This window comes from Schistocerca piceifrons, chromosome 3 (assembly GCF_021461385.2).
Source record: "Schistocerca piceifrons isolate TAMUIC-IGC-003096 chromosome 3, iqSchPice1.1, whole genome shotgun sequence".
In the NCBI taxonomy this organism is placed as follows: domain Eukaryota; kingdom Metazoa; phylum Arthropoda; class Insecta; order Orthoptera; family Acrididae; genus Schistocerca; species Schistocerca piceifrons.
This window is the reverse complement of record NC_060140.1, coordinates 900,329,531-900,401,619: the sequence shown is the minus strand read 5'-3', so window position 1 is coordinate 900,401,619 and position 72,089 is coordinate 900,329,531. Positions and strand designations below refer to the sequence as shown.

The window sequence follows — 72,089 nt, the reverse complement described above, 5'->3', positions numbered from 1 at the left end:
GCTTTTTATGAAGTTGCGTATATTATAAAGATTATTAATTGGAAAATATTGGAAAATGTTCCTAACATTTGCATGCGTTTATTCCATAAATATTAATGAAAAGTTGGTTTCACTTCTTCTAAAAGGTATTCTGGAATTACAAAATAAGAATTGTTTATATTTTATGTTAAATATCAGTTAGTAACAGTCCAATCAGCACAGAGATATTTGCATGCTTGCTAAGGTCGAAATGAAATTAATGTCAGAATATGAATCAGTATAATAAATTGAGTTCTAAAATGACCAGATAAATGAAATAAGATTGTTACACAATTTATATAAACTTATACTTGTGGCAGCCTGACACCTGAGGTCAAAATTTGTGTCATATTTATCATAATGATCATATATTTGTATGTTTCGTGCCTTTGGTGGCTCAGTTGGACTTTGAATGCCCACCCTTGCTGATCGCTTACATACATGGGTACAACTAGTGCTCTAGGACATCAGTTGCAGCTCTTGTGGATGCAGGCATAGAGGTGGAGTCCTCATAGCAGCGTCCACCCCTCACCCCCTCAGACTTTCATGCTCAAATGCATTGCCAGACACCCTGGGTTGTTACCCCCAGATGGCGAGTTTCAGTGCCGGAACTCTTCTTGTGGCCCCAGTTCGCATTCCGAAACATTGTTGTGGGCACTTCCAGCACTACATGTCCATTTCAGTAGGAGGGATCAGGTATCACAGCCCAGTGAGTTTTAAAGCCCACCAGAATGCACAGACCTCAATGATGGCACTGCTATAATTTGCGAATGCAGCTGCACCACTGGAGTGCTGGCTATGGAGATACGTCTGTCCTTTCAGCCTAGCAGCACCTGCAGCTGCCCTCTAGAGCCAGATGTGCAGTTGCTTATTTGGTCATCATTTCACTGCGCTATTGTATTGTTTTTGCTACATATCATTGATTCAGTTCTGGATTTGCTACATCTTAGGTTTTTTTTCCTCAATCTTGGTTTACTTATTGGGCTTCTTATTCCACCATGCTGTCTTCATTGACTGTCTGTCTTTCTCTCGTTGTAGTCCACCTGTTTGATCTCTGTTGGTTCTCTGCTGGTAGCCTTCTGTTGGGCAGTCTCCACAGGTTTTCAAGGTGTTCTCGATCTTGTTTGATTCTGGTCATTGTAGTATACATAAAGACCTTATTAACTGTCACCTCGGATTTATCTAACAAATTATCAGTATGTACTTTAATGTCATCAACAAAGAAGATAATTTGTAACTTTCTGTGCAAAGATTCGGTCATTAAGGACGGTACGAATCGAGCCACTTCCCTACTGCATTACTTATACCGTGCTACTTAACTTTGTTTAAAAGTGTTTGGTGACTGTCACCATCAAATGCTTTTGTTAGGTCACAAACTATTCCAACTACATTCATTTTAGTGTTGATGGACTCCAAAATATTTTCATGTGCAAAAATTGCATCTTCTGTTGACAGCCCTTTCTTAAATTGTAACTAAATTTTGTTGATGATTTTTCGATCACTAGGTGCTTAACAATCCTGGCATGCATTAGTTTCTCTAAAATGTTGGAAAAACCTGTGCGTAGTGAGGTTGCTGATAGTTAACAGTATCTACCTTATATTCATTCTCATATATTTGTTTTACAGTTGCATAATTAGGTCTTTCAGGAACTATTCCATGTTTAAGTGATGCATCAAAATTTTTTTTTATATGGCTGCAGCAGTATTTTAGCAACTTACTGGAGGTTTTTGTCAACACCAGTAGAGTTTTTACTTTTTAGAGACTTATTGATTGTTTCAGTTTCCTGTTATTTGTTAAACAGATATATTGTGCTGTGGTAGGTACATTGGTTCGTAGAAAATTCATCGTTTGATTTATTGAGCCATGTACAATCCTATTTCTTCTGTTACTGTAATTTTTTAAAATGTATCAGCAACTGTTTTGGTGATGATCCCCATTTTTAATTTGGATATTTTCTGTACAAAACTGCACTTTTTCCTATTTCTTTCTGTACAAAATTCCAGATAGCTTTTACTTTATTGTTTGAGTCATCAATTTATGCTTCCAAGAACATGTTCTTTTTGTGTGTGTGTCTCATGAAGCAGTCAACAAAATACCAGTTGGCTTCAAGATATCTGTGCTGACATTCTCGAAGTAAGACTGGATACAATTATAATAAAATGCTTTTGTAGACTGTAGCAAACTGACTTCTCGCAAAAAGTGATATCGTAACTAATTAGTGAGAGCAATTATTCTAAAAAAATCTAGTTTCTTTAACCTTTAGTTGTCCATAACTCTAATCTTCTGTACTAAGAACATATATGAGGTAGTGCCCTTTGTTAAATTTACCTTTCAGACTGTGGTCTGTTTGTAGTCACAAAACATGAATGCTGTCTACTTTTTCAGATTTTATTGTTTGAATAGGCTGTAGTTCCAGTTTCTGAGGTTCTATGAAATTACTGATTGTATATACTGAGTTTCATCAAAATTGTGTGCTTTGAACAATTATTGTATTGGTATGATTTACAAATATAATGTAATTTCTGTATTGTGAAATAGTAGGCACTGGTAAAATTTGCTGTTGATATGTTGTTGTTGTGGTCTTCAGTCCTGAGACTGGTTTGATGCAGCTCTCCATGCTACTCTATCCTGCTTTTTCATCTCCCAGTACCTACTGCAACCTACATCCTTCTGAATCTGCTTAGTGTATTCATCTCTTGGTCTCCCTCTGCGATTTTTACCCTCCACGCTGCCCTCCAATACTAAATTGGTGATCCCTTGATGCCTCAGAACATGTCCTGCCAACCGATCCCTTCTTCTGGTCAAGTTGTGCCACAAACTTCTCTTCTCTCCAATCCTATTCAATACTTCCTCATTAGTTATGTGATCTACCCATCTAATCTTCAGCATTCTTCTGTAGCACCACATTTCGAAAGCTTCTATTCTCTTCTTGTTCAAACTATTTATCGTCCATGTTTCACTTCCATACATGGCTACACTCCATACGAATACTTTCAGAAATGACTTCCTGACACTTAAATCAATACTGGATGTTAACAAATTTCTCTTCTTCAGAAACGCTTTCCTTGCCATTGCCAGCCTACATTTTATATCCTCTCTACTTCGACCATCATCAGTTATTTTGCTCTCCAAATAGCAAAACTCCTTTACTACTTTAAGTGCCTCATTTCCTAATCTAATTCCCTCAGCGTCACCCGACTTAATTAGACTACATTCCATTATCCTTGTTTTGCTTTTGTTGATGTTCATCTTATATCCTCCTTTGAAGACACTGTCCATTCCATTCAACTGCTCTTCCAAGTCCTTTGCTGTCTCTGACAGAATTACAATGTCATCGGCGAACCTCAAAGTTTTTATTTCTTCTCCATGAATTTTAATACCTACTCCAAATCTTTCTTTTGTTTCCTTTACTGCTTGCTCAATATACAGATTGAACAACATCGGGGAGAGGCTACAACCCTGTCTTACTCCCTTCCCAACCACTGCTTCCCTTTCATGTCCCTCGACTCTTATAACTGCCATCTGGTTGATATACTCATGCATATTCTGTGGAAGAAAAACTGTTGGTCCTGGTCTGTACTTGGTGCAATTATTCAAATTTTATATTCATTCTTTCTTTGCAAACAGTAGCCAAGACTAAACGGTGTACACCTTTTGACAGAAAAGTTCCAGGACAGGTTTTTTATTTCTGATTTTGCAATACTTAAAAGGAACAAATGTTATTTTTGTGTAACCTGGTATGTGTGCAGCCTTGAAATGACATCCACCATGTTCCTGCACAGCAGGGCTGTGCTTAGCAACACACTGTTTGATTGGTTGGTGCATTAGTTCTGGTGGTGCAATAGATGCTGGTTGTGAGCAAAGAGTGAACATTAAGTTCTGAGTTAAGCTTGGAAAAGCCCCTAGTGAAATGTGGACATTGATTAAGCAACCATATGCAGACAAGGCGCTTTCAAGAAGTCGTGTTTTCAACTGACACAGAAGGTTTTGTAAAGGCAGATATTCAGTGCAAGGCGACCCCAGAACTAGTCGCCTATCTACAGCACATACCAATGCAATCTTGCAGCACGTAAGGCAGTTATTGCAGTAAGAACTATATGTATTGTGCACACAATATCGAAAGAACTTATTTGAATTGTGACGTGTGTCATAAGATTTTATGTGAAGGTTTAGGTAAACGGAAACTTAATGCAAAAGTTGTCCCTCTAAAAGACAAACGGAAAGAGGAAAGATGAAGAATTTCTGCTGAACTACTGGATAGAGCCACCCTTGATCCCACATTTCTATCAAAGATTATTGTTGGGGATGAACGTTAGTGCTACCAGTACAAACCTCACACAAAGCATCAAAGTGCTGAATGGTGGAGTCATGGCCCACCAGCCTGGAAAAAAGCCAAATGACAATCTTTGGGAACAAAGGAAATGTTGATCACATTCTTTGATAGTGCTAAAGACTGTAACCTAAAGAATGTCTTGGAACAGTAGTGTGTTAAAGTAGGATGAAGCAAACAGCTTGGTGGAATGACACAGTCAAGGCAGCCTGTAAAAGGAAAAAGAAGGCGTATCAAAAATGGCTACATACTAGAACTCAGGTAGACAGAGAAAGTTATGTTGAAGAAAGAAACAGAGCCAAACAGATAATTGCAGCATCCAAGGAGAAATCTTGGGAAGACTTTGGAAACAGGTTGGAGACTATGGGACAAGCTGCTGGAAAACCATTCTGGAGTGTAATTAGCAGTCTTCGAAAGGGAGGTAAGAAGAAAATGACAAGTATTTTGGACAGGCCAGGAAAACTGCTGGTGAATCCTGTGGATGCCTTGGGCAGATGGAGGGAATATTGTGAAGAGTTGCTCAATGTAGGTGAAAATGCGATCAGTAATGTTTCAGATTTCGAGGTAGAATGGGATAGGAATGGTGATGGAAATAGGATCACATTTGAGGAAGTGGAGAAAATGGTCAATAGATTGAAGTGCAATAAAGCAGCTGGGGTGGATGAAATTAAGTCAGAACTCATCAAATACAGTGGAATGTCAGCTCTTAAATGGCTACACAGGATAATTGAAATGGCCTGGGAGTCGGGACAGGTTCCATCAGACTGGACAAAAGCAGTAATCACAGCAATCTTTAAACATGGAAACAGAAAAGATAGTAACAACTACAGAGGTATCTCTTTAATCAGCATTGTATGTAAAATCTTCTCAGGTATTGTTGAAAGGAAAGTACGAGTATTAGTTGAGGACCAATTGGATGAAAATCAGTGTGGGTTTAGGCCTCTTAGAGGTTGTCAGGACCAGATCTTTAGCTTACGGCAAATAATGGAGAAGTGTTATGAGTGGAACAGGGAATTGTATCTATGCTTTATAGATCTAGAAAAGGCATATGACCGGGTTCCTAGGAGGAAGTTATTGTCTGTTCTACGAGGTTATGGAATAGGAGGCAAACTTTTGCAAGCAATTAAAGGTCTTTACATGGATAGTCAGGCAGCAGTTAGAGTTGACGGTAAATTGAGTTCATGGTTCAGAGTAGTTTCAGGGATAAGACAAGGCTGCAACCTGTCTCCACTGTTGTCCATATTATTTATGGATCATATGTTGAAAACAATAGACTGGCTGGGTGAAATTAAGATATGTGAACACAAAATAAGCAGTCTTGCATATGCGGATGACTTAGTTGTGATGGCAGATTCGATTGAAAGTTTGCAAAGTAATATTTCAGAGCTAGATCAGAAATGTAAGGACTATGGTATGAAGATTAGCATCTCCAAAACAAAAAATATAAACTGGTTGAGTGCCAAATAGGAGGAACAAAGTTAGAACAGGTGGACGGTTTCAAGTACTTAGGATGCATATTCTCACAGGATGGCAACATAGTGAAAGAACTGGAAGCGAGGTGTAGCAAAGCTAATGCAGTGAGCGCTCAGCTACGATCTGCTCTCTTCCGCAAGAAGGAAGTCAGTACCAAGACTAAGTTATCTGTGCACCGTTCAATCTTTCGACCAACTTTGTTGTATGGGAGTGAAAGCTGGGTGGATTCAGGTTACCTTATCAACAAGGTTGAGGTTACGGATATGAAAGTAGCTAGGATGATTGCAGGGACTAGTAGATGGGAACAATGGCAGGAGGGTGTCCACAATGAGGAAATCAAAGAAAAACTGGGAATGAACTCTATAGATGTAGCAGTCAGGGCGAACAGGCTTAGATGGTGGGGTCATGTTACACGCATGGGAGAAGCAGGGTTACCCAAGAGACTCAAGGGTTCAGCAGTAGAGGGTAGGAGGAGTCGGGGCAGACCAAGGAGAAGGTACCTGGATTCGGTTAAGAATGATTTTGAAGTAATAGGCTTAACATCAGAAGAGGCACCAATGTTAGCAGTGAATAGGGGATCATGGAGGAATATTATAAGGGGGGCTATGCTCCAGACTGAACGCTGAAAGGCATAATCAGTCTTAAATGATGATGATGATGGTGATGATTCTTTGATAGTTAAAGATTAGTTCACCATGAGTATGTTCACCCAGTTCAAACAGTGAAGCAAACTCTTTACACCGAAGTCTTGAAATGTTTACAACAAGGAATATGAAGCTGCTATTCTGATTTGTGACATTCTCAGGACTGCTTCTTACTACATGACAGTGCAAGATCCCATACTACTTTATCTGTCACCGAGTATGTGGTCAGACATTCTGTGATTGCCATCCCACATCTGCCATATTCACCCAACCTCTCATCTTGCAATTTTTTCTTGTTTCCGCAAGTGAAAAGCCAATTGAAAGGAAAGCTTCATGAAGACTTTACAGACATTCCATGACCTGTGACAAATGAGCTTACAAGCATCACAGTTGAAAATTTCCCAGCCTGCTTCCAAGACCTCCAGAAACGTTGGCAACTATGTTTAGTTAGGCAGGGGGACTACTTCAATAAGAGGTAGGATCATTACTTGGTAAGTGCAATTTTCTATTTTTTTTTTTTGCAAACAAGATTTTGTTGTATAACTCATGTTTTTATTTATGCATCTGACATTTGTAATTTTCTGATGTTTTAATAACACTCTAATGAGATAGAGAGAGAGAGAGAGAGAGAGAGAGAGAGAGAGAGAAGGAGGAGGAAAAGGACTTGGTGTCCATTTTTACAGCTCTGTTTTCTGCACCAATGAAAGTGGCATAGTGGTTAAAGCATTGGGCTCATGCTCAGAAGACATGGGTTTCAAATTTCTGACCAGTCATCCATCATCTAAATCAACAAAGAAAAATGCCAACACATTACTTTCGATAACTTCTTTGCTGTCTCTTTTCCTCAACGTCCTGTAGTTGAGAAAATTTTATGTCTCTAATAACCTTTCTCTTCTTTTTTCACTATATCTGTATTTTTGTATGTTGTCATACTTTGCTTTATTTCTGTATAGGCAATTTGTTACATTTCTGTCTTTTTGTTCTCTTCTCAGGGCTTATCCATCCACCTGTATTTTGCTGCCAATGATACTCTTTCAATAGTGCACCCAGTGTTATCTATACATATCCTTATTATTAACATCTTTTGTTTTGAATTCAAACACAATCTGTAACATATCTTTTCTTTTTGTCAGTGGTAAATATGGTATTTTCTGGTTGTACACTTATGCATAATTGATCAGCTTTTGTTTCCTGTGTTTCAATGTGTTCCACATTCTTCAGTGTCTAACAGTGTAACAGAGATGTTCTTGTCACATATAATGTTTCCTCTAGTGTTTATTATTAGCAGCCTTAAAGAAAATAAAGATATATTTATATATTATGCAATTGTGGTGCTCTGTTTCCCTGAAAAGAGAGAAGAGAATGTTTCCACTTAATTTTTGTGTTATATGTTTTCAGATAGTGGAACTGATTTCGGTGATGCTGCATTAACATTCAACAGGCTCATGCTGGGGCTGCAGAACAAATCAACCACCGCAGGGTATTCTTGTTACAAGTGTGGTAGATGCTACCGGTGGAAGCATACACTAACTGCACATTTAAAATTTGAGTGTGGTAAAGAACCAACACTGCAGTGTCCATTCTGTATATATAAAGCTAAACACATGTCTCACCTACGAAGGCATGTGAGACTGGTACACCAGCAAACAGTGACTTTGATATAAATATGGAAAAAATTGCTGAACATGCAAGAATTTGAAATTGACATTTATATATTCATATTAGTTTCCTGGTCTTAAATGTGAAGTTACCATAATGCCTGTTACTTTCAGTCTTCCAAAAGAGCTTAAAAATGTGATGTCTGTTAAATATCAACTCCGCACAAAAGTAATTTGTTGTTCTTTATTTTTGTATTCTTTTATGGTTGCTATAACCCCTTTGATTTGAAATCATTGATTTGTTTACACTCGATGCATGTGGTCTATTGCTTACATGACTTGCAACCTGTCTCTGATTTTAAATTTCTGTTACTGATCTTTCTGCAGTTTACCTCACAAGAAGTATGTGTATTAAGTAACTGAAATTTTTTGTGCTGTTGTAAGGATTACTTAACAAAGTTTTGTATGTTAGATGATATTCTTGTGCCACACCCCACTGGTTCAAATGTCTTGCAAACCTGCAAGGTTTCAGTTCCATGAAACCTGAATGGAACTATGTGTTGACCATGACTGTTACTCAGGTTAGTGAAATATGCAAATATTTGTGGCATCATGAATATGCTATCATCTTTTCATTATCATCTGATGAGACTGAGTATTGTGACCTTGCAACTCTGGTCTACATAAGATAATGGAAGTCTGAAGTTAATGTATTAAAACATCGGGTAATGAAAGTATATGTGACTTTAGGCGCTCTCACTTGCAGAATTTTCTGAAGATTTAGGTAATCACTTTTATGTGTATCAATTTATAGGAAAATAATGTACAACATTCATTTTGATGGTCCCTATAAGGTGGCTGTGTTTTGTGATTTTAGAATGCAGACAATTGACTTCTCTCTTACTAATCTGATATAAACTTTTTTCTCCTCCTTGACTTGTCTATCCTTTTCTTATCGTACCTCACTGTAAGAAATTTATATCCATGACCTGTAAAGTCTGGAAAGAAATTTTGTGTATCTGAATATTTATGGTGTATTTTCAGTTAATTATAACAACCAGAACGTAAATGTGGCAAACAAAATAACATGTAATATGAAATACTGTGCATCTTAGCTGAGACATTTGGTTGCGTTAAGGCCCCAGTCTGCTTTGTATCCAGTGGGAAAAAACATTGAATGTGTTGTAACCCGAGTAATGTTTAAATCATTATAAGATATGTATACATTTGTTTTTATGTGTTGGTGGAACTTACGCAAGTAAAGTTCTTGTTTCTCAAAACTGTTTATTTATAACTTCCTTTTTTTTTTTTTCAAAAGATGTCTAATGCCTTCATTTCCCTCCTACTATTTTTCAGCACAGCCACAGTTCCGAGGCAATCCACAGTCTGCAGAATTTCTTAAATTTCCATGTCCACAATGTGGTAAGAACTATGCATGGAAGACAAATATGCAGCGTCATTTACGACTTGAATGTGGTAAAGAACCACAGTTTCAGTGTCCTGTTTGCCCGTACCAAAGTAAGCAGAAAACCAGTCTTCAGAGACATATTGCTGGCCGTCACAGACATTGTTCCATGTGAATTAGTGGATTATTCACTGACACATTTTGGTTATTATGCTTTTCAGCTTCATGTGTACATAATTAATGCTTTGAGATTGTGTGAAATATACATACGTTGTCAATGCCTTTATAAGCAAGTCTAAAAAATCAGTACTTTAATATGTAATTCCTCAGTACAGGGGATAATGACTGTGAGATGCATTTAAAGATGGCATGAGAGTGATTATCAAGTTGATTTGCTTTCACCCTTATTAACTATACATGCAAAAAACATGAATGCCATTAGAGAGTCAGATTATTAGTAAACTAAAAAGATGAGCATATGAACCAATGTAAGAGAGAACGTACATTGTTCTATCAAAAAGTCACATATAAATGTTAAAACTACAGGTAATGGAATGACTTTGATGATGTTTCATTTGGACTAATTTCCTGAGTGTCATTCCTTGCCAATCCTTCACAAAATTTCATTTCCCATGTATGTTTCTTTTCTTTTTTTTCTAGATGAAAGAATTTCAACCTCTGGAAGACTATGAGTGTTCCTCTTTCTGTCTGCATAAATTATTTTGTTGTAATGTTTACAGCAGGTATTCGACATGCCTTTATATGGTTGTATCTTCATTTTGTGCTGCTGTTTCCTGTGGAAATGATAAAGTTGAATAGCAATAAAAATTTTACTGTTGTTTGTTCTCCATTATTTTTGTTAGAGTATGTAAGAAGAGTTAGCAGTTTAACCTTGGGAGAAACATATATCACAAAAGATATTGACAAGTGAATGAGCGGATTAAAGTGTGAATGTAATGGTGGTGATATATACGGAACATGAAGCCACACAGTATATGAACACAGTAAAAGGAGTAGTCCAAAGGAAGTTTTGATACGTTAATACAGGAAACGCAAGTAACAGAATAAAAAGCCATTGAAGATAGCTCAACAAGTAAAAGGATGTATATGAAGGCAAAATAAATAAAAGCATAAACCATGAGGATGAATCAATTAGTGAACACCATGTAATATGAATAATGATGAAAATATACACCTAGCAATAAGTGTAATATTATAAGCAAAAGAGATATAGCGTGTAACAGACCCATGGATCATGGGAATGTCAGAGTGTATTAGGGACGAAGTGTCGTTGTACAACGTGCTGGGAAGGGGAAAGAGAAATGCAGGTCAATTAAGAAGAGAGAAAAATTTCAGTGTACAGTAATTTTGAAAAATGTGATGATCATCTCACAAAGAGAGAGAATGGCTGGCCAGTTCGTACCTTCATGAGGTGGAATACCATCGTACTGATGGACACATTTGGAGGGGGGGGGGGGGGGGGACAACTGTCCCTTGGTTATGAAAGTATTAGTTCTGCCTTGAGGTGTAAAGTAGGATACGGAAATTTAAAAAAGAGGAATGGTAGAGAATTAGTATGAAAATGGTTCGATGAACCCTCTGCCAGGCACTTAAGTGTGAATTGCAGAGTAACCATGTAGATGTAGACCCAAACATGCTGTGAGGACAACAAGATACTAAGTTAAAAGAGGTGCTGTCAGAGAGTGTAGAAGTCAAAGAATTATGAGAAAGCAGAAAGAGAGAGAGAGAGAGAGAGGAAATGTAGATATAAAAAGGATAAAGAAAATAACAGAATAAATAAATATAATAAAACAAAAAAAGAATGAGGGATTACATGTTAACTTAGTTTAAGTGGAGGAGGTGTGGGGAGGCTTAAGAAAATCATTGTTTTGGGGACATCCAGTATGCAGTTACTGAGTATGCTCTGCAATGTGGCTCAAGGGATGTAAGTGCCTGCTGATCACACACAGAAGTTGTTTATCCATATGGTACACACTACAGGTCCCACAATGGCAGGAGTCCTGCAGGTTTACTATCTACTTTTTTAAAAAAAATAGATCATTGGCATAACATCTGTGTAGTTTCAAAAGTTTGAAGATTGAATTCAACATAATTCTATTTTAGTAAACCACATTTTATATATTACAAATTGGGACAAGCGATTTATTTACATATTCTGTTTCATTATGGGGCTGCTGTGTATTATTATGAATTTATGTGACAATATTGTCAGCAGGGAGTATTGCACTGAACACAGCTTGCCTAAAAATCAATGTTGATATACTCTTGCATCAAACAATGTAGGCCATTCATTGAAATATGTTTCAATGCATGTTTTACTGTTAAAGCCATTCATATGTAACTGTGTGTTAATTTTTATGCCATTGTTGCAGTATTAGGTTTTCAGCTTCCACATTGAGCACAACATAGATTTTCCAGTCCATGAACCATGTGTGTCATGAAAATTTGTTCTATCTAGTTGTCCAAACTTTAAAAATGTATAAGACAACACATTTTATGTTACAACTTGAACCATAAAAGTTTGTAATGAATTTCAAGGTAGTCTCTACAATTCAGTACTTGCAACAGTGGGGAGCTGGCAGTTCTTTTACCATTAAATTGAGTGGTGATAAAAATCTGTAACAGTGGGTACCATATCTTGTTATTCCCACTTAGTGAGCACACAACTAAGAGCAGCCTGGTCATTTGGTTAATTTATGTGTGTACAGATCCTAAGCGGATAGTGATCCATAAATTGTATTTCAGTGTTATGGTGGATAGTGATTTTTCCTTGCTCTGTGAATAGAGCTATGGTGGGTAGCTTTTCTGTCGTGAGTGATATTGATTATGTTGCTCAGATGATAATGGTTCAAAAATGAAGATGCATAGAATTTGTTAGTACCAATACTTAAATTTGATTAGACATTACCTTCAAATATTTTGTGAAGTAAAATAATACATTCAAAGAAATATGAGAACAGAGTGCATCTTGTGTATATGTGTTTGTGTTTTCCCCCATCTCATTTTTACTTTTCGATCTCCTTATTTTTCTTCATCCTTTTCTTCTTCTTCTTATTCCCGAAATGTTTCTGAGTGTGGAAGTCATTCACAAAGTGTCTTCGAATCTTCTCTTTTCTCCCCTGGTTTATCATTCAGCATTTCCTTCCCCTGTAGTGCTCTTCAATTCGCATCATCCTTCACCTTGTCCCCAGTGTGTGTGGTCTTCCAGCTGGTCTTCTTCCAGACTTTGTCCATTCCAGAGCTCTTCCTTTTTCCATTCTTTTAACACAGCCAAACCATTTCAGTCTATTTCTCTCCAGAGCTTCTGTCAGGTGATAAATCTGACACATGTGCACCCATACCCTTTTCTGCCAAATTCAACTCTTACATAAATTACAAACATGACTCAACTGAGCACACAACAATGTGTGACTTAATTTTATGTTCCTCCAGTCTGAATTTAGTTTCACTTCTTTGGTAGCTACATAACCCTCTGATTTCTGTAATGAAGGTAATATTATTTGTGCAGGAGGGATGCCATGACATTTTAGTTTTCCATCTAGTATTTTACAGTCCATAAGCCAGCCTTCTCATATATTGCCAACACTATAATTTTTCTTCTTTAGCTTTGCAGGTTTGCCATTTGTTAGGTCACATATAACTTTTCTGTAGTGGACGCTTTGCTGAATCCTAATTGAGATGTTGGTAGTAATATATGCTCACAAAAATAGGTTGTTAATACTTTTACAGGCTACTATTTCAAATTATTTTAAATATGTAGAAGAATGAAATAGGTCTACAGTTTGAGGTGATTTGCTTATATCTAGTAATTTTTATAATCTGTACTGTTTTTGTGTTGGAAAAAAAATTATGTTTGTGGTGCATGTATTATTTGTTGTTTGTATCATCTGTACCAAAGTGTGTTGAAATGCTGTTGTATAGTCTGTTGATGTTTTGCTGCATTTTGACTAATCACATTATGACAGTTAGTGTCTTCGGAAGATGGCTATAACCAACTGGCACCAGGAATGTGCATATTATCTTGTGCAATTGTGACTGAATAAAACATTTGGTAATGGTAATAATCAGATCACTGTTTCTCATTTAAACAATATGAAATGTTCACTCAATTCTCTCTCCATTTATTCATTCTGGCAGACACACTTCTCTGACAATTATGTATTGCATTTGGACTTTTATTCCCAGACAGGCCTATCATGAGAGCATATGTGAAGAGTTTTGGCCACATTGTGTGACTAATCTGTTACAATTCCCTGTAGAAATGGGCTTGAATCAACTTAAAATGAAAGAACCAGTATTTACAGAATTTAATGTAAATGTTTTGTACTCGGGGTGATCTCCAGTAACCATTAGCTGCTAATACTGTATATATAATGTAAGAGTACAGCATTATCTATTAGAATAACCAATCTTATTCTTATGAAGAAAGGGTGTGAGAACCAAGTTTCTCATGGTGACAATGTTGTGTAAAATACATGTATTGTCAGTTTTCTTGCTGTGTTAAGTTGGAATAATTATTCAAGCATTTGAGGATATTAGTCTTTGTATGGAACAAAACTGACTCTTTTTACTGCCAGAGGTTGTCTGCTATGCTAGAAGCTACCAGTTGGAACATAAACCACTTTGTGAGTCTGTCTGTATTCTCTCAATGTCGAGAGCCCTCTTCCATGTACCACTAGCATTGCAGCCATTATCCTGGTTAATGTTGTGCATGTTCCACTCTTGGCAGCTTCTTTGATGCCAGAGTCATAGTATGTTGATGCTTGGGACAAGATTTTTGTTTCATCAAAGAGAATTCTCTGTTTATTCATGGGGCAATGCTTAGCAAATTCTGAATTTTGTTTGCCGAGAGACAACATCCAGCAAAACAGGTAGAGTCATGATGGACAAGACCTAAGATCTATTTTTTGACCACCCAAGAAAATAAGGTAGATGCAGTGCCTGGTTAAGGATAGTCTTGACATAAGGCTCCATGGAATTAGCAACATTTGATGTAATTGTGGAAGAAACTAAATCAGTTTCTGTAACAAGCATTTTTCAAACCAATGAATGATGATTGCCACTTTAAAAAGTTTAGTTTTGTAATTATTTAGATAACCTACTGTTTGGACACATGTTTTATTTATGCACATGTGACATGAGAGAAATGGACGCAGTGTATCTGCAACCTGGGTGACGGTAAACGTCGTACCGCGTTTGTGATACCTACTGGTCGAGAAGTGTGTTCCATGTTATTAGCTCCTGCCTTGGAGATATGGTGTGCACCATAGAGGAAGAGCGACTGTGACTATGCCTGTGACATCTCGGGGGCAAGATGAAACTTGTTATATGGATAAACTCAATTGGAATCTGTTAATTAAGACAGAATTTTTTGGGACTTTGTCCTTATCAATGTTTTTGCAATGTTTCAAATAATGTAACAGCTTTATAAGGCACAGTTATTATAAACAAGAGTACAATATATGAGACTTTGTTATTATGAAGTCTTGCATTTATTTTGAGTGTTAGATGTTGGATTTGTGCTCTTAACTTCCAGCAGTAACTGCAGCACTTTGAGAAAAGAAGATCAATCAGATTAGGTTTGTGAGTGTGCTGAAATAATAAGGTGAGCGAGATTAAATAACAAGAAATCTTAGCTCCTGATCAGACATCACTTCGCCATTCGATATCTTGGTAAAGAACCAGTGGGACATTGTGTTGAGCAGAATATCAATGGACAATTAAAAATTGTAATTTAAAAAAAAATCAGCGGCTGCTGTGTTCAACTTCAAAACTGCACATAAAATTATGTCTGATGAAACAAAAACCTTGTTCCATGTACCAACCTATTGGACTACCAGTAGAGAGGCCGTAGACTCTAGAATATGCAACAATAATTTACATTACAATGAGCAGCACTAACATTGCAGACATTGACAGCAGCATCTGGCAGCATAATGACAGTCAGTTCTTCCTGAAGAAGATGAATGATGGTTACTGACAAAAGCTCAAGTTTTTATTGTAATAGGATGTGGCACAAATGCAGAGGGTTTTGTTGGATACTGGTGTCCTCTGCTTGTACTGAAATGTAAAAACACTGAAATGAAGTATAGAAGACATAGCTTATTCTGTTTTATTTTATATATCTTCATGACATCACTTGTAGGATTCAATTAATTTATGTAAAATATAGAACAAGAGAAGAGACAAGGTATCATTTTCATTACTGTATCAGCATAAGAGTGCTGTTTACTGAAAATATTATTGGAAAAACTGGGAGTTCCTATGAGTAGTGATTACAGGGTCAACTCCTGACATTACAAACTGCACTTGAAAAAATGCTTATGTGACTATCAAACTTTCAATATAACAGAGGGATATGTTCTCAAAAGGAGTACTGTAAATGACTTTGGCATGGTAACTTCTCATCGTTTTTGAGGGCTGATTTTGTTTAATGTCTCATTAGTTGGGGCTGGAGATTCTCAACTGTGTCAAATGACCATAATATTTTGATGATCTGCTGCACCATGACCATCAGGAGCTTTCTTGCTTATACCAATCATTGCTAATACTACACTGCTCAAATGTGAACACATCAGATAACTTTTACAACATGCTTTAGCTGAGTCAGTTATTGTGCTGAAATAAAAATCCATTTACCAGGAAGATACAGAATTACGTTTTGATTTCGAAGCCTTGAGTTCCAGAATAAATGATTTCAGAAGCTGACAGGGAAAGGAGAAATTTGTACTAGAAAATCTGTTGAGAAGTTAGGATTAGGTAGAACAGTAACTGAAGTTTTCTCTGATATCAAAAATTTGTCTGTGTAAATTGAGCAGTCGGAGAAAGGAAAGTAGCCTGAACTCACTACAGTTCTGTGTAACAAAATGATGTTCAGATGGCAAGGACAACTGAGAGGACCTGGAAACCGAACAAAGCTTGTAATTTTTTAAGTTAAGTTGTGTAACTGATGGAAGATATGTTTTAGGTTTCTTGCCAGATTTATAAATCTATTTTGTGCACATTTTGAGGAATCATATCATTCATCCCCATCAGATGAAGGATGACTGGAATGCAGACACTAAGCACGTCTGAGACTATCGCACACAGGCTACTATCCTTCCTCCAACATCTCAACTTACAAGACAAATTTTTCATATCAGAGAAAATTTCAGTTACTGTACTACCTAAGACTTACATCTCATCAGATTTTTTGGTAAAAATTTCTCCTTTCTCTGTCAACTTCTGAAATCATTTACTCTGAAACTTGAGGCTTGGGAATTAAAATCTAATTCTCTGCCTGACTTCATATAGTAAAGTAATCAGAAGATCAAAACCAATTGCAAAACGATGTATACAAGATATCAGCATGATGCAAAAAGTGGCAGTTGACTCTAAATAATGGAAAGTGTGAGGTCATCCACATGAGAACTAAAAGGAACCCATTAAATTTTGGTTACATGATGAATCACCCAAATGTAAAGGCTGTCAACTCAACTAAATACCCTGGGACTACAGTTGCAAACAATGTAATTTGGATAACAATATTATGAATAGGATAGAATGCTACTCACCATAAAGGTGACACTTTGAATTGCAGACAGGCACAACAAAAAGACTGTTAAATATTGAGCTTTTTTCAGAAAAGAAAACACACACACACTTTCATACAAGCAGGTACACCTCATGCACAAAAGACTGCCACCTCTGTCCACCACCATCATGTGTGAATGAGATGTGCTTGCTTGTGTGAATGTCTGTGTGTGATTTCTTAAGTGAAGAGGGCTTTGGCTGACTGTTCAATATTCAAGGCTATAAAACATAATGGGACATACGCTGTTACAGAATAGGTATGGCTGTGACAAAAATGAATGACCAATAGCTGTAAAGTGTCAAGGCTTTTCAGTTGAATGTGGCATCTCTGGTGTTTGTAGACAAAGCAGTGTGTCTGTGGCTTTAGTTTGAATAAGAGCTGTTATTTTGTTTTTCTGGCAAAATGACAGAGGTAATAATTGAGAAACAAACTGTTGTGAAGTTTCGCATGTAGTTGGAAAAACTGCTCCTTTCATTAAAAGAAGTGTGTGGTGAAGACTATGAGCTTTTGAGTATTTCAAGTTGGCAGGGAAGGTGTTAAAATGATTCACACTTAGACCACCCTTCAACATAAAAAATGGGTGAAAATATCAAAAAAGTAAGTAATCTGATTCAATCTGACCATCAGTTGAGTATTTGATTGATTTCTGAAACTGTAAGATTCGACAAAGTATACATTAGGCAAATTTTACATAAACAATTAAATATGAGAAAAGTGTGTGCAAAACTGGTGCTGAAAATTCTCATCATCAAAAAAATAGAAGCTTGTACAAAAATTTGTACTGACACTTTCCACTGAAAGTGATCCTAATTTCTTAGAAAGAGTGACAGCATATAAATGAATCTTGGTTTTTCACATATGATTCAGAAACTAAGCACCACTCCATGCATTGGGAGGGGCAAACTTCACCGAGAGTGAAAAAACTTGGATGAACAAATCAAGATTGAGGGTGGTGGTGATAGTTTTGTTTAGTGTATGAGGTCTGTTCAAAAAGTAAGGTGACTTTGTATTTTTATGAAAGAATACTTTGTCCCCTTCAAAGTAATCCCCATCAGATACAATACACTTGTGCCAATGCTTCCTCCAATCCTCGAAGCACTTCTCATAAGTACTTTTTGGTACAGCCTTGATACTTCCAGCGATGCAGTTTTTATTTCCTCAATCATTGAAAATCTTCATCCTTTCATAGGTCTCTTCAGTTTTGGGAACAAGAAAAAGTCACTGGGGACCAAATTTGGTGAATATGGTGGCTGAGGCAAGATTGTCCTGTTGTTTTTGGCCAAAAAATCTCTCACAAGCAATGACAAATGAGCAGGTACATTGGTGTTGTGAAATCCATGAATTGTTTTTCCACAATTCCGGATGTTTTTTGCATATTGACTCTCGCAAATGGTGCAGAACTTCAAGGTAATACTCCTTGTTGACTGCATGACCTCGAGGCAAAAATTCGTGATGCACTTTGCCATGGTAATTGAAAAAAACAGTGAGCAAAACTTTGACATTTGATCGAACTTGGTGTGCTTTTTTCGGTCTTGGCTCTCCGGGATGCTTCCATTGGAACAATTGGGCTTTGGTTTTAATGTCATAACCATAAACCCATGTTTTGTCAGCAGTTGTGACCCTTCTGAGCAAATCAGGATCATCACTGACGTCTTTCAAGAGCGCTTGAGTGATACTCATGTGACGGTTCTTCTGATCAAAATTGAGAATATTTGGAACAAGCTTCAGTGACACATGCCTTATGCCCAAAACATCTGAAAAAATTGCGTGACACAAGCCAACTGATATGCCAAGATCCTGAGCAACTTCTCTTACAGTAATTCAATAATTCTCTTCACAGCTTCAATGTTACTGTCTATTGTTGGAGTGCTGGGGAGTCCAGAGCAAGGTTCGTCATTTTAACTTCTTGGCCATCTTGGAAGAGCTTGTACCACTTGTAAACATCTTTTTTACTTTACTCACCATGTCCCACTGGCAAAATTTCAAGTGTTTTAGAGCACTTGATTCCATTTTTCACACAAAATTTTATGCCAGTTCTTTGTCCCATTTTTTATAATAATCAAAAATTACCGAGCACACTAGAACACATCCAACCTATCCGTCAAAAACAAACGAAGCATGCTGTTCACTTGAAACTACGAACATATGTTCAGGACATGTGTACCAACATAAGAAAAAAGATTGATAATCAAATGTGCATTGCCTGCACAATTTGAAAAGTCACCTTACTTTTTGAACAGCCCTTGTATAGTCATGGAATAGTGTACCTTCACTGGGTTTCTGGAAGTCGATCTGTTAATCAATGTTACTATCTTGAGGTTTTTATTCAACTCTAAGACCCAAATTGTGGAAGAACAAGTCATGGGTTCTGCATCAAGACAATGCACCAGCTTGTACCGCATTATCTGTTAAGGGGTTTCTAGTGAAGTACAGCATCCCAGTGTTAGACCACACATCTTATTTGTCTGAGCTAGTGCCATGTGACTTTTATCTATTCTGGAGGTGAAATAAGATTTCAGTCCACTGAATCAGTGAAAGAAAAAGCGGCACATGTCATTGAGTAGCTCGCATAAGAAAACTTCCAGCACTGTTTCCATCAATGGAAAAATTGCACGTGGTGGTGTATATATGGAGAGAGTATATTAGTGTGACAATAACTAAATATATATATATTTGAAACAAATACTAACAAAGAGATAGAGGGGCTGGCCAGTACTTACCTCAGCTCAGTACAGCCGATAGATACACATTATGTGTATCTATCGGCTGTACTGAGCTGAGGTAAGTACTGGCCAGCCCCTCTATCTCTTTGTTAGTATTTGTTTCACATCTTATATGAGATTTTCCATTAATCATTTATATATATATTTGAAATAAAATGTTTTACAGTAATAGTCCCATTATTTTATAGCCTTACCTCTTATAACAGTCTTCTCATTGCGCCTGTCTGCAACTCAACATGTTCTCTTTATGGTGAGTAGCAATCTATCCTTTTCATAATATTGTTGATAATCAAACTTAAATTGGAATTATCACATAAATAATGTTGTGGAAAAGGTGAACCAAATACTGCATTTTATTGGCAGAACACTTAGAAAATGCAACAGGTCTACTAAAGATCATCCACTAACTAGTCAGTCCTCTTCTTGATTATTACTGTGCACTATGGAATTGGTACCAGATTGAGGGAAGAAATTGGAAAAGTTAAAAAAAAGGGCAGCTCATTGTGCATTAATGTCATGGACATGATACATAAGTTTGTGTGGCAATCATTAAAACAATGGTTTTTTTGCTGTGGCAAGATCTTTTCATGAAATTTCGATCACCAACATCCTCTTCTAACTGAAAATATTTTGTTGATGCCATCGTATATAGGGAGAAACGATCATCGTAATAAAATTAGGAAAATCAGAGCTTGCATGGGAAGATTTGAGTGTTCATTGAGAAATAGTCTGAAGTTCGATGGATCCTGGATCCTCTCAGCCAGGCACTTAAATGGGAATTCCAGAGTGGTCATCTAGATGTGCAATGCTCAAGGAGGTCTTACTGCTAGGTAGGCCTAGTTGACATGGGAGCACAGAATTATTTGGGTGATGATTACCAGGTAATTAGTATGTCATGCGAAGTGCAAGGCCTGGTGTTGTCACCTGTGATTTACACTCTTTGAGGAAAGATCTGATAAAATCACATTGCAGGTGCATGTAACAGTTTGGACTGCAGCTTACAGTACACACTTGTCACATTTTGGCTCTTTATCTCATCTGCTGTTGATGATCTGCACCCCATTGCATTAGTGCAAAAATGATTAGTTGTTGTTGTTGTGGTCTTCAGTCCTGAGACTGGTTTGATGCAGCTCTCCATGCTACTCCATCCTGTGCAAGCTTTTTCATCTCCCAGTACCTACTGCAACCTACATTCTTCTGAATCTGCTTAGTGTATTCATCTCTTGGTCTCCCTCTACGATTTTTACCCTCCACGCTGCCCTCCAATACTAAATTGGTGATCCCTTGATGCCTCAGAACATGTCCTACCAACCGATCCCTTCTTCTGGTCAAGTTGGGCCACAAACTTCTCTTCTCCCCAATCCTATTCAATACTTCCTCATTAGTTATGTGATCTACCCATCTAATCTTCAGCATTCTTCTGTAGCACCACATTTCGAAAGCTTCTATTCTCTTCTTGTATAAACTGTTTATCGTCCACGTTTCACTTCCATACATGGCTACACTCCATACGAATACTTTCAGAAATGACTTCCTGACACTTAAATCAATACTGGATGTTAACAAATTTCTCTTCTTCAGGAACGCTTTCCTTGCCATTGCCAGCCTACATTTTATATCCTCTCTACTTCGACCATCATCAGTTATTTTGCTCCCCAAATAGCAAAACTCCTTTACTACTTTAAGTGCCTCATTTCCTAATCTAATTCCTTCAGCATCACCCGACTTAATTAGACTACATTCCATTATCCTTGTTTTGCTTTTGTTGATGTTCATCTTATATCCTCCTTTGAAGACACTGTCCATTCCATTCAACTGCTCTTCCAAGTCCTTTGCTGTCTCTGACAGAATTACAATGTCATCGGCGAACCTCAAAGTTTTTATTTCTTCTCCATGAATTTTAATACCTACTCCGAATTTTTCTTTTGTTTCCTTTACTGCTTGCTCAATATACAGATTGAACAACATCGGGGAGAGGCTACAACCCTGTCTTACTCCCTTCCCAACCACTGCTTCCCTTTCATGTCCCTCGACTCTTATAACTGCCATCTGGTTTCTGTACAAATTGTAAATAGCCTTTCGCTCCCTGTATTTTACCCCTGCCACCTTTAGAATTTGAAAGAGAGTATTCCAGTCAACATTGTCAAAAGCTTTCTCTAAGTCTACAAATGCTAGAAGCGTAGGTTTGCCTTTCCTTAATCTTTCTTCTAAGATAAGTCGTAAGGTCAGTATTGCCTCACGTGTTCCAGTGTTTCTACGGAATCCAAACTGATCTTCCCCGAGGTTGGCTTCTACTAGTTTTTACCATTCGTCTGTAAAGAATTCGTGTTGGTATTTTGCAGCTGTGACTTATTAAACTGATAGTTTGGTAATTCTCACATCTGTCAACACCTGCTTTCTTTGGGATTGGAATTATTATATTCTTCTTGAAGTCTGAGGGTATTTCGCCTGTTTCATACAACTTGCTCACCAGATGGCAGAGTTTTGTCAGGACTGGCTCTCCCACGGCCGTCAGTAGTTCCAATGGAATATTGTCTACTCCGGGGGCCTTGTTTCGACTCAGGTCTTTCAGTGCTCTGTCAAACTCTTCACGCAGTATCATATCTCCCATTTCATCTTCATCTACATCCTCTTCCATTTCCATAATATTGTCCTCAAGTACATCGCCCTTGTATAGACCCTCTATATACTCCTTCCACCTTTCTGCTTTCCCTTCTTTGCTTAGAACTGGGTTTCCATCTGAGCTCTTGATATTCATACAAGTGGTTCTCTTTTCTCCAAAGGTCTCTTTAATTTTCCTGTAGGCGGTATCTATCTTACCCCTAGTGAGATAGGCCTCTACATCCTTACATTTGTCCTCTAGCCATCCCTGCTTAGCCATTTTGCACTTCCTGTCTATCTCATTTTTGAGACGTTTGTATTCCTTTTTGCCTGCTTCATTTACTGCATTTTTATATTTTCTCCTTTCATCAATTAAATTCAATATTTCTTCTGTTACCCAAGGATTTCTACTAGCCCTCGTCTTTTTACCTACTTGATCCTCTGCTGCCTTCACTACTTCATCCCTCAAAGCTACCCATTCTTCTTGTACTGTATTTATTTCCCCCATTCCTGTCAATTGCTCCCTTATGCTCTCCCTGAATCTCTGTACAACCTCTGGTTCTTTTAGTTTATCCAGGTCCCATCTCCTTAAATTCCCACCTTTTTGCAGGTTCTTCAGTTTTAATCTACAGGTCATAACCAATAGATTGTGGTCAGAGTCCACATGTGCCCCTGGAAATGTCTTACAATTTAAAACCTGGTTCCTAAATCTCTGTCTTACCATTATATAATCTATCTGATACCTTTTAGTATCTCCAGGGTTCTTCCATGTATACAACCTTCTTTCATGATTCTTAAACCAAGTGTTAGTTATGATTATGTTGTGCTCTGTGCAAAATTCTACCAGGCGGCTTCCTCTTTCATTTCTTAGCCCCAATCCATATTCACCTACTATGTTTCCTTCTCTCCCTTTTCCTACACTCGAATTCCAGTCACCCATGACTATTAAATTTTCGTCTCCCTTCACAATCTGAATAATTTCTTTTATTTCATCATACATTTCTTCAATTTCTTTGTCATCTGTAGAGCTAGTTGGCATATAAGCTTGTACTACTGTACTAGGCGTGGGCTTCGTGTCTATCTTGACCACAATAATGCGTTCAATATGCTGTTTGTAGTAGCTTACCCGCACTCTTATTTTTTTATTCATTATTAAACCGACTCCTGCATTACCCCTATTTGATTTTGTATTTATAACCCTGTATTCATCTGACCAGAAGTCTTGTTCCTCCTGCCACCGAACTTCACTAATTCCCACTATATCTAACTTTAACCTATCCATTTCTCTTTTTAAATTTTCTAACCTACCTGCCCGATTAAGGGATCTGACATTCCACGCTCCGATCCGTAGAACGCCAGTTTTCTTTCTCCTGATAACGACATCCTCTTGAATAGTCCCCGCCTGGAGATCCGAATGGGGGACTATTTTACCTCCGGAATATTTTACCCAAGAGGACGCCATCATCATGTAATCATACAGTAAAACTGCATGCCCTCGGGAAAAATTACGGCTGTAGTTTCCCCTTGCTTTCAGCCGTTCGCAGTACCAGCACAGCAAGGCCGTTTTGGTTATTGTTACAAGGCCAGATCAGTCAATCATCCAGTCTGTTGCCCTTGCAACTACTGAAAAGGCTGCTGCCCCTCTTCAGGAACCACACGTTTGTCTGGCCTCTCAACAGATACCCCTCCGTTGTGGTTGCACCTACGGTACGGCTATCTGTATCGCTGAGGCACGCAAGCCTCCCCACCAACGGCAAGGTCCATGGTTCATGGGGGGGGGGAAAAAATGATTAGTGTAGGTCATTATTACCACAATAAATACTGTGTTATCATTGTGTCACAATGGATTACTATCACTCTTACGCCCAACAAATTCCTTACATGTTTTTTCTTGTTGTGTGGGAATAGTATGTTCTCAAAATTGAATTCCTATTGGAAAAGGTTTTTTTTCACTTGGTTCATGTTACAGGCACTCCAAGGATGCAGTAGGATTCTAAAAGCACTTTGTACACCTAACAAAATTTGGAGACAGTTTCCATTAATTTGCATATCATGTAGCTTCTAGGCTCTAACAACTATTAAAGATGTGAATAAATTATAAAATAATTGTGGAGGAAAGGCATACAGTATCTGCTTAATGAATACCTATGCATGACTATTGTTATTTCTTGCTCCAGTTAATGCTGTTTGGATGTAAGTTGTAATGTTAAAATGGATGTGTTTAACCCTGTCTAGCTAGTTCTGTTCTGAATTGGTGTAATATCTCATGCTTTCCTCTTTCATTGTCATTGTGGCATTTAAAATAGTCATTTTGTTTCTCCTTTACAGTTTCATTGTTCATGTATATGAACAAGAGACTGATGTCGTTAAAGTATGTTGACAGAGATTAGGTTTTCTAACTAAGTTTATCATAACATGACTGTCACAATTGTTGACATTTACATCCATCACTGTCACTATGTTTAAAATTATTGAAACAGTTCTTAAATATTTCTATTCAGTGTCACATTGTATGTAAAGAGAACCTGATGGAGAATGCCTTATTAGACACAGGAGGGGGAACATGAACTGATGTTTTCTATGTAAAATAAAACATAAATAAATAAGAAGTAGAATGATGTTAGCAAATTAAATATTAGAATATGGATGAAGCTTGTCTGAAAATTTTGTGATATAACACTGCTGCCAGCATCCAAGGGATATTCGTTTGGTATTGCCTCAAGTATTAATAATAATAAATGAATAGATAAGTAAGTAAATTTAAATAATGAATGAAATGAAATGAAATGATCGAATGGCATTGTTGACCGGGAGGCCCCATCCACAGTAGTTTGGCCGCCGAATGCAAGTCTTATTTCAGTCGACGCCACATTGGGTGACTCACATGCCGGTAAGGAGGATGAAATGATAATGAGAACAACACAACACCCAGTCCACAAGGGGAGGAAATCTCCAACCCGGCGGGAATCGAACCCACGCCCACTGCACGGGAAGCAAGCATGTTAACACTCAGCTAAGCGGGCAGACATGTAAATAAATGAACAACAGCAAGTGAAACCTTTCATTTCTTTTTACCATTTATGTGATGATTTAAGGAGCTATTGATGATTTTACACATCACAGTAAGTGCATGATTTTTTCGTGCAGTTTCTTGTTTTTTATGATGTGTAACTGTTGTCATTATTTAGTAACAAGGAAACAGTTGAGTAACTGAAAGATGTTATTTGCTAAATTCATTATATTAAAATAAAGTTTCAAAAAGTGTTTTGCTTTGAAGCTGTGGCACCTGATTTTCATTCTAGTTTTTTACAGTTTTCACATAGAAGTTAAGAAAAATTCAATCAGTTCATTAGTTAATTAATTAATTTGTTGATGTTCTTATCATTTGACAATTTCAATGAAGCACTGTAGAATGACAGTTAACTTACCACACATGTTTGTGTGTATGGCTAAAATAACATAATCTTTATGTATTGCTACAATAACCATATTAAGGAAGATAGTGACAGGTTCAAGGGACAGTGGAAATTTCAGTAGCCTGATTTCCCTAAACTTCTGATATTTTCTTTGTTGTCTGGCTTTGAGCATTATTAAAGATGCAAGTCAAATAATGTGTTATGTACTTTTTCTCTTTGATTTGTGAACAGCTTTAATCAAAGTCATTAATGCACAGTACAAATAACTATTTTTGCTGCACTGATGGTGACTTCTTTTGTGAATGCTGAAATAATGAATGAATAAATATACAAATGTGTTGATGTGAAACTTATATAAAATAAAGTGTCACATTGAAACATCTTCAGCCATTTAAATTTCCAATTTTATTTTATTTGTGCAACCAGTTTCAGTGTCACATTACATCATCTTCAGGCCCCCTGACCAATGTTTAGGAAGAATTCCACCATCTTACAGAGTCAAAACAGGGGCTAGCATTGTTGGAAAGTGATAATCAGAGGGATTTCTGTATTAAGAAGAAATCTACGGATACCAGTAACCAAATGCTGGCCTCTACTTCAACTGTGTAAGAGGTAGATTCTTCCTACACATCAGTCAGGGGCCTGAAGATGGTGTAATGTAATATTGAAACTAGTTGCACAAATAAGATAAAACTGGAAATTTAGACAGCTGAAGGTATTTTGATTTAACATTTATGTTGAAAGGCCGAGGTCTGGAAATTTAAACAGCTGGAGGTATTTTGATTTTAACATTTACACTGAAAGGCCAAGGTCCTGCAACCATCTTGTATGAAGACATTTAAACTAAGTAACTGATATTGAATGTTTATAACAGATGAAATGCTTTTGCTTTCTATCCACTATTAATTCAGTGCACAGTGGAACTTCATTGTATGGTAACAGGTACCTGAGTGCCCGTATCATCCCTTGAACTGTGTATGTGGAGTATGATATGAACAGTAGGGTATAACATAGTACCATCATCCAATTAAGCATGTATGATGTTAGCAATTGTATATTAATCAGTTGCTTCTTAGCATTATGAGGAATCCTAATTTTAAACAAAATATTTGAATTAATCAAATGTTCAAAAAGGCTGAATGCTTAGCAGATGCTTGTTGGACTGTCCTGATAGTGGATGAATGATAATGTAGGTCTTTATATGATCTCGTCATTGAAGTTCTGTTTTGTTCCCCTTGACATTAACACATTACACAATAAGTAATTTTTGTATTGTGTTCTAGTGACACCAGTTGTTTGTATCACATTTTTCCCTTCCTTAATTTCACTTATTTCTTTCCATCTCCGTGTAACTAAAGAAAGCGCAGTCCAATTTTTCTCAGTGCTTTATTATTTTTTGAGATAGCAAAACCCTTTTTTCTACTTGTTCTCATATGTTTTCAGGTCTTTTCCTAGGTGATCATTTTATTCACTGTTTTGAGTGTTTATATTTTCATTGCTTTGAAAAAATATGCAGTCATTGAAATAATATGGGCATATGAGAAGAATTTTGAAGAGCTATTAATTATGTATTGACTTTACCTTTTGAAGCATTCTTTTTATAAACATTTAAATTTGTTGCTTTAGCATTTTAATTGTGCATGTATTGTAACAATTTACTATAGGTTTGAGCTATTAAACTGAAGAGCAGTGATTAGACATGACTACTATTTACATTGTCATGGGGAAAAAGTTTTTTTTCCTGTCATGCAGGTTTTGGGCCAGCGACATCAGACAATGGCTTTGAGTGTAACAAGTGTGGAAGATTATACAAGGCACGATGCACACTTAACAGACATATACGTTATGAGTGTGGATTTTCCAGAAACCAGTTCAGCTGTCCATTTTGTGGCAAGCGGTTCAGTCGCCCTGATAACTATCGCACTCATCTTCTTCTCCTACATCCTTCTGAGCCACTCAATGTGGAATTCACTATTTTTGATGCCTGAAGCACTGTTTTTAATGGAAGGTGATCCAGTATAAATATATTTTTCAACTGTCATCTAAGCACTGTGATGTGCAGAAAACTTGTTAGATTTGCTACTTTTTTTTGTTTGTTTAAACTCAAATATAATGTTTGTTGTCAGTGCATGAAACATTTGTTGATCTGTACAAGAAACAAACTACTGAATAAGGACACAAAAAGTTGTATGTTATGTGGCACACTGGAATTCCACATGTTCTCCTTAAAGAGACAAGCACAAGTGAATGCTTTACAGTGCCATTCATGTAGGTAGTTCATTTTATTTATAATTATTGTATTAATTTCAGCATTGCATTTTATTTCTGCATTATGTGCTAGTACTTAGTTAAAACCAGTGTGGGGAGTAAATGTTTCTTTCAGAGGGAAATGGTTCTGCGCTGATACACAAGATAATAATTTCCTTTATCGTTCCTGATCAGGAAATATATGAGTTAGTATGAGACAAAGAGTAAAGAAATTCTATAGTAAGTTCAGTTCATATTATGGGAGATAGAAAAAGGTGCAGTTAGATAGATAAATACAATTAGGGATTGAATTGTATGCTGATGATGTGAATATGAAAGCAACATTTTTATGTGACTTTTTGAGCCTTTAAAAACTTCTATATGTACACAGGTCATAACGCATTTGTATTGAGCTCTGAATAATGATGTGCACCACACTATTAGTTTACACAAAATATTTATTCAGATTACAGTGATGACAGGGTGTCAATAGATACAGGCATTGAAAGTAGTGTCAATCTTTTGCATTTCCATTCTGGTGTACCTATTATTTCACACCTGACATGAGCTTTCTTTCTCTCTAGTTTCTTGTAAATGATTTGCAACTTTCTGTCTGCCAGCATCACTTTTATGAGAGGCAATCCAAAATTTTGGTAGTGAGATTTTACGGAATTTTCTCTTGCTTTCTCACCACTATTTTCACCCATTACTTTATTAAATACTGTGTATAAAAAAAAGAATTTAATTATCATGCTGTAGCAGGTGTAATTAATTACAACAGTAACAAATATTGATACCAATTCAGTGTTTTCAATCAGAAGTTCCTTCATCCAACAATGTAGATGGGAGAGATGGAATAAATTATACACTGGTTGTATTTCAGAGGTTTTTAAAAGGTTATGGAAAGTCTGCTGACCAAGTGAATTGTTTATTATATGTGTCAATAGTTTTATTGATTCATTTCTGCATTATTTAAGTGATCAAGATGTTATGCTATTTCAGGCATTGGAATATATTTAATTATTTGAGCTTGCAAATAATTTACAGGACATCACATTCAGTAACATTCCTCAAAAACAACCTTGCCAACATATGAATGGGCCCCCATATAGCTAAGGTTTTATCAAATACGCTACTGGTGTTTTGCTGGGAAGCTCTTACAGATTCTCCACACTGTTCTGGTCTCTCCCCATTCAATTTCCATATTTTTGGAGCCTGGACAAAAGATGTTCACAGCCATCAATTTGCGTAGGATGAAGAGATATGAGCTTGGGTCCATTCATGGTTCGATAGACTACTGTAAACATTTACCATGAATGCACTAAATGTGTTGTCTCTTAGTGGAATAAATGTGTTAACAGTTATGGTGATTACTTTTGAAATAACAAACAGTTTACTCACTTTTTCTGTCTATTTCATTTTAATTTGACTACCCCTTATACTTATAATGGTATAAAAAATAAAAGCACCCAACTTATTCAAGGAGCACTGAGTGGTAGATAGGTACATAAGAACAGTTTTGATGAACATTGTTCAGCTTTCAAACTTGTGTTTTTCTGCAAAGCATTTAGCACATGTTATACAGGCTCTTTAATGTGACTGTTTTAGATGGGAGGTGGTGTTTTAACTATGGATGTGTAAAGATACCAAATAAGGTTGGATCTGTATTGCTTTGTTTATTACACTGTCAACTTCAGCAAGTGATTGCACCATAGCCATTACCGAATGATTTGTGTACTCTACTCTGCTTTGAGTTATGCTTTGCGTGTAGCTTTCTTTTCTTATTTTGAAATGAGTGCAGAGACTAATCCTGGTTTGTCATGCGGTTCAAGCATGACTCTCACAGCACCAGAAGGGATTGGTGATCCCTTTGATCATACGTCAGTTCTGCTGTTATAGAAGCACAGAACAGGGGTGTAGGCTGCCAGCACTGTGAGATGGAGGTGGGGCATGTTCCCCTGCACAACTCTTCTCCCTTCAGGTGATCTAGGTTGTTATTTGTTTACAGTCAAGGCCAACTGTCACATTATAGTGTTCACACTATAGCTACATTCAGCTGTGGGCTGGCTGGTATGTGTTTGTGTTGCTCTTGGAGTGCATTATTTATTTATTTGTTCTTAGACAGTTTACATTGTATGAGTGTTGTTTAATATGTATGTACAACTGTACAATTTAATGAAATGTGAAGGTGGAAACCAGATGTTTTCTTTTGATATGCTGAACAGATGTACGGAGTTAACAATGTCACTGTACACATAACATCATTTGTTCTATTATATAACATTAAGAATCTAAAATACTGTATAATAAAAGTATCTCTGCAGCATTGTTAGCTTTTATGTACTTATAACACAGCATACTATTTGGTACAGACAAAAAGCTGTATAGTTCTTTACAGTTTACAAAAACAAAGACATAATTCTATTTGCCTAGTGCTCTAAGCATATTGACAAGGAATTGTTTAATATATTCCTCAGTTTCAATTTATGTCTCTTCCATGATTTTTACTGTAAATGTTCCTTCACTTTATACCAACATAAGGAGATAAGGCAATCCATCAATTTATTTTGATGATGATCTGGTCTTTTATGATAGTTATGCTTAGCAGCAGACTGTTATAAAATAAGCTTTGTGCATTTATAGGCTCTCTGTCCGTTATTTTAAGGCTTTTGGTGCAAATATAGTAATTATCTTTAGTTCTTGTGCCATGTCCATCGAAGTCCCTAGGCATCTGGTGGCTTGATTTTGAAGTTTTAATATACAATTAATATGAACATCTGCTTCTCCTCCCCTTATAATTGGAATACAGTACATTACATGTGGAAAGAAACGTCCATAATGTAAGTATGGTTTGCATGACCACTGTATAGGATGTTTTCTCCATAAAACAGTGATCTTATCTTTGTGCAGATATTATCAGTATAGTTTTCCCAAGTCAGAACTTTGTTCTCATCTATTCCTAAGAAATTATTACAGTACACTTCTTCTACGTCTCCATCCCCATTGCTAAGATTAAAATCCTCTGTATTGTTAGTTCTGTTTGTTTTAAATTTTTCTTTTATATATAAATAAGTTATTTTATCTGAAATTACTTTTTGCCATTTTTGTTTCTTCGGTGGCTTTCCTTTCCAGGTCATTTGCCAAGTCGCTACAGACTAATAGAATTGTGTTGTCATCAAACATGATCACCTTTTCATTTACAGCAGAAAGTATGTCATTTATGTACAAGATAAATACTAGGGGTCATAGTATCAGACTCTGAGATATTCTGTACTTTACCTCCAGAAATTCAGAGTAGATACTTTTTCCAACATTACTAAAATTGTGTTTTATTCTTAAGGACTTCTATCTGTTTTCAACAAATGTTTTTTATAATATCAGCAGTTTTCCCTCTGATGCCATTGTGGTGCACCTTCTCTAGAATAAGTCTCTGACAGGCACAATCAGAAGCCTGGAAAGATTTAAGTACACACTGGGTACTTTGTTCCAAGCATTCAGGGCCTCAGTTGTGTCTGCTATGGAACACTTCTGTCATTTAGGTTCTCTCCTTACTGAACCCATGCTGTAATTCATTTAAGATGTTTTATTTCTGTATAGAATTTGTCATTCTATTCTTAAAGACTGTTTCTATTATTGTAGACAGAAAAATTGAAGAGAAGAAATGTCAAATGTTCTAAGTGTCATTTTCCAAGTGCCATACATCAAAGTCTCCTTTATTTAGTTGATGCACAGTTTGTGTGGAAGCAGAGTGCATGTAAAGTTGTGTTTGTATCAATCAAATATCTTTTTAATGGAAGGAGATAACTTGGGTTTCAAAAACAAAGAAAAACGTTGGAGAAGTGAACAAACAAGATAGTGTGCATCTGGAAAAGTTATGAAAAGCCACTTCTTCCTCAACAGCACAGGGAGTTCTGTAGTAAACATTGCAACACTTGATCACAATAATGGAGTTGTGTAAGAAACAGAAGTGAATACTAAGAGGTTTTTTCCTTGAACTTAATTTTGTAATTTTCTTGTAAAATAGCTTTTGTTGACTACATTTCTACTAATTAAAACATTACTGCTGTATTTCTGTACTTGTATTGTCACAAATGTAACTCAGTGCCTCAGTATTAATGGAACCTGAAACAAAAACTTTCTTACTTACACTTAGAACAGTCATTTTCCTTGTATAGCACCTACAACATTCTTAATAAATTATTTATTTTATAATTGGTCTACTTACTTTTGCAGTGATGAGTTGAACAGCATAATTCAATAGACTCACAATATTTGCTCAATATCTTGGATGCAAATAAATTGTGTACAAAAATAAACACTTTTCTTTTGGTTTTTCCTGACAAATGTTCGATTTGTCATATTGAACATTTTGTAACGTATTCGATCTTCCCTCTCGTATTTTACATGAATTTGATTGGTTACCTTTTCTATGTCAAACAAAATAAAATATGTTGATATGCTATAAGAGGAAATAATGATGATCCAGACTCTAACTAACAATGCACCACATTAAAAATGTGTGCCTCAGGATGCTATAACTAACAGAGGTACACATATCTAGTGCACTGCAGACCTACCTTGTTGGTCCTGCATCTCTGAAATTCAACAGTACCTGCAGGACAGCTAACAGCACAGTGCACACAGCTTATGAATTCTGAGAACAAATGTGCTATGAAAATGATACTGTGGGGAAATTGTTACACCTGTAATAAACCACAAACAGATACATAAAAGCTTAGTATATTGTCAATGTCCAGTGTCCTCCTATTTCGTAGCTGCCCGCTTCAATGAAAACTCACAGTGTGCTCATGAGCATAACTTTTGCTGCTCGTCCCGACACTAACTGTATTGAGAGAAAATCACTTGCACCAGAATGCACTCTAATATCCTTCACAGTTGAATGCACTCTAATATCCCTTCACAGATTTACTCTGCCACTTAGCTCTTGCTAATACACTGTCAGGATAGTTTAGTTTCTCAACCACAAAATAACAATTCTCTCCCCTCACAACCAATACTCCAGCAGTGATTGTGCGCCACTCTGCCACACTGTGTCTCTACTGCTATGCAGCAGGGCTGCTCGGTTGTTGCTGGAGTACTGGTTATTCTTTCTGTTTTACTATCACTCTTAATATGAGTTGAGAAGATGAGAGTCGCACAAGACTAATTTTAGAGTGCTCTGTTGAATGAACATGTAAAATTCTGCTTTAAAAATCATTTTATTTGTGGTGAGAAACAAACCAGTGATTTCCATTGACACTGGGTGTTGCATGAAAGATATTGTGGACTGACTCCAGAAAACATCTGCTGAAACACCAGAGAAAATACGCCAGATGACTCTTAGGAGAGACACCTGGTATAAATGTAATGCAGCCGATGCTGGGGGTTATGGGATGGCTATGGTATGTGACGATGGTGAGGTGGGATTGAAGGCCGGTGGTGGTCCAGTGAAACTTGGCTAATCAAAAAGAACACTTTATTAACTCAAACATCTGTCCTACGCTAACATTCAGTTGCAATCACACTACCCACAGCATGTGGCAGGGCCGTGTGGCCAACAAGTTGCTGGCTGCAATACTTGCTCCCCAGTTTGCTAACAGTAGTGCCCAGCATGTGGCTTGTGACCTTGTTATGTGAGTCATGCTACAAGCACCTTGCATCAGAAGTGCCCAAAGACAGTCGCTATTCTTGCACCAATGGATGACTGAGCCTCAGGATCTGATGGTGCGTGTTGTGTTGCCCACACTGCCGTGGTGGAACCAGAATGCAACCCACTGCCCTCTGGGCATGAATCATGCTTGTTGATGGAATGGGCATGGAATGGCCCTACTGCACTGTGGTACAAAGTCCAGGAAGTGGACCTAGTGGGACTGAGATCCAACTTGTGACTGCTGCTGGCAGCTCCATGTTGTCCCCTTGGTTGGCATAGCCCAAATGTCCTGTTAGGACTGCTTGGCTGTGAATGAATCTGCCACCAAAATGACAACTATTTACACAGGATAGAACTGCACCTGTTATGCTGGTGTGCTGCTTCTAGTCATGTTTTCAACAGCGCTGGTGGAAACCATCAGTGGAAAAATCCCCTTGCCTTTACTACAAGAACCATGCTTTATCACTGTGCTGGGAATTTTCACTGAGCCATGTCAGGTCCGTCACACAATAAATCAACAGCTCTGTTACTATGATCAGAATGCCAACATCTTGCACTCAATAGCGGCCAGCAGCTGCTACAATACTTTGCCATCATATCCCAACAAATTTGCCCATAAAATAGTTGGCACAACATTACCCCTTCCATGGGAAGACCTGGCCCATTGGGACCCACTTAAGACTGGTCTACAATAGAGATTCCCGAGTACAATGAATATTATGTCATATTTGCAGAATAAATTTTCATTGCAAGAATGCCTGTTGGCTTAACACACAGGTGTCAGAGAGACTGTATTTAAGCTACAAAGCTTACTTCTTCTTACTCCACTAGGCTACTTATTACTACTCCAGTAGTAGTCCAGTAGTTTCTGTGGAATGCACATCATATCACATCACATCATGTCTTTACACTTGTCCATTCAGTTAGTCGTGTGTCCACACAGTGTGGCTTCAGCTGCCGGAGGCTGCAGTCATGTGTGTATGAGTTGCATTTGTGTGTCTGTGCGTGAGTGTGTCTGTTGTCTGTTTTTGAGAAAGGCCTTTTTTTCCAAAAACTTATATTGTTGTGCCTATCTGCGACTCAGCATCTCTGCTATATGGTGAGTAGCAACTTTCCTTTTCATAATGTTGTTACATTCCTTCATGGATTTTCCATTGTTTGAAAAATCATTGTTGCGTGCACCTCCCTGAGCATCTGGCTCTGGCTACACTGCCTCAGAACAACACCCGTTATCATCCAATGGGTTTGATATTACTGCACTTAAATCACCCATGTTGCTATCTGCACACTCATTGCTGCTACCCTAGACACCACAGTTACACATGCTATTGGAGCCAGTACATCTACATCACTCCCCTCAACTTTAACAACATTATCATTCAGTGCATTACTTAAACTCTCAGGAATTTGTATAATGTCACCACTCTCTCTAATTATCTGAATCTTCCCATTCAGAAAACCACCCTACCAGTTGGCAAGTACTGTCCTACCCTTCATATGATTGACAGGTTTAATGACACCAATAGTAGTCCGACATCTTGCAGGACAGGTAAACTAGACACAAACCTGCTCGTCTCCCTTGCAGCTTCCTCCTCCTCTTTCCTCTCTACTTTCTCACTTTCTCTTCTTCCCATCCTTCCAAAATCTTCCTATTCCTTTCCTCCCAAGGCCCGTTTTCACTCCACCAATTGTTGAGTTTTCTCTACACCTTCTCTGTACACTCTGGAGTCATGCAATAAGATATTTCAATCTCCCTAGAATGAAGTGCTTCCAGTCTCTTAAACAGCCCCACACTGTCCACCTGTAACCTATCTACTTAAACATCTTAAATTTCTAATACATCATTTGTGATAGAGCCCTGTGGTATTGAAAACCCTGCTACCAGTGCTACTGACTAGACTCTGATGTCATGAGAACTACATTCCACAAGTACAACAAAATAGCAAAACAAAATCATATTACGAGAACACTTAACTGTGAGACTATCCTAACACTTCTTATTGTAACTTAACTACTCTTGCCTGAATAGCTACCCATAATTATTGTTACACAGCAGAAAAATAACTGATTTAGCTTCACCTTATGAACCACAGCACATGTTTCCTAAACTGTATCCCTAGACAAAGAGCCTCACCCCATGTTTGTGATAAGACATACTGACCACACCAACCAAGTGAAAACTAACATTTATGTTTACAGATCCTCACAGCCTGTCACATACTAAACTTCATTAGTACACCTTAATCTTTCGGAAAAATGGACTGATTTCTCGTGACACTTACAATCAAACAAGAACAGAAACAAAAATACTGCACTCACCCCACCATAATTTGTTGAAACTACAACCCTATAGTAGTAAAGTCATCCTCTTCATCCACAGATGGTGGCTGTAGGCATTGTCAGTCCTGATGTCACCAAATGAGGTGGTGATGGGATCAAAGATCCCACTTCTGACACCCAGCTGTAGCCAACCACATGGGTAGTGGGCTGGCTGTAGTGCAGGTGGCTGCTTGTTGAGAGTTGAGGTGTGTTTGTAGGCCATTGGTGGGCCAGTGAAACTCGGCTATTAAAAATAAAGCTTTGTTGACTCAAAACTCTATTCTATGCCAGTGTGGAGTAATGACCACATCCCCCAAAGCACATGGTGGGGCCATGTGGCCAGTGATGTCTTATAGCTGCGCAGGCAGTTTTACGAAACCAAGACAGACCCATCTCACAATAAATCAACAGCTCTGTTACTGCTATTGGATTGCTAACACTTTACATTTGCCAGTGACTGCTGCAATACTTCACAACTATATTCTGACAAATTTGCCATAGTAATGGCACATCAGTAGTGTACACTCTCCTTGAAATTTATTGACTGATTTAATTTTATTAGTAATTTACTGGACATTCTGGAATGTTGTTTTGTATTATTTTACTTCTCTGGTACTCTCATGTGGGTGTTTAGCCATCAAATGTGTACACTGAGTGTTGCTTTACACTAAAAATGGGACTTCATGTTCACTTACAAATAAACTGTTTTCATTGATGAGGCTGTTCAGTTTGAACCAGGAAAAATGATTCAAATGTAGTCTATGTTTAGCGTACTGTAATTCAAATAGAGTGAATTAATTCATTCACACATTGTGTTTAATAAATCCAATCATGAAGGAGAGCCTTTTGGGATAAGGAACGAATCTATACATTAATTGGTGGGGACAGCCATTATAAACCAAATCTGTAAAATATGTTGATAACTAATTGGGACTAGTTCTAATGTGCACTTGTTGATAATAATGTGAAATACTTCTAGCTTACTTTATAACCCCTTCTCCCCTCCCCCCCCCTCCACACCCACCCACCCACCCACCCACCCACCCACCCACACACACACACACACACACACACACACACACAAAAATATATATATATATATATAGACACACACACACACACACACACACACACACACACACACACACACACACACACACCTCTTCCACTTTCAAAAGACATCCCCTATCTCCCCCATTGGGAGCACAGTTAAGATACAGAGCTCAATGTTTCATTTATGTACCTACATACTACTCTGTGCCTTCTGTAGACAGTTGCTACTTATATAAAAACTTGAGACAAAATCAAAAATATTGAAGCAAATAGTTTTTGTGTAGATCAGATCCTTGAAGCATGTGCTTGAGTTGCTACTGCAATATACTTCTATAGTAATTGTAACAATCTACAGATCCCCTCAAGGTAACTTTCAACTATTCCTGAAAAATCTTGAGGCATCATTGAGCTACCTGCCAGACAAAAAGAAGCAGTTAGTGGTTAAGGTAGATTTCTTAAAAGATATGGATAGGAAAAATGAGCTAGAATATTTGTTTGGTTGTTTCAATCTAGCATCTGTTGTAAATTTTCCAACTCATGTGCAGCAGGGTAGTAGGTCACTTATTGATAATATTTTCATAGACACTGCTCAGACAGAAACAATTAATGTGTGCCCAATTGTTAATGGGCTATCTAATTGTGATGCACAGTTAATGGAAACAACACATATAGCACCTTACAGGATTCAGGCAGGTTCATACAAGGCAGGGAGGCTTATTGAAGCAAACAGGATACAGAGCTTTTAAGTGCAGCATAGAAGAGGTAGAATGGGATGAAGTGTACACAGAATATGATGCTGATGCCAAATTCAATTTATTCTACCGTAAATTTGTTTCAATATTTGAGAGTTGCTTTCCTGAAACATTATCCAAAAAAGCCATTACAAAGTGAAGTAAGCCATGGGTTACTAAAGGAATTAAGATCTCGTTTAAGAGGGAAGAATATGGACAGGCCAGAATAAATCAGGATCCACCGTTACTTGCTTACTACAAAAGATACTGTAATATTTTAAGGAAAGTCATTAAGAAGTCGAGAAGCTTATGTGTTCTGACAAAAATTAATAATGTGGATAATAAGATTAAAACTATACAGAATATTGTCAAACGGGAGACGGCGCAACCTGACAGTGCACAGCATACCATAGCAATAAAGCTAAATGATGATGTTGTAAGTGACAATCCACAAGTTGCAAGTACTTTTAACAATCACTTTCTGAATGTAGCAGCAAGAATAGGGTTAAAGGGTTCAGTTGAAGAAGCAAAAAAATATGTTAAAAATGTCATTCCCCAGGACTGTAGGCCTTTAGAAATAGCACCAACATTCCCCACTTAAATTAATGGAATTGTAAATATACTGAAAAACAAGAGCTCATGTGATGGTGATGGAGTCTCTAACAGAATTTTGAAGTGTTGTTCTAATTTAATAAGCAGAGTCCTTAGTGATATATGTAGTGCATCGCTGGCACAGGGAATTTTTCCAGACAGATTGACGTACGCAATTGTCAAATCTCTTCATAAGAAAGGGGACAAGAGTGACTTGAATAAGTATAGACCAATCTCATTGCTGACTTCATTTTCTAAAATATTCGAAAAAGTTATGTATTCAAGAGTAATCTCACATTTAAGTGAAAATAATTTACTCAGCGTGTCACAGTTCAGATTCCGGAAGGGTTACTCGATTGAGCATGCTATCTACGTATTTACCCATCAAATAGTACAAGCCCTAAATAATAAATTATTGCCAGTTGGTGTTTTTGTCATCTCTCCAAGGCATTTGACTGTGTGGGTCATGTCACACTCTTATAGAAACCCATGTTTTATGGAATTGAAGAGTATACACACAGCTGGTTTGAATCATACTTAATGAACAGAAAGCAATAAGTTGTGCTGAATAGCACAAATAATGTTGGGAGGGTGGTAAATTCTAGTGAATGGGGAGTTATCACAAAAAGAGTCCCACAGGGTTCAATTTTAGGTCCACTGCTGTTCCTTATTCATGTGAATGACCTCCCACTTAATGTTCAGCAAGCAGAACTAGTACTTTTTGCAAATGACATGAGTGTTATAATAAATCCCATTCCAGAAAAAGCAGCTGAAGTTTTGTTAAGGATGTCTTTCAAAGAATTATTAAGTGGTTGTCAGAAAATGGACTCTCCCTTAATTTTGGAAAAACTCAATATATCCAGTTCTGTACACCAAATAGATTCATACCGACAATTGATGTAGCATATGAACAGTGCTCAGTTAACAGGGTAGATTTCTTCAAATTTTTGGGTGTTCACACTGATGAGAACTTGAATTGGAAGGAGCATATTACTGAACTTCTCAAACAACTAAGTTCAGCTTCTTTTGCTCTTCATATAATCACTAGTCTCGGTAATAAACAGATCAACCTCCTAACATACTTAGCATATTTCCACTCAATAATGTCTTATGGAATAGTTTTCTGAGGTAAATCACCACTTAGACATAAAGTATTGATTGCACAAAAGAGAGCAGGGAGAATAATTAGTGGTGTTCATCCAAGGACGTTATGTAGGCACCTTTTCAAGAAGTTAGGTATTTTAACTGCACCATCAGAGTATGTATATTCGCTAATGAAATTCATTACAAATAATCCATCTCAATTCGCAAAGAACAGTGATGTTCATAGGTACAATACTAGAGGGAAAGATGACTTTTCCCATCCATTATTGAAGCTGTCAGTTGCTCAAAAAGGAGTACATTATTCAGCAATGAAAATTTTGATCGTTTGCCCAACAACATAAAGTGTCTGGCAGGTAGCAGATCAAGTTTTAAATCTAGCTTAAAATCATTTCTTTTGGATAACTCCTTCTACTCCATGTATGAGTTTCTGTTTGAGAAATGGCAAAAAATAAATAAAATTTGTACCTCTAAATATAGTTGCATGTGCAGAACTAAAAATTCCAGTAGTATTAATATTAGTACAATTCATATATATATATATATATATATATATATATATATATATATATATATATATATATATATAATGGAAGGAAACATTCCACGTGGGAAAAATTATATATAAAAACAAAGATGAGGTGACTTACCGAACAAAAGCGCTGGCAGGTCGATATATATGTATTTTTCCCGCGTGGTATGTTTCCCTCTATTATATATATATATATATATATATATATATATATATATATATATATATATAATAGAGGGAAACATACCACGCGGGAAAAATATATTTAAAAACAAAGATGATGTGACTTACCATACGAAAGCGCTGGCAGGTCGATAGAAACAAAAACACACACATACATACACACAAAATTCAAGCTTTCGCAACAAACTGTTGCCTCATCATATATATTAGAAGGAAACATTGCACGTGGGAAAAATTATATATAAAAAACAAAGATGAGGTGACTTACCGAACGAAAGCGCTGGCAGGTCGATAGACACACAAACAAACACAAACATACACACAAAATTCAAGCTTTCGCAACAAACTGTTGTCTCATCAGGAAAGAGGGAAGGAGAGGTGAAGACGAAAGGAAGTGGGTTTTAAGGGAGAGGGTAAGGAGTCATTCCAATCCCGGGAGCGGAAAGACTTACCTTAGGGGGAAAAAAGGACGGGTATACACTCGCACACACGCACATATCCATCCACACATATACAGACACAAGCAGACATATTTAAAGACAAAGAGTTTGGGCAGAGATGTCAGTCCAGGCAGAAGTGCAGAGGCAAAGATGATGTTGAATGACAGGTGAGGTGTGAGTGGCGGCAACTTGAAATTAGCGGAGATTGAGGCCTGGCGGATGACGAGAAGAGAGGATATACTGAAGGGCAAGTTCCCATCTCCGAAGTTCGGATGTGTTAGTGTTGGTGGGAAGTATCCAGATAATCCGGACAGTGTAACACTGTGCCAAGATGTGCTGGCTGTGCACCAAGGCATGTTTAGCCACAGGGTGATCCTCATTACCAACAAACACTGTCTGCCTGTGTCCATTCATGCGAATGGACAGTTTGTTGCTGGTCATTCCCACATAGAATGCATCACAGTGTAGGCAGGTCAGTTGGTAAATCACGTGGGTGCTTTCACACGTGGCTCTGCCTTTGATCGTGTACACCTTCCGGGTTACAGGACTGGAGTAGGTGGTGGTGGGAGTGTGCATGGGACAGGTTTTGCATCGGGGGCGGTTACAAGGATAGGGGCTGGAGGGTAGGGAAGATGGTTTGGGGATTTCATAGGGATGAACTAACAGGTTACGAAGGTTAGGTGGACGGCGGAAAGACACTCTTGGCGGAGTGGGGAGGATTTCATGAAGGATGGATCTCATTTCAGGGCAGGATTTGAGGAAGTCGTATCCCTGCTGGAGAGCCACATTCAGAGTCTGGTCCAGTCCCGGAAAGTATCCTGTCACAAGTGGTGCACTTTTGTGGTTCTTCTGTGGGGGATTCCGGGTTTGAGGGGACGAGGAAGTGGCTCTGGTTATTTGCTTCTGTACCAGGTCGGGAGGGTAGTTGCGGGATGCGAAAGCTGTTTTCAGGTTGTTGGTGTAATGATTCAGGGATTCCGGACTGGAGCAGATTCGTTTGCCACGAAGACCTAGGCTGTAGGGAAGGGACCGTTTGATGTGGAATGGGTGGCAGCTGTCATAATGGAGGTACTGTTGCTTGTTGGTGGGCTTGATGTGGACGGACGTGTGAAGTTGGCCATTGGACAGGTGGAGGTCAACGTCAAGGAAAGTGGCATGGGATTTGGAGTAGGACCAGGTGAATCTGATGGAACCAAAGGAGTTGAGGTTGGAGAGGAAATTCTGGAGTTCTTCTTCACTGTGAGTCCAGATCATGAAGATGTCATCAATAAATCTGTACCAAACTTTGGGTTGGCAGACTTGGGTAACCAAGAAGGCTTCCTCTAAGCGACCCATGAATAGGTTGGCGTACGAGGGGGCCATCCTGGTACCCATGGCTGTTCCCTTTAATTGTTGGTATGTCTGGCCTTCAAAAGTGAAGAAGTTGTGGGTCAGGATGAAGCTGGCTAAGGTAATGAGGAAAGAGGTTTTAGGTAGGGTGGCAGGTGATCGGCGTGAAAGGTGCTTCTAGCAGAATATTGAAATCTTTTGGTGTCTTGATAGGATTACCTTTAAGCAACCTTTGTAATCAGTTAGTGATTCAAGGCATATTTCCTGACATACACAAATATGGTGTAGTGACACCAGTCTACAAAATTGGAGGAAAGCAAACCACATGCAAACACAAATCTTTATCACTCCTTACAGTCTTCTGAAAAGTGTTTCAGGAAGTGGCATATGATAGAGTACCGACTCCTTTATCTGAGCAAAACTTCTTAATGCCTCTCATTTTGGCTTTTGTTAAGGATTCTCCACAGAGAAAACAAATAAAGTACTAATAAAAAAACAAATAAAGTACTAGCCGAGCTAAACAAGAAAAATTATACTGTTGTTTTACTATGTGACCTTGGCAACATGTTGACTGTGTGGGTCACAAAATTCTACATGGTAAACTGAAGTGTTATGAGATTGAAGACATCCCTTTTACATGCATGGAATCTTATTTTCACAACAAAAAACAAAGAGTCTCGTGAACATATTGTGTCTGTATGGGCAGACAAACTGAATAAGCAGTAGCCAGCTTTATTGAATCTATTTAATAGTAACTTGGGATGAACAGTTATAAGGTTATATGCAATACAATGCCCAGAACAGCAGAATTATTATAGGATAAATCCCAATCCAGTTAAGAAGGTTCCAAGAAAGTCCAAATTTGTAGCAAATGCTCAAATACAAGTTTAACAGAAACCAACCAAAGAAAGGTTCAGGAAGGATACAAAGACAATAACATTGATCAGAATACTGGTTCCTTTTGAAGATAGCTATTATAATGTTTGACAGTCAACATGGCAGCAACTGTATTGAGCCAAACAAGCCCTTTTATTTGTGAATCGTTGTCACAGGTACTGCTTATAAAACATGCTGTAATGGAGTGTACAGTCATTTTCTGAGTCTTATGTTTCTTATGCTGTTGGTGGTAAGCCAGTCACAGGCTGTGTCCCCATCTTGCAGTCCAGGAAAGGTAATGCTCATTCTGTTTTGAGATGTAAATAGGCTTTTATAGGAATATTATTTGAAATAGCACATAGCAGTGAACGACATATGTTACAGAAGTGATTTAATGTTTGAACCAAATAACAAGGTTTCTTGTCAAAAGATATTTTGTTTTTACTGAACAGCTAAAGTCCACAAAGTAAAAAAAGACTTCTAGCACCAAGTTTCATTGTGCTGAAACATTATGTGTATCCTCTATGCTCCCACCTGATTATTATCTGCTGAATGTTATGAAACATGTGTTATGAGATCAGAAATTTGCCCCAGACTATATAATATATGACAGTCGGAGGTCAAATATTGTGCATTGGTAAACATTGTACCAGTTTCTACCCAGTGATGCAACAAGGACAGATTGAGAAACAAAAGGAGGAGAGAGGAGGAAAAACAAAAAGTGGATTGAGTAAAATCTCCTCATATCACCATACTCAGGGCACAGTGCACTTAAATTACTGTGGCTGTCCACCACAGTAAAAGAGTGTTTCACTAAATCATAAATTTGTGGAGAATATTTAATTTGTATCTGTCACGGTAATGTAAATTCTGGCAAAAATTAGGAAGGGTAGCTGTTGATCTGTAAATGACTGATAGCCAGCATATAGGCACACTTAAAAGATTATAAAATCACATTAGCTAGTGAGAATTTTGGTCTTTTTAGGTACGAATTCCACCTCTCTCCCCCTTCCCCCCCCCCCCCCCCCCCCCCCTATTACAGGGAAGGATGGGAAGATATAAATTGTCTGCTGTGGTGATGGAAAAGTGTGGTTTAATTCTGGTAAGGTCAAAAAAATAGGTAACTGACGTCCTGCTGAAGAATGTTGTGGAATTTTTCTGGGCGAGGATAATGCTGGATGAAAAAGGTAATATTGTTTGGTCACTAGTTAATAGTGACAACAGGAAATCTTTTTGTGCCTATTTAGGTAACATACAGTCCATTTGTAAAGACTCTGGCAACTGTTAACTGTATATTAGGGTAACTTGTGCTTCCCAATGCAGTTACAATGCTCATGATTTCTAGTACTTTGCAAGGGAGACTATTTGACATTTGTGATAATGGAGGTGTTGTTGGTGTAGGGTGCTTTTAATATGGGCAGATGTTATTGAGACATCAGAGAAATGGATCTTAATAATCAGGAGAGCAGCTTGTCAAGCAGAGAAGGGCCAAGTGAATAGTAATTGTTGAAGTTATGGAACAAAGAGTAGAGGAATTACATGCCATGGATCTAGCTCATGAAGATGCATGATGTTCAGGTTTAAGTTTTTGAGTGATTGAAAGCAGCCATATACAATAATCTGTATCTGTTTGAAAACTAACCAATTGCCTACTTCCATGAATGGGCACAACTTAACGGTAGCTAATCTCAACCACACATTTGCTGAACATACTGTGGCCACAACGGCAGTGACTTAAAAACTGCTCCATTTCACTGTGGCCACAATGGTAGCGACTTAAAAAACTGCTCCATTTCCCATACCATGTGGCCATTTTCATCTTCCCTCCATCCTCTGGTTATGTATGGTGGGAACTGTTCAGACAGTGCATCTCCCACTCTGAATCCCTTTGATCTAGATCTCCTATTAGTCCCCATCACTGCCATATCTTCCCACTCCCTTATCCATTCTGACATTTTCCTGTGGCACAATATTCAATGAGTTTCACTCTCACTCTTCTCCTACTTTGACATTACTGTACTACACTCCTGGAAATTGAAATAAGAACACCGTGAATTCATTGTCCCAGGAAGGGGAAACTTTATTGACACATTCCTGGGGTCAGATACATCACATGATCACACTGACAGAACCACAGGCACATAGACACAGGCAACAGAGCATGCACAACGTCGGCACTAGTACAGTGTATATCCACCTTTCGCAGCAATGCAGGCTGCTATTCTCCCATGGAGACGATCGTAGAGATGCTGGATGTAGTCCTGTGGAACGGCTTGCCGTGCCATTTCCACCTGGCGCCTCAGTTGGACCAGCGTTCGTGCTGGACGTGCAGACCGCGTGAGACGACACTTCATCCAGTCCCAAACATGCTCAATGGGGGACAGATCCGGAGATCTTGCTGGCCAGGGTAGTTGACTTACACCTTCTAGAGCACGTTGGGTGGCACGGGATACATGCGGACGTGCATTGTCCTGTTGGAACAGCAAGTTCCCTTGCCGGTCTAGGAATGGTAGAACGATGGGTTCGATGACGGTTTGGATGTACCGTGCACTATTCAGTGTCCCCTCGACGATCACCAGTGGTGTACGGCCAGTGTAGGAGATTGCTCCCCACACCATGATGCCGGGTGTTGGCCCTGTGTGCCTCGGTCGTATGCAGTCCTGATTGTGGCGCTCACCTGCACGGCGCCAAACACGCATACGACCATCATTGGCACCAAGGCAGAAGCGACTCTCATCACTGAAGACGACACGTCTCCATTCGTCCCTCCATTCACGCCTGTCGCGACACCACTGGAGGCGGGCTGCACGATGTTGGGGCGTGAGCGGAAGACGGCCTAACGGTGTGCGGGACCGTAGCCCAGCTTCATGGAGACGGTTGCGAATGGTCCTCGCCGATACCCCAGGAGCAACAGTGTCCCTAATTTGCTGGGAAGTGGCGGTGCAGGCCCCTACGGCACTGCGTAGGATCCTACGGTCTTGGCGTGCATCCGTGCATCGCTGTGGTCCGGTCCCAGGTCGACGGGCACGTGCACCTTCCGCCGACCACTGGCGACAACATCGATGTACTGTGGAGACCTCACGCCCCACGTGTTGAGCAATTCGGCGGTACGTCCACCCGGCCTCCCGCATGCCCACTATACGCCCTCGCTCAAAGTCCGTCAACTGCACATACGGTTCACGTCCACGCTGTCGCGGCATGCTACCACTGTTAAAGACTGCGATGGAGCTCCGTATGCCACGGCAAACTGGCTGACACTGACGGCGGCAGTGCACAAATGCTGCGCAGCTAGCGCCATTCGACGGCCAACACCGCGGTTCCTGGTGTGTCCGCTGTGCTGTGCGTGTGATCATTGCTTGTACAGCCCTCTCGCAGTGTCCGGAGCAAGTATGGTGGGTCTGACACACCGGTGTCAATGTGTTCTTTTTTCCATTTCCAGGAGTGTATATATACCCCTTTCTCTTTCATTTGTCTCCCCACATCACAGTCTCTCTCTCTCTCTCTCTCTCTCTCTCTCTCTCACACACACACACACACACACACACACACACACACACCTCCCTGTCTCCATCTCACTTTCCCTCCCACTCTCACTTCTCTTCATTCCTTTTAGCCACCAACAATCAGTTTTGTGGCAGCTGACAGAGTTGTTCCATACTATGACTCTAACTGAAAACTTTGGAAGTAACCACACCTATCTGCTGAGGCAATCACTCATATACAGACAGTATGGCTGTGACATTCATTGAAATGTCATACCATTTCAGTGAACCCATCCAGAAGAAAAACCCAAGAACTTTATATTAATGAAGTAAATCTTTTTGCTAATTTGTGATTTAAAACAAAATTGTTGTAAGTGGACTTTATGTAACGCACAAACTGTCATCTCAGCATAGTTAAGAGAGAAGAAGTAATGTACTCACTGTCACTCACATATCAAGTGTTGTAGACTGCTTCTTGAAGGAGAATCCCTGGAAATATGAAACAAGTAAAAATATACATTAACACAGAGAAATAGCTGTCATTGATCTCTGTTGGTAAGTGCCAGACTACAAATCCAAAGATCAGAGGTTTGATACCCAGTAATTTCTGGGAATTTTTCTGTAATTTATTGCCCCTTTTTACCTTTGATGCTGTTTTGTTAATGTTAAAAGTGCTAAGTTGCACATTAAACTGTTCTGTAACTGGCTGGGTCAGTGTATTTGAAGGTCAGAGAAGGCAATGCGTTGTCATTTTAAATAAGTCCTAGCCTAGTAAAGCAGTGTAGCATCTAAACAAACCTTAGAATTGAGAACAGTTTTACCTTATCATAAGTAGCCATATGAGCTGTTACTTCAGGCTAATTAACTATTAACCATCATTAATTGTGGTCTGGTTTAATAACTTGAAAAGTCTTTAGATGGACCTTTCATACTGTTGGCAAGATGATCACTACTTCAGAAAAGGTTTCTGTGCTTACACTGTTAACCTGCTATTTGTCTATCAATGTGTGCTTAAAATATTTCCTTGAGTACACTAACAATTATCAAAGAATAAATGTTATTTGTGGACTGTAAGATTGAAGGTTTATTTACAAGGAATAATTTTAAGTACTGCACTACTAACACTATAGTGAGCAAGTTGTAAAGAAAATCAAAGAGAAATTTGGAAAGGGAATCAAAGTTCGAGGTGAAGAAACAAAAAGTTTGAGGGTTGTCTGTGACATTGTAATTCTGTTAGAGGCAGGACTCGGGAAACAGTTGAATGTCTCAAATATAAGTTATAAGACAGTTATCAACAAAAGTAAAAGGAAGATAATGGAGTATAGTAAAGTTAAGTTAGGTGTTGCTGGAGAAATTAGATTAGGAAATACGACCCTAAAAGCAGTGACATGATTGTTATTTGGGCAGCAAAATTACTGACTTTGTCTGAAGGATATAAAATGCAGACTTGCAGCAAGAAGAAACTTTATTTCAGAAATAGAGAAATTAATTAATATCTAATATGATTTTAAGTGTTAGGAAGGTATCTTCTGAAAGTATTCATCTGGAGGCTAGCCTTGTATGGCAATGAAAGATTAACACTAGGCAATATAGACAAGAAGAGAGTAGAAGCTTTTGAAATGTGGTGCTACAGAAGAATTCAAAGTTTTGATGATAGAGGGAATAACTAATGAAGAAGTACTGAATAGAATTAAGATGAACAGAAATGTATGGCAAAACTTGATTAAAACAAGGGATCAGTTGATAAGACACATCCTGAAGCACCCGGGAGTAGTCAGTTTGATTATGGAGGGAGGTGATGGAAGATAAAATTTTAGGATGAGGCCAAGTCTTGACTTTAGCAAGCAGGTTCAAGTGAATGTTGGCAGCAATAGTTATGCAGAAATGAAGAAGCTTGCACATGATATGTTAGAATGGAGATTCTTTGGACTGAAGACCATAACAACAACAACAGCAGCAGCAACAACAACAACAAAAACAACTGCTACTAATAGGAATTAGGAATCCTCAAATCTTTATAATCAAATAGTTTTTGGAGTGTGTATCTATAAAACTATACTTTTAATGTATTTTACACTTTTTATGGATATGGACTTCCACCCTGATCCCAAGAGTAAAATGTTAACTTCAGTTAGAAATTACATTGTATTGTAAATTGTGGTTCAGCACATCAAAATCAATCTAAAACCGAGTTCACCATTAGTCTCACATACAACCAAAAATAAAGACTAGAGGTATGGCAGAGTGAGTTGTTGACTACTAGAGCTCCAAGATCTTCAAAGAGGCCTCAGTCAAGTGAGAGATTATGCATTTTACTGGATACTTTTTCAGAATAAAATGCTTTGTTAGTGTTGCTGCATGAGTGCTGAAGATAATTATTTAAGGTACCAGAAACTGAAAACATGCAAATGTAGGTGATGTTGTTGACTACTATGATTAGTATTATTTCGTATTAAGAATACCCATTCCCAAGATTTTCTTCACAACTTATGTGCACGTGAACACATGAGGAGACACTTTTATGCACAAAACATGTGACTTTCTTCTGTGCACCATTGTGGGCATGTCAGAAAACCAAAATGCAAATTATTGATTTTACACAGACTTGATGTGCTAAGTAAAGCGACCATCACAAATGTGGAAGAAGTCAAGAAATTTGACAGCATGTTTATTTACAGGTTAATAATATAATTATCAGCTTAGTGGCTGAGCACTAAATCTCCATATTTTGCATTCCCCCATCTGAATGGTGCAGTTTTGTCAATATGCCTTTTCCTTCCATCTTGGCAGCAACAAATGCAACATGGAAACGGCATGTTGGGCAGGAAGGTGCCATGAAAGCCATATTATTCCAGTATCCATTGTATACTTTGTGATGCTGAAGCACTTAGAGAATGAAAAGGCTCACAGGAAATATTAACAATACATTTTTGATGTTTAGCCCAGCCATGACTCCACTTGTAGTGTCATAAATTGGGGTTTACTGAAGGCATTCTGGCATCCAAAGTGAAATATATGTACTTAAAAATGTAGTATTCATTACTAGTAAAGTGCCTGGTATAAACTACATGCACATACATATGCATATGTACTGACTATGCACCTATATGTCACTGCTGTGATTTTTAGATTTGATGATGGCTGCAAATCTGCACCTGGTTATCAGCTTTAATAAAGTAGCATGAATAGCTGTGGGTCAGCAACTTCTGTTAATCAATACAATGACAAACCAGACAAAGTTGCAACTTTCCCTTTTTTTATTTACTCAGTGACTTAGTTTTGGGCTGGGACATATTTTGAAATCATCATAACAAAGTAAGAAATGGTATTCCTGAAATGCAAAAACTAAGTCAGAAATGTGCTAACAAACAGTTACAGTGTTGTAACTGTTTGCACATTTTTGACCTGGTTTTTGCATTTTTTAAATACCATTTTTGACTACGTTATGATGATTTGAAAAAAGGTCTCACCCCAAAACCAGTCGTTAAATGAATAAAAAAAAGTGAAATTTCCAACTTTGGCTTTCCATTGTACTGACATTAGCATGTGATAAAAACATTGACTTTTCTATTAACAAATGTGGTTGATGCTACTGCTGGAAACAACCACTGACGACACATTTGAAAAAATGAGTGTGACGAAGAACCATCACTGCAGTGACTACACTGTATGTACTGAGCTAATCAAATGTTCAGTATTCAATGACACATCAGAATGGTCTCTCAGCAGGCCGTGACAACCTGAATTAAATGTTTTAAATATAGAATCATGATAATAACATTTGTATTTTTGTTAGTGATGCATAAATTCATGCCATTGTCAATAGTACTGAGCATTACAGGTGTTCTTTCATGCATTACTTGTATGTAAGTGTCTCTAGCTACACTATCCATTCAGAAATGTATGAAAATGCTTATGTAATGTGGAACTGACAATTATAATGGTTTGTGGATGAAACCTTCCTGCAGTGGCCTTGTCTTGATCTGAATCCAATGGAACCCTTTTGGGATGAATTAGAACGCCAACTATGCTGCATACCCCAGTGTCCAACATCATTACTTTGTCTGGTTTTGGCTCTTGAGGAAGAATCATCTGCCATATCTCCTTAGGCATTCATACACTTCATTGAAAGTGTCCTCAGCAGAGCTCAAGCTGTCATGAAGGTGAAGGATGGACAAACCTTGTGTTAATGTCCACTAATAGGTTTCTAGATAGTTTTGAACAGATATTGTATGAGTTACTATGGCAGTGTTCACTATAGCATTTCTCTAACATTGTCTGCCACTTTTGTTGATTATGATAAGCGACACTGATCTTTGCATTTTTGGCCATGAAAGCATTTTGAACCTTGCCACTTTTAGAAAAATTTGTGTTGTTGATTCAGGATTGTATTGTGATGCTTTTATGTTAGTAACTAAATGTACATTACTTTTATGAATTTTGACTTTGTAATTTAATTGAATGCTTTGAAGCTAGCACTGTCATGTGTTTTATTCATCACTCAAATTCAGGTTGTCTTACTATCTTAAATCCATTTATTTCCTGTAAAAAATTCGTTTGGTTGTTGTTCAGCAGTAATTTACAATTACAATACCATACTTATACTAATGGACAGTTATTTTTTGTACATAATGATTATGATGTAAAATTATGGCTATTTGGTGTTTGGAGATATATCTGAAGAGATTTAAAAAGATAATTTTGGAAAAAGGACGCATTACTTCTGCACTTACCAAATTTTGTTAGCTTCATGCAAAGTATTAGTGTTATGCTATTACATCAGATGTTAAGTTTGATGTTGATATCACAGGTATGTGTGCATGTGTGTGTGTGTGTGTGTGTGTGTGTGTAGAGTGAAATATTATGACACTGATGATAGGGATGAACATAGAGCGTGGATGCCAATAGCCCGTTCCTTTGCTCTCCTTCTGCATTCTCAGTGGAGAGATTACAGTTGAATCCAGGAGACTAGCACTTAATCAAATCATACAAACTATATGAATAAAACCTTTGTATTTTTTATGCCGCTTTATTACAAATAAAAACCTTGGGCTTTTGACATCTTTCTGCACCACCATCATCAAAAGTCTATAGTCGGCCTTCTGTTCATAATGGTACACACAGCTGTCAAAAGCTTCAGAATTTAATTCAAAATAATGCAACTTGAAAATACGAGGCTTGTCTAAAAAGTATCCGATCTTCGGCCAGAAAAAATATTTCAAATACCTGACAGGGTTAGGACCCTAATCCCCTTCAAAGTAGGCCAGTTGTGCTTGCACACACTTAGCCCACTGATCCTTCCACTGCCGGAAACACCTCTGGAAGTCTTCTTTTGGAATGGTGTTCACCTCTACTTTCAAAAAGGGATCCTTTCAGTGGCGACTTCAATTTTGGAAACAACCAGAAGTGGCAAGGAGCCATGTCTGGAGAGTAAGGAGTTGGTTGAACGGCTGTGATTCCATTTTTGGCCAAGAAATTTTGGATCAAGTGGGATGAGTGTGCTGGGGCATTGTTGTGATGCAGTTGCCAGTTTTTCGCTGTTCACATGTCTGTTTTTTTCTGCTGAACTGCGTCACAGACTCGCTGGAGAACATCTTCATAGTACTCCTTTGTCACTGTTTGTCCTTCCAGTGCATATTCATGATGCACAACTCCACAGACATCAATGAAGATAGTCAGCATCACCTTGATTTTGCTTCGCACCTGCCGCACTTTCTTCAGCCTTGGAGACTTGGGATGCTTCCATTGTGATGACTGTCTTTTTGTTTCTGAGTCTTACCCATACACCCATGACTCATCTCCAGTCATCACAGTGTTCAGAAACCTAGGATCAGTGTTGGTGGTGTCCAGAAGGTCCTGTCCAAGGTCAAAATGGAGGTCTTTTTGTCTGGCAGCAACAACTTGGGCACAAAGTTCGCAGCTACTTGTTGCTTGTTCAAATCATCACGCAAAAATGCATGTGCAGAATCTTTACTCACTCCAACCTCTTGGGTGATCTCCTGCATGGTCAAATGACAATCTGCTATCACCAAATTTTGCACCCTCTCAACAACAGCTGCACTCCAAGCAGTATGGGGCCTGCCAGAATGATGGTCACTCTCCGCTGATGTGCAGCATTTTTTGGATTCGTTGAACTACTCCTTAATTTGTGTTACACCCATCGGATCTTCTCCAAACACCTCCTGAATCTTACAAATTGTTTCACTTTGGGAATCACCAAGCTTTTGACAAAATTTGATGCAGTATCTTTGCTCAACACATTCAATCATCTTGAGAGGATGAGTAATCCAACGAAAATGTTGTGTAGCACCTCACTCAGTGACTGACAGGCAGCGACTGATGTGCTGGAAGGTGGGGACAAAATTCATGTATGCGCATAAAGATCTCTTCCTTTACTGTGTACAGTAGTGCCACTCTATCATCACTATAATGCATGGGAAAATCAAAGGTCAGATACTTTTTAGACAGACCTTTTAGAAAAGAATTTATTCAGACATGCCACTGAAAAAACTCCAAGGACACAAAAATTGTATGTGTTGGGTACTGTTCCATTTCTGACCAAAATTCAGTGCTGGAAATGCCTCCGAATTTCAGCTAGCTGGAAGGACTTTAACTCCTATTGATGAAGAGATCCTGAGAGATGAAACATATGTTTAGATTAGACAAGAATGACGAAGGAAAGTAACAGTGTCCTTTTCTAAGGAACCCAAAAAAAAACTAAATGAAGATGGTTTGATGGAGAATTAGAAACATCACCAGTGCTTTAACCTCAGTGCCTCTTTCCTTGGTAGCTAGCTTGAAATCAAACACGACTATCCTATTGCTTGTTAGTGATCTTGGCACTGTAGTTGAGAGCCAAATTACTAGTTTCCTTTTTACATAGTACATATAGTTGTAGCCTAACTTCAATTACCATATAAAAATATCTGTTTAAAGTTTTCCTTTAGTGTAACACAGTCCTTTGTTTTACAGCTATCCAAACTTACGTTGAAATGCTTAGGCATTGTATTTAATGACCTGACTGAACTATTCAATATTTTTATGGAACGTCTGCTTATGATCTGAGGGTAATGATGGTAACTGTTTTTAGAAACCCCAAGGATGGCTTTGTTTTATGTCTTGGTAAAATATAGCCTCCTAGGGACATCTAAAAGATGATATGCAGATTCTCTTTATAAATATTGATATTTTTACCAATGAAGTCTGACTCACTGATTCAGTGCCCAAGTGCTTCAGCAACATTTACTATATCAGAGAAGCCTCAAACAGCACAACTTATTATTATTATTAATTATTGTAACAATAATTAACATCTTTGCTGAAATGAGACGGTGAGGCTCAACTAAAATAACTCCTGTTTTTATTTTTAGATGACAAAATCAGTTGTTTGTTTATCACTGCAAATAACCAAGAAAATGGTTCTAAATTATTCATTTTTCTTGTAGAAAAAGTTCATTTATTGGACTTTTCTGTTGTATATTTTCAGATAGACCTACTGATTTCCAATTTTCGAGATCAGGAGTGGCATTCCAGAACAAAAGAACTACGGCAGGGTTTTATTGTTACAACTGTGGTAGACACTACCGGTGGAAACATTCGCTGACAGCACATTTAAAAAATGAGTGTGGCAAAGAACCATCACTGCAGTGCCCATTCTGTGTGTACAGAGCTAAACAAATGTCCAATTTTCGAAGACACATCAGAGTGGTTCATCGGCAGGCTGTGACAATGTGATTTCACTTTTTTTTTAATAAGATCTTAAGAGTAGCATTTATATTTCTACTAATTGCCCATAAATTCATATAAGTGTTGACAATACTGTGCATTAGAAAATTTTTTTGATGTTTTACTTGTTTGTCTCCATGTCTCTATGAGTTATTGTACCAGCGTTCACTACATCCTTTCTTTAATATAGCCACTGATTCTGTTGTTTATGGGTAATTGACACAGATCTTGGCATTTATTAGTCTCGAATGCTTCAACAATTTGAGACCTTTGACAATTTCAGAAAAATTTGGGTAATCATACAATACCATCGCCTGACTTTTTTACATAATTTATTATATAAAATTACTTTTGTGTATTTTATTTTCCTAATTAAATTCAATGGTTTGAAACTATTGTACCTGTTTGTTTTATTCACCAGTCTCTTAACTCAGTCAGAATACTGTCTTTAGCATCTCTCTTATCTTCATCAATTTATTTGCTGTAAGAAAGTTTCTTGTGTTTCTGTGCAGTAGTAATTTGCAGTTATGTTTGCATAGTGACACTACTGGTAGTTAAAGCTCACACAAAGTGTCCATGATGAAATCCAAAGGATAAAAAAATTATGGATCAGTGGTTGGTGCTGGTATATTTGAAGAAACTTAAAATAATTTGTAAAAAGAAATTGCAATTACTGTACTGTGTAATCTTCCTACGAAGTATTAGCAGTGTGTTTAACTGTGCAGTTACACATAGGTCTGTCTTATATTGCTGGTGGAATCCACTATACCAAATACAACTATCTGTTAGTCAGTACCCTTGCTCTTCCTTTGTATTCACAGTGGAGAGCCCTGCAACTGAATGCAAGAGACTAGCACTTAACCTGATGTTCAAACACTACATATACTCACTTTTCCTACCCTTGGTAACAAAAATCTGGTGATGAAAATACCTTCCACTTCTAGGATTTCAAGTAGATGGAAGGGCTTCTTGCTCCATTAATGTTGAGGTCATAAAAGATGGAACAAAAATGTGAACTGGACAAGAATGAGGAAGGAAATCAGCTGTGTCCTCTTTGAGGGAACCGTCCTGCTATTCACCGTGCTCTATTTATGGAACCCAAAGGAAATCTAAATGTGAATTACTGCATCAGAATCTGAGCCTCCACTTTTGTTAAATGCAAGTTCAGTGGTGCCGCTTTCCTTGGTAGCTACCTGGAGGCCAAACACCACTGTCTTATATCATGTTACTGATCTTGGCCTTGTTGGTGGGAAAGTCTGTACTGGAACCCATGCTATAATATAATTATGTAGTTTTAATTTATTGTGAAGCCCAGCTGCAATGTAATACTTTTGAAAATGTTATGTAAATTTAACCTTTAGTGTACAACACAATGAATTGTCTTCAAATTACCAAAATATCATTGATGCACTTGAGAATTGTGTTAAATGATATAATTGAAACTATGCAGTATTTTGAAACAGTGTCTTCTAAACACCTTCAACTGACATAGCTGGTTGTTTGTTGAAGCTTCCACATTGCTACTATTTTTCTCATATTACGGAGAAACATACCTCTCCTGATTGCATCTATCAATAGCACAGCTAAAGTTTATTTGTAACCACTGTTAACACCTTGCTGAAATGAAAGGGCGTGAATACCAAAATAACCGATTTTTTATAGAGAGAATCATTTGCTTACTCATCAATGAATAAAATCAAGAAAATGATACATAATTTTTTCTCTATAGGAAAATTTTCATTTATTGAACTTTTCTGTTGTGTATTTCCAGATAGGACTACTGATTTCCAGTTTCCAAGATCAGGACTGGGGATCCAGAACAAACAAACAGCTGCTGGGTTTTATTGTTACAACTGCGGTAGATGCTATCGGTGGAAAAATTCACTTACAGCACATTTAAAAAATGAGTGTGGAAAAGAACCATCTCTGCGGTGCCCATACTGCATGTATAAATCAAAACAAATGTCTTCCATCCGAAGGCATATCAGAGATGTTCATCAGCAGGCTGTCTGAACATACATTTCAAGCTTTGAAATGAATCTTTAACAGCAATATTTGTAGTGCTTTCTCTGGAACATTAGACTGTTATTTATGCAAACTATGTGGACCACTATGAGTGATGTTTGATGTGTTTCCTCTAAATGAGTGTCTCTAAATTTATGTTCCTATTTCTGAAGTGAGAGTCTGTGTTTTCCAATTTCTTCATGTGTGTTGTGGGTTATAGATGCCTGAGAATATGGATGCCTGTTTGTACATAAGTAATTATCTGTTCATTACTTTTGTATATTTTTCTTTCTTAATTAAAGCACATCTTTGAAATCAACATCAATATATTTTAATCATTACTGGAGTATAGCCTTATATGGAAGTGAAATGTGAATGATAAACTGTTCAGACTAGAAGAGAATAGAAGCTTTTGAAATGTGGTACCAGTACGACAGAAGAATTCTGAAGATTAATGTAGTTCAAATACTGAAATTACAAAAGAAAATTGTCAGATACATGTGTACTTTATAGCAAACAGAGTCTCGTTGCCCCTTATTTCGGAAACTACAGATGCTAACTGTTCCCACTATATAGATTTATGAAATTATAATCTTCCTACACAGCAGACAAAAATTATTCGAGGAGAATCACTTTAACCACATTTATAACATGAGAAATAAAAATAATCTTATGCTACCTGCACACCAGTTGAAATTACATGGATGGACTCCATGGTATATGGGAAAGACAATATATAACAAGTTAATGGACAAAAACGTATTTAATATGAAGCCATCAATTTTAAAAATTACTGCTGAATAGAAGAATTCATAGATAATAAAATGATAATTTGAGCAAGGGGTAATTAAGTGTTAGATTTTATTATATGTAGTGTTAGATTTTATTATATGTATATATAACAAAACTGTATTATTATAATGATGTCAGGTGTACTGTGTTTATGGTGAAATTTTACTGCAATTTTGATGTGTCTTCTGTACCTGAATCAAATGATTTACATTATGTACAAATAAACCCCAATTCACTCTTAAATGGGTAGATCGTGTAACTAATGAGGAGGTACTAAATAGAATTGGGGAGAAAAGGAACTTGTGGCAGAACTTGACCAAAAGAAGTGATTGTCTAAAGGACACGTCCTGAGATATCATGGGTACTGGGCTGAAATGTGGGGGTTGAAAATTGAAGAAGAAGAACAAGAGATGAATACAGTAAGCAGGTTCAAATGGATGTAGATTGCAATAGTTATTTGGAGATGAAGGGGCTTGCACAGGGTAGAGTTGCAAGTCTTCAGGATGAAGACCACAACAAAAACAACAACAACAACAACACTAAGCATTTGCCGACATTCTGCTTTCATCATCTCTCATCTCACTGTATGTACTGACATGCTAACATGCGATCATAAGATTTCTTGTATTCTTTTTGATTAGAGTGCAACATTTGTATTTCATTCAGGATTCAAATTCCTTTCACTTTATGGTATACTCCTCCCCAAGTGCATCAGTGTATGGTGAAAAATGATACCCTTTTTGGGAAATGGCACCAAGTGATGAGAAAACATCACCTGGTACACTCAGTTAGTGCCCCTGAAAGTCTCATTCAGTATATTGAAGAGGAGCAGCCATTGATGGACAGGATGCAACCAACTGCAGATTGTGGTGCATGTTGGAAGATATGATGCCTGTTGTCTTGGATAAGTCCAGTGACCAGCAGAGAACTTTTGGAAGCTAGCCCTGCTCATGGAAATTCATCAGAGGTCAGTATGGAGCATTGTTCCCAGAATCAGTCAAGGCCTCTTGTTCGGAGTCAAATAGAAGACTTGATCCAGAGATTTTGATGTTCTGTGACAAGCTAGAGTGGCTTCAAAGAATTGCCACTAAATGGATCAGGGGTACACTATGAGTAAAGGTTGCTGTCCAGGCATCTGCCTGTGTGTGAGGTACAGATGATTCTCCTTTCACACCAAATGATGATAGCTGATAGGAGGCCTCAGACAATAAGTGTAAGATCCAAAGTTGTGCCCCAGAGATGAGATTGTGAAAATCCCAGTGATTAACTGCCAAAACATTTACAACAAAGTGCCAGAGTTTGAAGCACTTGTAAAAGGCAGTGAACAGTTACTGTGAAGGTGGTGTGATGAACCCTTTTTCAGGCACTTAAGTGTTATTTTGCAGAGTATTAATGTATACGTAGATGTACTCTCACGATTCTAGGTACAAAATGCTGGCTAAACCTAGAAACTGATAGCAGTGAGTTTTTTGGTGTAAATCTAAGTGTATACTGAAAGAATATGCTAATGAGTAATTATGGTGGTGTTTTTTCATAGCACACAAGGAACTCAAATGCATGGGGATGGAAATTGAAGCACCTCAAAAGATTGTTTGAGCATGACACGGTATCAAGGAGGGGGTATAAACCTATAATTGAGCCTTTCTATAGTCCACCAGACTCACCCAACAGATGTAACTGAAAATTTAGGGGACTTTTAGTATGTGTTACATACAGTTTTGTAACAATGGAAAATCCAAGATGGAATGTAACAATGCTATGAAAAGGATAATTGCTATTCACCATATAGCAGAGAAACTGAGTCGCAGATAGGCACAACAAGAAGACTGTCACCAAACAAGCTTTCAGCCAAGAAGGCCTCTGTCAAAAACAGACAAAACACACACACACACACACACACACACACACACACACACACACACACAAATGCAACTCACATGCACAGCTGAAGCCAAACTACAAGCAGCAGCAGCAGCAACGTATGGTGGGAGAGGCAGCTGTGTGGGGGTAGGGAGGAGGCTGGGGCGGGGAAGGGGAGGGATAGCAGGGTATGGATGGGGGACTTTGGGAGGTGGTGGGTGACTGGGAAGATAAGGCACAGGTGATTTTTTTTTTTTTTTTTGTACAGGGTTGGGATTGTAATTACACTCTGTAAAGACCACAATGATACCCTCGGTATATTTCAGGAGGGACTGCTCATCACTGCAGATGCGATGACTGTGGGTGTCTAGGCTGTATGTAATGAGTGGCACCTGTTGAATTGTAGGTATTACTGGTGGTTTAATATGGGCAGAGGTGTCATGAAGGTAAAGGATGGATGCATCTTATATATCTAATAATAGGTATCTGAGTAATTTTTATCAGATAGTATAGAGCAGTTCATGGGAGGAGGGACATTCCATGGTATCCAAATTCTGTAAGGAATCAGTGCCTGCAGAACAACAGGTGTAAAACAAAACATGAGAGTATAGATGGTGATGCCAAATGAAACCTGTTTGGCTGTCAGAAGGACATTGCATGAAGCCTTCAACTATGTAGTAGGATTTACTGAAAGACGTTTCATGTACTCAAAAGAGATTCTGTTCATAGGATGGTCAGTGGCACCAAAATAAGTATCTAGATACTCACGGGTAATGTGAGAACTGAACTGAGAGTAGCAGTGTAAAACAGAATTGCTGCTATTTTCAAATGTTCCTTTAAAAAAGGGAAAACCAGGTATATTGCCACAGGATAATTCTCGTGCTACTGCAGAAATGACTGATGTAGATCTTAACAATGTAGGAAAAGACAGACTGCTACTTACCGTATATCTGTATTTTCATACACTGTTGATATTCCTGCCTGGTGTTTCCATTGTTTGATAAAGATATTGGTGTCAGTGGTATTGAGACTCAGCTGAATTCACTAAAATTGAAAAAGGCTTCTAGGAATAATGGAATACCTGTCAGATTCTATTTAAAGTTTGCCACTGAGTTATACCACTTTTGACTATAATGTTCTGTTGGCCCCTCGTATAAAAAGCTGTGCCTAGTATTTAAAAGAAAACACAGTTCACACTCATCTATAAGAAGGGTGGCAGTAGTGATACAAAACAATTAGTGACCAATATCACTGGTATCCCAAATGAGTTTTCACTCTGCCGCAGAGTGTGTACTGATATGAAACTTCCTGGGAGATAAAAACTGTATGCTGGACCAAGACTCGAACTGTGACCTTTGCCTTTCGCGGGGCAAGTGCTCTACCAATTGAGCTACCCAAGCATGATTCATGATCTGTCCTCACAGCTTCAGTTAATATCACTGGTACCCACATTTATTAAATAAGCATTAATGATACAATATTTAGTTGTGTCCTACATGAATAAATGTGTAGTGTTGAAAGTCAAAGTGATACTACGTCAAACCAGGAGTGTCAAACACAAGAACACCAGGAAAATTTGCATGCAGATGACACTTGCAGATATAAGCAAAAATCATTAATGATATTTTAAATGAATAAAATGAAACACTTGTGGTAGAATAAATATATATTTTTAGTGCTTGCAAACATGGAATTTTAAGTAACTTAAGTTAAAATTTACATGATCATTATTTTAAAAAATGTATAACAGGTTGTGAATTTATTACAAAAATAAAGTCAGTACATGTCCTTAAATCTCCATATTTTTTTTTTATTTTGTTGTGTAACTGAATACTGAATGCAAATATGGAACTATCCTTTTCTTGTTTCCTGTTTCTGAGAATTCATTTTCTTAGTAGAAGAAAGAAATATATTGAACACCTGGTTCAGTTGCTTTTCTCACTGGCTCACGTGCTCATCAGTTCATTGCTTTAATTGTTTGGCTATATAACTGAATTACATCATTTCAACTAATAGTTGAACTAAATATTCTCTAAATAATTTGTTACTCTTAGAATAGCGATAGATAGTTTCCCCATACTGAAGTAAGTGTGGAGAAACCTAACATTACAGGTGCTTGCAAATTTATTTTAAGAGAAATTATAGTGACTCATAATTAACCATGCTTAGCTAAATTGCAATTAAGAAAAAGTCCACTACTGTGTGCATTGATATTCCCAGACTTAGAAACAGCAGAAAGGGAGAGGCAGAGGTATGTGGAATTTTTGTAACTTTGGAACCAGTCATGTTCTGGTAAAGTTCTAATGGGTTTTGGCAACAAGAGAAGTGGTGCGAGACTGAAAAGCTAACTTCACACCACTCTCACATCAGTTGACTTACTAGAAATGTTTAGCCGATCCTCTCCTCTGGGTAGTCAGCTGCGTTAATTTCCACAACTTTCTTCCCCGAAGAACTAATGCTGATTAGAGGAATTTAAACGACTCTCTCTCTCTCTCTCTCTCTCTCTCTCTCTCTCTCTCTCTCTCTCTCTCTCTCTCTCTCTCTCGAAATAATTTGATACTCGCATAATACTTCGACTTCAGTTCTGGTATATTTTGATTTCCACAAAGAACAACATTACAAGTTTCACATAAGCATTCAAACTCGTGCAAGTCAACTGAGTTGTTAACCATTATACTCTATTAGGTATGGTTACAATATCAAAGACAGGTATTGCTTCTAGCAAGTCTACACCAAGGATTAAGTAAGAGACTCTAGTCAAATTATTTCACCACCAAGGAATAACATGTAATTACTCCTTGTACTTTCTATACATCTTCAATAGTGCAAGCGGCAAACACTTGTCGACGTCGATCGACCGCCATGCTTAGAGTCTTCTCATAGCCAACTTCCCACCTGTACACAGAAACCAGTGGCACGGTAGATACTTTTCCACTATTCCACACTCATACTTAAAATATTGGGTGTTTGAGATGGAGGAAAGACAAGTGTTTCTAGAATTTACTCTGAAATTCTCGAAGCACTACACAGTGTCAAGGTAATCACTGTAGATTCTTTTGTAGATACTGGTGAAATATGACTTGTCCCTTCCTGCATCATAATTCTCTGTGTAGAGAACAGGTGGGGAGATGGAGGCATTTTTGTTTTGTTGGGTTGGTTGATTTGGGGGAGAGGGCACCAAACAGCAAGGTCATCAGTCCCATCGGGTTAGGGCAGGATGGGGAAGGAAGTCGGCCATGACCTTTAAAAGAAACCATCCCAGCATTTGCCTGAAGTGATTTAGGGCAATCATAGAAAACCTAAATCAGGATGGCCAGATGTGGGTTTGAACCATTGTGCTCCCAAATGAGAGTACACTGTACCACCTCATTCAGTGGAGACATTTTTGGGAGTCAGATTCATGCTGAAGTCTCGTATGGACACCTCTTGAAAGCAATGTTCCTAGTATGTTGTGACTGTAAGAGAATGGTACATATACCACTTCGACATTTTGTCTAAAAATAGTAACAGAAAATCTCATCATAACATGTTTTTATTGGAGATTTGATAACTGTATATTAGTTTTAATGCACACTCTTTCACAGGTCTCATTTATTGAGCTTCTCATTTTTATCCAACATCATGGTACAACTGCCAACAGTCCATTGAGGCTGAGAACATTCATTTTTATGCACCATCATGATAGAACTGCCAACAGTCCATTGAGACCGAGGACACAATAGTCATTCACTTATTTTAAATCATTCGCATACATCATGATTCAATGCTCAGGTTCAATAGTTACTGGTCTGGATTCATTCGGTATATTCCTAACAATCGTCTGTTTTTTTTTTTTTTTTTCTTGAAAGGGAGCTTTATAGACCTTGCCATAGCTCCTGAGCTGCTTGTATAAATAAGTAATGACATGAAATTGAAATTTTGCACCCAAGGCTGAGCTAAATATCACATCTTTATTTAGTTGCAAATCACTCTTATGTTACTGCCCTCTGTGAGAATAGTGTTAGCTTCATGTATGTGCATGACAACAGGTAAAATTATGAAATATTTTCAGTAAGTGGCAGTTCATAGCCATAATATAGTTTATGAAAGTTGTCTTGGAAAATACATTCATAGTTACTTACTGAATTTCTCTATTGTATCACTTGTTTTGATCTGCCTGAAGATCATCAGATCAAAAAACATAATCTTAGCATATGTATTTATAATCCAATGTGATTTTAAAAATGACAACTTTGTCTCAAATTTAAAACATGTAAGATCAAAACTTCTTCTAATTTATGTCTTTGAAATTATGTGTATGAACAAAATAAAAGATTGAATGCATGTTGTAGATTTCATTACCCTTCTTAATTTGTAATGCTAACAACTACTGAAATATCACATGCCAAAAAATGTCAAAGGGCAAGATTTATATGTCATCTGCATCATTATTTTGGGATGCCTTATGTTCCGATTTAAGTAGCAGCTCAAAATGCTCATCATTACATGTTCTCGCAGGTAACATGTATATCATAGTCTTTGAAACATTCTGGAATTTGATGACAATATAGAAGTGATTGAGCATATGTTGGATTTTCAGATTGCGTTATTTAATGGGATCTATCACATAAATTCAACATGTAATTTTGTTAATATCTGAAATTTCACAGATAGAAATTCAGATTCAGATTTGACATCGTATATTTTAAACTTGAGACAAAATGATCATTATTGGAATCATGGTAGTTACACATACATATACTAAGATGATGTTTCATAACATATGATGATCTTGTAGATTAAAACAAGTAATAGAATAAGGAGATTCACTAAGCAGATCTCAGTGTTTTTTTTCTGACGACCTTCACATGTATGGTTATGATGCATACAACACCAAACCAACTTTAAGCTTGCCACCTAAGGAGTCATTAATGTGCAGCATGTTCTATGCTGTTTCAAGAATTTTCTGATGTAGTAAATGCTGCTAAGCCTCTTGGGCATTGCAGAGGATGGTTTAACGAGACAAGTACTGGATCCCATTGTTTTTGACTGTCAACAGTTACGTAATTTGCATATCCTTCACCATCTGTGAACATCTCAAACCATCGATACACACACATCAAAAAAAGTTTTGCATCAACTCAGTTCCCAGTCAGAGATGTCACTAAGCCTGCCCAAAGATGTAAACAACCATACATGAGCAGTGCCTATTAGATGGAGGGGATCCAACAACCGATCATTTCCAGTCATTTCACCAGGAAGGAGGTACATCACACATGTTGTCTGTAGTTCAACCATGCCTAGACATTCAGTACCATGGTTCAATCATGTCCGCATTGTTACTTCGTGCCAGGAAGCGCTCTCAACAAGGGAAGTGTCCCGGTGTCTCGGAGTGAACCAAAGTGATGTTGTTCAGACTTAGAAGGGATACAAGAGACAGGAACTGTCACTGACATATCTCACTCAGGCCGCCCAAGGGCTGCTTCTGCAGTGGATGACCACTAGCTACGGATTATGGCTTCTAGGATCCCTGGCAGCAACGCCCCCATGTTGAATAATACTTTTCATGCAGCCAAAAGACATTGTAGTACGACTCAAACTGTGTGCAATAGGCTGCATGAAGCGCAACTTCACTCCCAATGTCCATGGCAAAGTCTATCTTTGCAACCACGACACCATGCAGTGCGGTACAGATGGGCCTAACAACATGCCAAATGGACTGCTCAGAATTGGCATCACGTTCCCTTCACCAATGAGTGTCACATATGCCTTCAACCAGATAATTATTGGAGACATGTTTGGAGGTAACTCGGTCAGGCTGAACGCCTTAGACACACTGTCCAGCAAATGCAGCAAGGTGGAAGTTTCCTGCTGTTTTGGGGTGGCATTATATGGGGCCAACATACATCTCTAGTGGTCATAGAAGGCGCTGTAATGGCTGCAGAATACGTGAATGCCATCCTCCGATTGACAGTGCAACCATATCAGCAGTATATTGGCCAGGAGTTTATCTTCGTGGATGACAATTCACGCCCCCATCATGCACATCTTGTGAATGACTCCCTTCAGGATATTGACATCACTCGACTATAGTGGCCAGCATGGGATAGATTGAAAAGGACTTTTTACCGATGACATGACACAGCAACCACTCTGAGGGACCTACACTGAATCAACATTGAAGTGGGGACAATCTGGACCAACAGTGCCTTGATGAGCTTGTGAATAGTATGCCACAACAAATACAGGCATGCATCAATGCAAGTGGACATGCTACTGGTTATTAGAGGTACTGGTGTGTACAGCAATCTGGACCACCACCTCTGAAGGTCTCACTGTGTGGTGGTACAGCATGCAACATGTGGTTTTCATGAGCAATAAAAAGGGCAGATGTGATGTTTATGTTGATGTTTATGCCTTATCCCACGCATTGCACCTGTGATAGTTCATTCGACCAGACCATTGTGGCCACATTTCCCAGCCCCAGGAGTGTGCTGTAATGGATCATATGCTTAGCTTACTAAATTAGTCACAGTGGAAAACATGCGAGTTCTGTACAGGTTCCAGAACTCTTGGAATCGAGGCGATGCAAAATTTTTTTTATGTGTGTAGATTCTTTCCCAATCATGTCTGCTCTGGAGTTTATTCCTTATTTTTTCTAATACATTTCATTGGATAAAAGACTGCAGTTTTTCAGTAACTCACCAACATTTATAACATAACCAAAACTACTGTAACATGAGCAGTTAACAAATAAACTGCCAGAGCAAGTATAATGACTGTTTTTCTGCTCAGTATTGGGCACACTTAAATTCTTCTCCTATGTCTTCAAGGCACATCTTGACAAGTTGTTCTTCACTGGTGCCATACCTCCTTGTAGCTGTTTGAGGAGCCTCCAAGTCTCTCATGGATGTGTAATGCCAGGAGGCTCATTTGTTAAAGTGAGCAACAGCTTGAAGAGTAATTTTAATCATTGTGGTTTGCTGAATGTTTTTTTCTCCTTACATGTCATGTATTTCATTTAGATTTGCTTCAATTTCTGTTATTCATGAGTTGGTCATCATATTGTTGCAGCATAAGTGCCTGCTTCTTTGTACACATTTTGTTTAAAGCTCTAGCCTTCATACAACCAGTTATTGTGTGGTATGCTGCATTAAGAATGACATCTACTTTCTTCAGGTGGGCAGGTCTGAGAAAGTCATACTTGGCTGCAGAGAAATGTAAGGTGTTGGCTGTTTTTAGAGCAATAGTGTTTGCACACGATTTTTGCACAACCATTTTCAAAGGCTATTATTTCTTCTGCAAATTTTTGGCATTGTATCTGCAATGGTTGTTGTAGATGGAAGACTTATCATACATAATGCCTAGATATCTAGGTGTGTAAGTATGTTTAACAACTAATGTTCCCATGACACATTACATTCTTATATTACAAATCTTGAATTCTGATGGCACAGAATTCAGTCTTTGAGGAATCTTAATGAAATATGTTGACATAACAACCAGGGCTTTGGTAAGTTAATCTGAAATCTGGAATGAGATTTTCACTCTGCAGCAGAGTGTTCGCTGATATGAAACTTCCTGGCAGATTAAAACTGTGTGCCCGACCGAGACTCAAACTCGGGACCTTTGCCTTTCGCGGGCAAGTGCTCTACCAACTGAGCTACCGAAGCACGACTCTCGCTCGGTACTCACGACTTTACTACTGCCAGTACCTCGTCTCCTACCTTCCAAACTTTACAGAAGCTCTCCTGTGAACCTAGTTCTGCAAGGTTCGCAGGAGAGCTTCTGTAAAGTTTGGAAGGTAGGAGACGAGGTACTGGCAGAAGTAAAGCCGTGAGTACCGAGCGAGAGTCGTGCTTTGGTAGCTCTGTTGGTAGAGCACTTGCCCGCGAAAGGCAAAGGTCCCGAGTTCGAGTCTCGGTCGGGCACACAGTTTTAATCTGCCAGGAAGTTTAATCTGAAATCTGTTTGAAGATTTGGTTTTTTATGGTGAGGGCAATATCCTTCTTCATAAAGAAACTGGCTGACACCAGAAATTATGTCGACTGATTACTGTAATTCCACTATTCAATAACTGACAATGGAACGTGATAATTTCATTTAAAACATCATTATCTATCAGGAGCCTTCTATGAAATCCAATAAGCATTGTACTTGTCGATAACTGAAACATATTTGTTTTTCTGTATGGATTTGTCTAACACAAACTATGTTTCTCACTGATAGTGCATTTGAAAATGTGCCTGTACTTAATTCAGAAATTTCAGAGACTACCATTTCTGTAATATTCATTCTTGTTACGTTATTTCTTTTTACTATATTAGGCCAATATTGAACTTGTTCACACCACACCTGGACAGTTCTCTAGTTCTCACTGGACGTAGTACATGTGTTTTTTACAGATGAATGTACAGTGGAACCTCGTGTAATGAGCACCTCCAATAATGCACAGTTCACATAATGAGCAAAACAAATTGTAAAAAAAGTGACTTGCTTAATGAGTGATGTTTCACACAATGAGTGACAACTATTAAGTGTGATGTCACCAGCCATTCACATGTGAGTGGGGAAATGCTCAACAATATGAATGCCTTTCATTCTCAGCAGCGGCATATGAACAATGTCTTTAGTACATACTACAGTCTGGGTTTAGCGCTCATTCTGCTACCATCTTAATGCAGCCTGTGATCATACATTTTACTAAACTTGCATTCACACAGTGTTTTTTTGTGTGCAAATTTTAATAACCTTCATAGAAATGTCCCCAAAGATAAAGCCACAAGAAGACTACCATAAGAGGAAGAAAATGACTTTAGAAATAAAACATAAAATCATTGAAAAATATGAATGTGGTGTGAGCGTTGCTGATTTAGCATGCACATACACTCAGCCTACATCAACTATTTGTGCTATCCTCAAGAACAAGGACATGATTAAGGAGACAGGTGCTTTAAAGGAGTAACAAGAATATCTTAACAATGGTTTTGTATTCCAGACAGTGTCAAAAAGTTATTCCCTGTATGGATTAATGAAAAGCAATTGAGAGGTGACACTATTATTAAGGACGTCTTATGTAAGAAGACAACCTTATTAAGAAGACGCCAGGATCATCAGTGGCTGAAGAAGTGTTTAAGAGAAGCCGTGGGTGGTTTGAGAAGTTTGACAGAAGAACAGGCATCCATAGCATTGTGAGGCATGGAGGAGCAACCAGCTCCAATACAAAGGCGGCAGAGAACTTCATCAGCAACTTTGGGATGGTTGTAGATTCTGAGTATTATCTGCCACAACATGTTTTTAACTGTGACAAGATGGGTCTATTCTGGAAAAAGATGCTGAAGTGTACCTTCATAACAGCAGAGGAGAGTGCATTGCCCGGTCACAAGCCAATGCATGACTGTCTCACTGCTATTCTGTGCCAATACAAGTGGAAATTTGAAAATTAAACTGCTGCTTGTTTACCATTCAAAACCTCCATGAGCCTTTAAGAACTGTAAAATACAGAAGACTGGGTTAAATGTGATGTGGAGGCCCAACAACAAGGCTTTGGTGACATGTGATCTTGTTTGAAATTGGATCAATGAAGTGTTTTGGCTCTTCTGTGAAAAATATTTGCTTGAGATGAATCTGCTACTCCATGTGTGCCTGTTATGGGCAATGCTCTTGCCCATCTTCCAGGCCTACATGATCACCTGCTTGCAGAATTTCAATTAATCATGATCTAATTTCTGCCTCCCAACACCACTCCGTTACTCCACCCTATGGACCAGCAGATTATTTATAACTTTAAGAAGCTCTACACTGCTTGCAGAATTTCAATTAATCATGATCTAATTTCTGCCTCCCAACACCACTCCGTTACTCCAGCCTATGGACCAGCAGGTTGTTTATTACTTTAAGAAGCTCTACACTAAAGCACTCTTTGAGCATTGCTTTGAGTTGACTGGATCTACCAATCTCACTCTCAGAGAGTTTTGGAAATATCAGTTCAGCATCGTTGTCTGCATCATGATGATCAAAAAGACATGAGAAAGGTTTACCAAGAGGACTCTCACTTCTGCTTGGAAGAAGCTTTGGCCAGAGTGCGTTGTAGAATGTAACTCTGAGGCACTTGAGTCAGTACCTGTGGAGTATGTAGTGAACGAGATTGTGTAGTGAATGAGATTGTGTCTTTGGCCAATAACATGGGACTAGAAGTGGAGAACAATGATATTGATGAGCTTGTGGAAGATCACAACCAAGAAATGATCACCAAAGGGATTACGGGTGCAGTGTGTTTCACAGCAGGAAGTAACAGCAAAGCAGCAATCTTCTGCCACAATAAGAGAAATGAAAATCGGTTGCATTGTACACTGAAAATTGTCACCCCAATAAAGTGATGGCTACGCATGCTACAAATTTATTTGATGATAATGCTGTATTACATTTTCACCAAGTGTTGAAGTGTAGGCAGAAACAAATGACTATAGACAGCTTGCTAGTAAACAAGAACTTGTTATGTATCGTGAATAATAAAGAACATAAACTGTGTGTATAATTTTCTTTGAATAAATGACATGCATAAGATAAAAGTTTAGAACTTTTTCTGCATGGAATGCATTATTGTATTTTATGTTAATTTAAATGGACTAAATTGTTGTGCTTAATGAGTGTTTTACACTACGAGTAAAATTCTGGAACAAATTATGCTCACTATGCGAGGTTCCACTGTTTATGGTTTTCTCCATTGTGCTATGGCTGCACCTCTGTGACCCATATTTCATACAGTGCATCAAAAGGGCTGATTAGGTTCACATAAGCCCATAATATGAAACTCCTCAACTGTAATGATGCATATTCCATTCCCTAATCAGTTACTGCAGTTAGTAGTGAATGAAATACCTCATCTGTGCCCTGGAGCAGTTGTTTGTGACCACCAAAATGAATTAAGAGAACAATCTCATGGGAACAATACAATTGTTTCAATGCCTTCTGATGTTGAACCTATCTACCAAGTTTGAAACAATTCCACATTCTTCACATGAAACTAGTTTTATGCCTAAGCATTAATTTACACTGAATGCTTTGACCCTTACTTTATTTGAAGTTAAATGCTGGTATGTACAGCTTCCCAGTGTGCTACTTCATACAGACTCCCTCTTCACTTATAAAAGTCCAACAGTATAATGTTATTCAAAAATATCACCAGGATTTCGTTAAGACCATTGCACAGAAACTATAAGACATATAGGAAACAGACACACATCAGTGGATAGAGCATCTATCTAAGCTTTTAACTCATATTACAGGTGCTCAATATGGGCATCAGTTTGATGTTAGCTTTAAGTGAATCATGAATGTGTTCCATAATCTTGTGTGGGTGCTCTGTACTCAAAAACGAATATTATGATGATTCACCTTTACAGACACTTGAAATGTGGCTTTGTCATTGAAAACCAATATTTTGAAAAATGAGAATTATAAGTGAGAAATAGTTTAATGGATCATAAGAATAAATTTTGTATCTTCTGGGAATACACAGTTGTGTGGATAATAAGTTCAAAAGTGGTGTGAGGCATAAATTATTCCAATGTAGAATTGAGACATATAGTTTATCGAAGAAGACAGTATGATGGATAGCAGATAATAAACAAAAAGGTAGTGAACCTGAACATATGCCACAGAATGAAACACAGAAAGAAAAAGATATGATGCAAAATAGTGACTGATAAAAAGAAGACAAGAATCATGGGTGAGCAGGTTAACAAGTGAATGGGTTCAATGCTGAATATCAAGTCTTAGAACTAAACCAAAAATGAGTGTATCAAAGAAATTTAATTTTTGTTACTAAATAATGTGCATTTGTTATTCAATGAAAGAAAAACAAGAAGAAATTGAAAAGATGGCATTTGTGGAGAAATGGGTGGTAGTTGGGAAAATCAGTAAATAGAATTATAGCAAAACGGGGAGGTGGGGGGTGAATTAAAGAAAAAAAAAGTTTGTGAATTATTGCAGTTCTGCTAGTAAAAGAAGTGCTGGTACCAGTTTTCTTACTTTGAATTATAAAATCTTTTGAACACTAATTCAGTATTGTTTTATATCTGTTTTTTGTGTTTATTGTTAATGAGTTTATCTTAAACATGTTTAATATCTTTTTCTCTACCATTCATATATAGTGCCTTCATGCATAGTAGTCCCATATAAAGCTTATTTGGTCCTTTCCTTAGGTTGTAATGGAATTGTATGCATTGTCTAAGAACATATCATATTTTATATTTACTCGGCCTTCTGCTAGTGACACTGTATTAATGTCCCCTGATACAGCTGCTTAGCTTTGGGATTGACTCTTTTTCACCATGATCATCCTGCTCCTTCACTGCTTTGTTGAAGCATTGTCTTTACATTAATTAAAGTCTCTGTCAGTACATTCTTGAAGCTTTATGTTTTCATTGATTGAATTCTCTGTAGTGGTTGGTGCAACATTATGATAGTTGTAAAGGAAAATATACTTTTCCTCATGTGCTGCAATGATGTTTATTTAATCACAGGAGTAAGGCATTAAGCAGTCAAGAGGCACATAAAAAAGACAGTGTTCAGTTGTTCATGACTCACTTGTAACTGCTAAAGTGTCTTTTATAATTAATACTTCTGCTTCGTATGGCATAAGAAGCAACGATCTGTTTGAAAATAAATAAATAAATACTCAACGTCAATATAAGCACATTTTGTTTTATTTTGTAATCATTCTATTTATTATATGGTATCTATTTATTTGCATTAATGTTGTTCAGTTCTGAACATTGGTTAACAAGACTCTAAATTGCCATTTTTTACCAATATTTAGATTTTTATTTGTTGCTACTGCTTATTGGGGTGTAATGGACTATTTATGAAATTTGAGTAGAGCATGGCATTAAAAAAACATTCTGTTTTTTAATAGTTTTTGAAAAGTTGTAATAAAAACCTCAAATTAATTTTGTGAAGGCACTTGTGATAAACTTGCATACTAATATCCAACATCCATTTTTTGTACTTGGAATAGTAAGTGTACTAAAGAATTAACAGTGGTTTACAACATTCTTACAATTTTATGTACAGATATTCAGTAACTTTTTTGTTAGTGACAAATCAAATATTATTATTTAGTTTCTTTTTTCTACACAAGTTAACACATCGCTTTCATGTCCCAGGGGCATGGAGATAGATTAAGGTGTAATTTGGTGAGCATCTGGGGAGTACAGTCTGTCCTCAGTCATCTCATCAAAAAATGTTTCGTGTCATCTTGGTACCAAGAGTTCTGGAACCTGTACAGAAAATTGGAATAGAGATCAATGTAAACATTATTTCTGCCCTTTTTATTGCTCATGAAAACCACATGTTGCATGTTGTACCACCATACAGTGAGACTTCAGA

General features: G+C 37.8%; 1 protein-coding gene across 1 annotated transcript; it reads left to right on the top strand.

The window, feature by feature from the left end:
* The first annotated feature begins 27,572 nt into the window (after positions 1-27,572).
* Positions 27,573-56,362, top strand: LOC124789368 (MDS1 and EVI1 complex locus protein EVI1-B-like). The gene is made up of 3 exons (XM_047256695.1): positions 27,573-27,811; positions 53,824-54,067; positions 55,834-56,362. The coding sequence occupies exons 1-3, from the start codon at positions 27,580-27,582 to the stop codon at positions 55,835-55,837; spliced, it is 480 nt and encodes a 159-aa protein (XP_047112651.1). The 5' UTR covers positions 27,573-27,579; the 3' UTR covers positions 55,838-56,362.
* Positions 56,363-72,089: the final 15,727 nt, after the last annotated feature.

Bases quoted from the DNA above. Each gene is read 5' to 3' on its own strand.
- LOC124789368 (XM_047256695.1), top strand. From the start codon at position 27,580: ATGGCTTTGAGTGTAACAAGTGTGGAAGATTATACAAGGCACGATGCA. The intron at 27,812-53,823 runs GTGATCCAGTAT...GTATATTTTCAG, and splicing joins AGCACTGTTTTTAATGGAAG to ATAGACCTACTGATTTCCAA.